Source organism: Oncorhynchus kisutch, linkage group LG29 (assembly GCF_002021735.2).
Source record: "Oncorhynchus kisutch isolate 150728-3 linkage group LG29, Okis_V2, whole genome shotgun sequence".
NCBI lineage: Eukaryota > Metazoa > Chordata > Actinopteri > Salmoniformes > Salmonidae > Oncorhynchus > Oncorhynchus kisutch.
Genome location: NC_034202.2, coordinates 10,429,478 through 10,501,566, shown reverse-complemented (window position 1 = coordinate 10,501,566; position 72,089 = coordinate 10,429,478).

The following is a 72,089-nucleotide window of genomic DNA, read 5'->3' as shown; positions in this document are numbered from 1 at the left end:
CTTTGGGGGGGTGAATAGTTATGCACGCTCAAGTTTTCACTTTTTTCGTCTTAAATCTTGTTTGTTTCACAATAAAAAATATTTAGGCATGTTGTGTAAATCAAATGATACAAACCCCCAAAAATCATTTTTAATTCCAGGTTGTAAGGCAACAAAATATGAAAAATGCCAAGGGGAGTGAATACTTTCACAAGCCAGTGTACTTACTTTATTGTGTATTTTATATTTCTTATTCTTAATTCTTGTGTGCTTTTTATATAGTAATACATTGTTCTTGATTATTGTGTTGTTGGGTTTTGAGTTTGCAAGAAAGGAATTTCACTGTACTTCACTGTACTGTACATTAAAATGTGAAACGGAAACTGTCAGTGTCAATGTTAGTCACAGCTAGGGCTGCACAATATATTTGTACCAAATATTGCGGTTTTGAATTTACTTGTGACTATAGATTAAAACTCTTGGATAAACTTTTGGAATCATAAAAATAGAATGATCAGTGGCCACTTGAAATGTAGTTTTGTTTGGCATGATAACGAATTTAAAAAATAAGGGAGAAGATGGTTGTGACAGAGAAGGAACCAAAATGTTGGTCAGTGTTTTCCATGGGGAGTCTAATTATATTTAAATAGATGGGTACATTCAGACAAAGCTTTTTGAATATTCTGCACCTTTTCCTCTCTTGTTAAGATCAAGCTGTTGCACAAACAATGCTGATATACTCCACCAATGGTACCGGCCTGTCTTAGAACAAAGGTTTGCTCAGGGGATTTATCTAGTCAGCTAGCTAGGTAGCTAGCGTTTAAAATTAGGGGCTAACACACATTTTTTGGGGCATATTTGCAGCTTACTTAGACCAAGTAACCAGCCTTTTGCAGAGAGAAAGTTACACAAACAAATAGTATAATATATAAAACGTGATTTATATTAAGAGGCAAAGTGAAAAGCTGTGTTCTTGTTTGAAAAAAATCTGTTGACTACATGCTGTTTTTTCGTCAATGCATGCAGTGAATCTAGAGCAGGAGGAACTGTCTGCTTAAGTAACATGGAGCGGGGCTTGGTGTGAATGGGATTCGGAAGTGGCCAAAAGATAAGAGACGGAGAGAGAACTATGTCAACTCGAGAAATAAATAAAACTGTTTTTTTAAATGAATTGGCGTTTCAAAATATCACAGCCTCTTGGATATTGATATTGCCCATGCAAATAACGCAATTTTGATTATTAAAATTCTAGAGATTAAGCTATCTAGAGATTAACACAGGTAATTGGGATGTCCCAGGACCACTCTTCACATTTCCCGAAAATATAAAATGACAAGATCCGGGAAATTGATCCCATAACATGGGCAGCAAAAGAACCCGGACCCAAAGGACGGTGAGCTGATGCCCAGGCCTGGTCCAACATCACAGAAATTATTTGAGCCCAAACCTGAAAAAAAGACATATAGGCTATATTGATTTAAACTGGTGTTGAGAACAACACGGCAGAGGCGGGCGGCAGCAGAGTGAGTAGAGGAGGAAACAGCCATAGCAAAAGCAGAATTATGATCATCTGAATGATTAAAATATTGGATTAAAGTAGGCTAACTCAATTGAAGGTATGTATCAAAGTCTTGCTTACACTGAAACTCCGAAAATTATATCCAACACGCAGTAGTCGTGTGTGTGTGGTCACCTAGATCAGGGTCTCCCAAACTCGGTCCTGGGGACCCCCGGGTGCACATTTCGTTTTTCCCCAAGCACTACACAGCTGGTTCAAATAATGAAAGCTTGATGAGTGGTTGGTTATTTGACTCAGCTATGTAGTGCTAGGACAAAAAACAAAACATGCACCCAGGGGGAGCCCAAGATCTCCGTTTGGATATTTGGTAACAATTAGGCTGTGGAACTGTTAGCTAACACGAGGTGAGTTCTAATGATAATTTGTATTCTAGCTTGTTCAGATATTAGGTGATCAGAACATTGTGCTCGCATGTTATACAAGTCTGCTTGCTCTTCATTTGCGTAGTAGCCTGTCCTACTCCTGACTAAAAGCCTGTGACTTGTTCTAAAATATAAATGCAATATGCAACAATTGCAAAGATTTTACTGAGTTACAGCTCATTCTGTAGAAGAAAATCAGTCAATAGAAATACAATAATTAGGCGCTAATCTATGGATTTCACATGACTGATAGATAGATGACTGATAGACAGATATTCATCTGTTGGTCAAAAACAGGTAGGGTTGTAGATAAGAAAACCAGTCCGTATCAGTATCTGGTGTGACCACCATTTGCCTCATGCAGTCCGACACATCTCCTTTGCATAGAGTTAATCAGGCTGTTGACTGTGGCCTGCAGATGGTTGTACCCCTCCTGTTCAATAGCTGTGCGAAGTCGCTGGATATTGGCGGGAACTGGAACACGCTGTCCTACATGTCGATCCAGAGCAGCCCAAACATGCTCAATGCATGACATGTCAGCTTCCAGGAATTGTGTACAGATCCTTGCAACATGGGGCCGTTTGTAAGGATCGACGCTGGAGATGAGAGGCAAGTACAGGGAGTGAACATTTACTGGAAAACGGACATCAAACAAAAACAAGAACAGTGTCTGGACAGGCGGAACAAAATGACATAACGACAATAATGCTGACACAGGGAACCAACTGAGGAACAGACAGATATAGAAGGGCAATCAACAAAGTAATGAAGTCCAGGTGAGTCCAATATTGCTCAGCTGCGAGTAATGATGGTAATTGGTGTGCGTAATGAAGGGCAGCCTGGCACCCTTGAGCACCAGAGAGGGGGAGTGCGATCAGGCATGACACTGTGCATTATCGTGATGGAATCTGAGGTGATGGTGGTGGATGAAGGGCACAGCAATGAGCCTCAGGTATCTCTGTGCATTCATATTGTCATCGATGAAATGCAATTGTGTTCGTTGTCCGCAGCTTATGACTGCCCATGCCATAACTCCACTGCCACCATCGGGTACTCTGTTCACAATGTTGCCATCAGCAAACCACTTGCCCACACAACGCCACACATGCTGTCTACCATCTGCCCGGTAGGGTTGAAACCGGGATTATTTTTCCACTGAAGTCGGTTACGACCCCGGACTGCAGTCAGGTCAAGACCCTGGTGAGTATGACGAACATGCAGATGAGCTTCCCTGAGATGGTTTATGAAAGTTTGTGCAAAAATTCTTCAGTTGTGCAAACCCACAGTTTCATCAGATATCCATGTGAAGAAGCCGGGTGTGGAGGTCCTGGGCTGACGTGATTACATGTGGTCTGCGGTTGTGAGGCTGGTTGGACGTACTGCCAAATTCTCTAAAACAACATTGGAGATGGCTTATGATAGAGAAATGAACATTCAATTCTCTGGCAACAGCTCTAGTGGACATACCTGTATTCAAATAAAATTAAATAAAATGTATTTGTCACATACACATGGTTAGCAGATGTTAATGCGAGTGTAGCGAAATGCTTGTGCTTCTAGTTCCGACAATGCAGTAATAAACAACGAGTAATCGAACCTAACAATTCCAAAACTACTACCTTATACACACAAGTGTAAAGGGATAAAGAATATGTACATAAAGATATGAATGAGGGATGGTACAGAACGGCATAGGCAAGATGCAGTAGATGGTATCGAGTACAGTATATACCTATGAGATGAGTAATGTAGGGTATGTAAACAAAGTGGCATAGTTTAAAGTGGCTAGTGATACATGTATTACATAAAGATGCAGTAGATGATATAGAGTACAGTATATACATATACATATGAGATGTACGCAAATTGAATGCTCCCTCAAAACTTGAGACATTTTCAGTATGGCATTCATTTACTATTCAGTATGGCATTCATATTCATTTAGAGTGGCCTTTTATTGTCCAATCAGCTTCTTGATATGCCACACCTGTCAGGTGGATGGATTATCTTGGCAAAGCAGAAATGTAAACAAATGTGTGCACAATGAGCACAATGACAAAAAGGCTGTTTGTTATTGCTCTGCCTTCAAATTCCGGACTTGTCTCTGTGCTGTTATGCTGTTTGTTGCAACTTTCGTTGTTTACTTTTATTACATTTACCAACGTCTTAATTTTTTCCTCGCTCAACTTTTTTCATTCAACTTTTTCACACCGGACACTTAATCTGGACATGGTTCTACAGGACCTCAACCAGCTGAAAAAGCTAAGTAGTAACATTAACACTATGCCATCTAATTGCAGTCTATGTACTCATAATATACACGAGAACTATTGCCTTATGTTGAGGATAGCCGTGTTACAAGCACAGCTTCAGGTGCAATCGTTAGGGCAATTTAAGAGTAGGAAAGGATGAAACAGCGTCTGTGCCACCAGTAAGTACACATAGTAGTATATATTCCCCCGCACCAGGACAATTTTCTCAAGACTTCTGGAAAGAAATGCTGTTGGCATGCTCAATCGGTGTCGCTCATTCAGCTGACAGCTGATTGAAAAGACTGCGTTTTCGTCTTTTGAGCTTCTGGTCATGAAATCTATGCAGCCTACTCAATCACTTTTTATAGCTACTGTTTACAGGCCTCCTGGGCCATATACAGCGTTCCTCACTGAGTTTCCTAAATTCCTATCGGACCTTGTAGTCATGGAAGATAATATTCACATTGTTGGTGACTTTAATATTCACATGGAAAAGTCCACAGCCCCAATACAAAAGTTGTTCGGAGCCATCATCGACTCAGTGGGTTTTGTCCAACATGTCTTCGGATCTACTCATTGCCACAGTCATTTTATTATGTTTGCAATCGCAACAAAGTATCTCATTAGACCCCAATCAAGCATCATCAAAAGCCGTGCTATAAATTCTTGGACAAACCAAAGATTCCTAGATGCCCTTCCAGACTCCCTCCCCCTACCCAAGGACATCGGAGTACAAAAATTGGTTAGTTTAATCCACCTGAAAGGACAGAACAAATAATACAACCAATATTGTGGTTAAATTCAAATATACTTATTGATAAAAAAAAACTGTATTTTGATATCATAAATAGGACTGGTGGAGTTGTTACACATGCAGCTAACACAGACATGGAAATGTCTGCTCTTACCCAAAATTACAATCTATTAATTGCAGCAAAATAACACAAAATGGAAGAGGCAAGTGGAAGGGGAAAAAAGTAAGGAACTTGTATGTCGGCCCTGTATTAAAGAACATAAATGGTTAAAGAAAAGTGTGATAAATAAAAACAGACAGCTGTGCCATATAAATTGCAAAATAGTTGGGAAGAGATTTTCGATGTACCCATTCCATGGCACATGGTTTATGAATTGATACGCAAAACAATGCCGGATGCAAAACTTAGAATATTTCAATTTGAATTACTATACAAAATCCTTGCAACTGTAACAGCTTTCTTGTGGTGAAGTAGAGGCGGACCAAAACGCAGCGTGGTGATGATTCATGTTTGTTTAATAAAGGAAAACTATACATGAATAAACTACAAAACAATGAAATGTGAAAACTCAAAACAGCCCTATTTTTTTTTTTTTTATAAAAAATAATTTATTATCTTCAATACCATTCATTCTTTACAACTCATAATTTTCATACATACTCAAATAATGGTATTTTAATTTAACTAATTTAACTAAACATAAACCCCAAACAAAACCTCAGGGGAGCATCTTCCCTCCCGTCACCCTACAAAATACCTTTCCCTATCTCCCCATCCCTAATCTATCCCCTTACAAATCTAAATGACACCCAGCCCTAAACCCCCCTTCCACCTCTCCCGAGCAGCATGCTGCCCCCACTTCCTCTCCTCCCTCTTCATCCTCCCCCTCAAATCTCCTTCCACCCTCCTCACTATCCCTTCCACCCCCCAATCTCTCCCTGTCTTCACCATGTTCTGCCTGGCTTCCCACAGCCCCCGTTTAAAGAGACTCATGAGAAGCCAGAGCAGAAACCTGTCCCTATCCGTCCCTCTCGCTCTCCCTACACCTCTCTCTAACCTGGCCCACGTCAATACAAAATCCCCCCTTACCAAACCTAACAACACCCGTGCCCTAGACCATACTACTCCGGCAAAGGCACAGTCCCAAAAGACATGGCGCACAGTCTCCTCCCTGCCACAAGAGGATCTTGGACAGGTGGGGGATTGCACCAAACTATACCGGTACATGATGGAACGTACCGGCAAGCACCTATGGAGGCTCAACCAATTCAGGTCCTTGAGCCTGTTGTCCAGACCCCGCGTCTGCACTCCCTCCCAGACCACTTCCGAGATGCCCACTACAGGCACCGGACTCCCTGCCTTTCTGGCCTCCTCGTACAGGTGCCTGTGATCTAAACCTACTCGGGCAACTTCAACCTCAGGGTGCGCACGCAGCCACTTGGCCGCATGACCAAAGTGCCACGGCAGCTGTTCTGCCCGAGGACCCGTGTTAGACCACACCATTATGCTTCTCGCCTGATATGAGAAGAACACCCGCAGGAGGTAACCGGATGGGTGTATCACTGGATGAGCAAGCTCCGTTAACAAGAAAGAAACAAAAATTGTGTCCAGCTTGAGGGGGAAATGTGGTACCCCCCTACCTCCCTCCCCGATGGGACAGATCATGCGCGCCCTGGCGACCCACTCGCACCTGCCACTCCACATGAACTGAAACACAAGCCTCACTAGAGGCCTCCTCAGACAAGCCGGCAATGGGTAGATGTACGCCAAATACAAAAGAGACGGCAACACATCCACCTTTAGGACCAGGACTTTGCCCATAAAAGACAAATACCTAGCCTTCCACATTGCTAGCTTCCTCTGTACCACTGCGATACGCATGTTCCAGTTCAGCGTCGCTGAGCCGGAGGTCTCAAAATGGATCCCGAGAATCCTCAGGGCCCCCTCACAGAGAGATAACCCCCCGGGCACATCCGTTCTACCGCGCCATCTACCGAAAAACTTGACGGAAGACTTTGCATGGTTCAGAACCGCTCCCGACGCTCGGGTGAAATCCCCAAAGATGGCAAGGGACCTTGTCAGGCACGAGTCCTTGCACAGCAGCAAGGAAGTGTCGTCGGCGTACTGCGTCATCTTAACACGCAGCCCACCACTTCCAGGGATCAACAAGCCTTCCACCCCTGTGTCTGCCCTAATGGCAGCCCCCAGAGGCTCCATGTACAGAACGAAGAGGAGAGCCGAGAGTGGGCACCCCTGCCTGACCCCAGACGAGAGGTCAAAAACGTCACCCAAGTGACTATTTACACTAACTCGGCACCCCGCTCCGACATATAATGTACGAATCCATCCTATGAACTTCTCCCCAAATCCTAATCGACCTAACACTCTGAATAAAAAGGATCTATTCACGCGATCAAAGGCTTTCGCCTGATCTAGCGCTGCTACCATTAAAGGCAGTCCTCTATCTTCAACCCAAGCGATGGAATCCCTGATTAACTGTAGGTTCCATCTAATAGAGCGGCCCTCTACCCCGCACGTCTGATCCTCATGAACGACGTAGGGAAGGGCTGTGCGCAACCGGTCTGCTAAAACCTTTGCAAGTAGCTTGTAATCTACGCACAGCATGGTCAATGGCCGCCATTTGCCAAGGTCTGTTACTTCCCCCTTCTTATATAAAAGTGACAGCACACCAACAGCCATTGATCCCCCCGGGACCCCCGTCTCAAGGATGGCCTTCAAGACTTCGAGGACCACTGGTCCAAGTATACCCCAAAACTTGAGATAAAACTCAGCCGGCAGCCCATCCATCCCAGGCACCTTCCCTTTTCCCATCCTCCTAAGAGCGCTCTCAACCTCTTCTAGTGAAATCTGGGCCTCCATCACTTCTCTAATGTCCTCCGGCAACCGCCTGGACAAGTGTTCTAAAAACACATTTCCCTGCTCTACATCTATTTCCCTTTCCTTAAATAAACCTTGGAAATGATCAGTTGTCACCCTGACCATATCCTCTGGTTCTCTAACTATACTACCATTTTCTTCCCTAATGCCATGCATTACCTTCCTACTCTGTCTGGCCCTAACCGACTTAAAGAACATAGCGGAACAAGTCTCATTGTGTTCTAGAAAGCCACTATGCGCACGCTCCAGGAAAGCTCGAGCCTTCCGCTCCTGCAACTCCCTGAGCTGCGCCTTTAGGGTAGCGGATCTCTCCCAGTCAAACGACCCGCCGAGGTTGCCTGCCTCATACTCGAGTTCAATTAACCTTTGGATACGATCCACCTCCCTCCTCTCCTCCCTTTTTTTCCTCTTGCAATACCCTATTATAAAAGCCCTAATCCTCACCTTAACTAATTCCCACCACTCTAACACCCCCTCGCACATGGACCGGAGGCCTTCAAGCCTCCAAAAGAAATCATAAAACCTGTCAACAAAAGCCTGCTCCTCCAGCACATCCCGATCTAACTTCCAGTACCCCCTACCAAAGAGGCAGACTGGAGACCCCACCTGCAGGAGCACCCCGTCGTGATCCGAAAAGAAAACAGGCAACAGCCGCCCAGACAACTTACCCAAAGACCTGGGTACAAAAATATAGTCGAGCCTCCGCTCAACCCCCCTGGAGTTGCGCCATGTAGGACCGGCCATTTTCGGAGTAGTGTGCAGACCACCATCAACCAGACCATGGCAAGCCATTAGCCTGGTAATGGCGCCTGCACTGCTATCCCCCCCTATTCCTAAATCTGTATTAAAATCCCCCCCTATCACTAATTTCCTATTTGTGACACACAGGGGCGTCAGACAGTCCACCATCTCCCTCCTGTCTGCCACCACCTGTGGCCCATACACCACCACTAATCTAAATTTACAATCCCTTATCGTGACATCCACCCCTATAACCCTCCCCTGCATTACCACAAAATAATCCTCCACTTTTACCTCCCTGTGCCCACACAAAATCCCTACCCCCGATGAGTGCACCCCCCCAATACCCCAAACCGACTCCCCCTTGTCCCACTCCCTCTTAAACCTACTAACATCCCCTCCATCCCTCAGGTGAACCTCCTGTAAAAAACAAAAATCAAACCCCACACCCTCCAAATAACTAAAAACCGCCCTCCTCTTAACAAAATCCCTTAAACCCCTTACATTTAAAGTAACAAAAGTAAAATTAGACCCCATGAAAGAATCAAATAAAATCATGTAATACACTCAAATTCTAAACCCAGACAGAAAAAAACAAAAACAGGAGACTCACCCGATGCTCCCCTGCTCCATATCTACCGGTGAAAACACCATCCGTACTCCCGACATCCCCCCCACTTCCTCCATCTCACCAACCCAGGATGCAGGAATAGTGTTTGGCTCCGGGGTGCCCTGCACCCTGGGTCTACCCCCACAATCCTCCCCCTCCCCAGTGCTGCAGCTGGATTGGAAAAAAATCGGGGAGGCTGAGTCCCCAAACAAAAAACTCCCCACCTCCTCCTGTACCCAGTCCTGAGTCTTGTTAGGTGTGTCCCCACCCAACAGAAGTTGAGGGCCTGGGGAAACCAGCAGCAACCCAGAGGTTTCTCCCACCCCCATCACTCTCTTGGCCATCCCCTCCCTCTCACTGTCGGCCAATCGCACCCTCCTCTTCATTCTCTTCTTTGGTGATGGCGGTAGTGGAGAGATACCACCCTCCCCCCCCACCAGCTCCTCCACCATACCCCTCATCTCTTCCACCAGGGCACTTTCCCCCCAGTCCACTTGCTCTTCCACCGTCTCCTTCTCCAACACTCCTCCCTCGCTTTCTTCTCTCTCATGCTCCTCCACTCGGTTGCCTTCTTCTGCCGCTTTTCCTGGTTCTCCTACTCCCGTGCCTTCCGTTTCCTTCTCTCTTCCATCCGCCGCTTCTTGCTCCTCCTCCTTCCTTGCGGCCTTCCCCTCTGGACCTGTACTCTGGTCATGAGGCTTGCTTCCTTCCCCCCCTCTTCTTCCCCCATCCCCCGCTCCTGCTCCCCCCCCAGCCGCAGACGCATATGACCTCTGACGAGCCGGGCACCCCCGCCACAGGTGTGCTGACGAGCCACACCCGTGGCACGCCTTAGGCTTGTCACAATCCTTCGCCTCGTGTTCCTCAGATCCACAAAATCTGCATTTTCTTGTGCTGCACGAGGCGAATATGTGGCCGTAGGCCATACAGCGCCTGCAAAATGGGGGCTGACGTGTATAAAACAACGTCCCCCTGTCAGCCCCTAGGGAGAACATAGCAGGAGGATGGAGGTAGCCACCATGTCCCTTTGGGTCCTCTCTGAGGAGGGCCTGGAAGCCTCTCCTCCCATTCCAAAACCCAAGGGAGTCTTTGAGGTGCCTTGCTGAGGAGACGTTATCCATGTATCTCCCCAGAAAGGCCCTCACCTCTTCATCCTTAACGTATGGGTTGTAAATGTTGACCGTTACAACCCTAAAGTTATTCTTCGCCAGGCTTGTTATTTCATAGTGGCTCATCGGCCTCTCGCCTCCCACTGCTCTTGCCCTTCTCAGGATATCATCGTGTTTCTCCTCTGTATATAGTGCCACGTCGTATGCTCCCTCCAACGAGTTGCCTTGGAAACAAAACACGTCCTTCACCGTCAGCTTTAGAATCCCCATCAATATTATCCTTCCAAAAGTTTCCCGTCCTAAAGGCTCCAACTCCTTTTCCTTCCAAGCAAAACGAATCGTGTTGGCCAGCCCAATCCCAGGGACCGACCGTGTTGATGTATTTAGCACCATCTCCGCAAGGAGAATGGCGCTCGTTCTCTTCTCTTCCAAAACAATGAAAAAAGAAAATCCAAAGTGACTGAGCCTATCTGGTGCAAACAAACACAGAAACAGGAACAATCACCTACAAACACACAGTGAAACCCAGGCTACCTAAATATGGTTCCCAATCAGAGACAATGACTAACACCTGCCTCTGATTGAGAACCATATCAGGCCAGACATAGAAATAGACAAACAAGACATCCAACATAGAATGCCCACTCAGATCACACCCTGACCAACCAAAACATAGAAACATACAAAGCAAACTATGGTCAGGGTGTGACAGCAACTAATAGAATGTTATATATATGGGAGATACAATCTTCCCAACTCTGCAGATTCTGCTGTGAAGAGGCAGAGTCATTAGATCGTTTATTTTGGTATTGTCCATATGTAGCTTGTTTTTGGTCACAGGTCCAGGAATGGCTGAAGAATTGCAACATTTGCCTAGAACTAACGCTGCAGACAGCAATACTGTGTGATTTGAAAAGCCATAGTCAATCAATCAATAATATAATAATTATTTTAGCAAAAATGTTTATTTTTCATTTACAATCTGTAGAAGCTATGAGAATAGAAAGGTTCAAGTCGTTTGTGAAGCATCACAGCACAGTTGAAAAATATATGGCAAATAGAAATCCAAAATGGATGATGTTGAGAGATAGATGGGAGGGGTTGAATGGAGCTGAAGGATGGGACTAATAGCAAGGTAAAACATGTAGAACATACAGGGTCTGTAAAATGTATATAGGTTCAGAACTGTTGTGAAACAGCACAGTTACAAATAGAAATCAAACTGGATGGACATCAGAAATAGAGGAAGGACTAAAAACAAACAAAAAATAACTATTGTAAAATAGACTGTGTCTGTAAAATGTGTATAAGATGTATAAATTGAAGGTAAAAGCCGAAGTGTTTATTAGTTTACTTCAATTGGGGGATCGGTGGTAGGGTTTGCGGGGAATAATAATAAAGGTATATTCTTTTAAAAAGTATGCATGTCTATATAGGTATGTGTATGTATATGCATGTGTGTATGGATCTATATATTTACCCCAAAAATATATGGTGGATTGGAAATGATGCAGACAATTACATTGATGGAACCAATATTCTTTCCGCAATATTTAGCTGATCCACACCTTTAAAAAAAATATATATATATAATAATAATAATAATAATTGGTTAGCCACCTAATTGATTTAACCTTATTTAACCTTATGTAATACCCTAGATGCAGTTGCACCCCTAAAAACCAAAAACACTTGTCACAAGAAATTTGCTCCCTGGCATACAGAAAATACCTGAAGCAATCTTCCACAAAATTGAAACTGAAATGGCCCTCCACCAAACTGGTAATCTTCCGACTAGCTTGGAAAGACAGTACAGTGCAATATTGAAGAACCATCACTGCTGCTCGATCATCCTGTTTGTCTAACCTAATTGAGGAGTATAAGAACAATCCAAAATGTATTTTTTTGATACTGTTGTAACAAACTAAAAGCAGCATTCAACAAGAGAGGATAGCTTTCACTTCAGCAATGATAAATTCATGAACTTCTTCTATGAAAAAAATCCATATGTGTTATTTAATAGTTTTGACGTCTTCACTATTATTCTACAATGTAGAAAATAGTCAAAAGAAAGAAAAACCCTGGAATGAGTAGCTGTGTCCAAACCTTTTGAATTGTACTGTTTATCGAATCTCCCATTCCTCTCAACAACAAAAAAAAGCTGTTGAGCAGCAACTCACTGCCTTCCTGATGACAAATCATTTATATGAAACACTCCAGTCTGGTTTTAGATCCCCTCATAGTACTGAGACTGCACTTGTGAAGGTGGTAAATTACCTTTTAATGCCATCGGACCAAGGCTCTGCATCTGTCCACATGCTCCTAGACCTTACTGCTGCTTTTGACACCATTGATCATGGCATTCTTTTGGAGAGATTAGAAACCCTAATTGCTCTACACGGGCAAGTTCTTGCTTGGTTTAGATCTTATCTGATATCAGTTCTTCTCTGTGGATGGTTTGTCCTCTGGCAAAACAATTGTACGTTTTGGCGTTCCTCAGGGTTCCGTTATAGGACCACTATTGTTTTCACTACCTCTTGGTGAGTTCATTCGAAAACACAATGTCAACTTTTACTGCAATGCGGACGACACACAGCTGTACATTTCGATGAAACATGGTGGAGCCCCAAAATTGCCTACCCTGGAAGCCTGTGTCTCAGCCTGTGCTGGATGGCAGCAAATGTTTTACTTTTAACCTCGGACAAAACAGAGATGCTAGTTCTAGGTCCCAAGAAACAAAGAGATCTGCTGTTGGATCTGAAAATCTTGATGGTTGTCCAGTCATCTCAAATAAAACTGTGAAGGACCTCAGCATTAGTCTGGACCCTGATCTCTCTTCAAGAATATTTCAAGGACAGCTTTTTTGCATTTTCGTAAAATTGCAAAAACCCAAAACTTTTTGTTAAATATTATGCAGAAAAGCCAAGCCATGGTAATGTAACTTCTACATTAGACTACTGCAATGCTCTACTCTCCGGCTACCCAGATAAAGCACTAAATAAACTTAATTTAGTGCTGAACACAGCTGCTGGAATCCTGACTGTTTGATCATATTACTCCAGTGCTAGCATCTCTAAATTGGCTTCCTGTTAAGGCTAGGGATGATTTCAGGTTATACTGCTAACTTACAAAGCATTAGGCTTTGGGCTTGCTACTACCTATTTCTCCAATTTGGTCCTGCCGTACATACCTAAACTTACACTACGGTCACAAGATGCAGGTGTCCTCTTATTGTCCCTAGAATTGCTAAGCAAACAGCTGGAGGCAAGGCAATCTCCTATAGAGCAACATTTTTATGGAATGGTCTGCCTATCCAAGTGAGAGAAGCATACTCGGTCTCGACCATTAAGTCATTATTGAAGACTCTTCTCTCCAGTAGGTCCAACGATTGAGTGTAGTCTGGCCGAGGGGTGCGAAGATTAATGGCAAGGCACTGGAGCGATGAAGCGCCCTTGCTGTCTTTGCCTGGCCGGCTCCCCTCTCCCCACTGGAATTCTCTGCCTCTGTTGGGGGCTGAGTCACTGGCTTACTAGTGGTCCTCCATGCCGTCCCTAGGAGGGGTGCGGCACTTGAGTGGGTTGAGTCACAGACGTGATCTTCCTGTCCGGTTTTGCGCCCCCTCAGGCTCATGTGGTGGAGATCTTTGTGGGCTATATACAGCCTTGTCTCAGGGTAGTAATTTGGTAGTCTGTTGATATCCCTCTAGTGGTGTGGAGGCTATGCTTTGGCAAAGTGAGTGGGGTTATATCCTACCTGGTTGGCCCTGTCCGGGAGTATCGTCGGACGGGGCCACAGTGTCCCCCGACCCACCCGTCTCAGTCTCCAGTATCTATGCTGCAATAGTCTATGTGCCGGGGGGCTAGGGTCAGTCTGTTATATCTGGTATAAAGTTCATAGAAACATGTCAAACAATGTTTATATTCAATCCTCAGATTGTGTTTAGCCTAAATAATCGATAATATTTCAACCGGACAATAACGTTGTCAATATAAAAGGTAAATAAGAAAGGGACTCTCTCGGTCGTGCGCATGAAAAAGCTATGTGACACTGCAGGGTCCACTCATTCAGACTGCTCTTATTCCCTCATTTTTCAGAATACAGGCCTGAAACAATTTCTAAAGACTGTTGACATCTAGTGGAAGGCATAGGAATGGCAATTTGAGTCCTAAGTCAATGGAGACTGTAATGGCATTGAATAGAAAACTACAGTAACCTACCAAATCAGTTTTGTTATACTCACAGACACTATTTTAACAGTTTTGGAACCTTTAGGGTGTTTTCTATCCAAATCCACCAATTATATGCATATCCTATCTTCTAGGCTTGAGTAGCAGGCAGTTTAATTTGGGCATGCTTGTCATCCAATTCCGAATGCTGCCCCCTACCCTAGAGAAGTTAATCCACCTGTTCCACTCGTTCAAAATGCATACAAAGGAATCCCAAAAGTTACAAATAACTTCACCAAAACAAGTCAAACAACATTTCTAATAAATCCTGAGGTACCATAATATGTAAATAAACAATACAATTTAAGATGGCGAATAGTGTGTTCAATACCGGAGATAAATAACGAAGTGCCCACCCTCATCCACGCACGCCACAAGACTACAGTCAAAATGAGAGACACCTTGAAAAATTACACATTCGAGCCAATTTTTCAAAAAACAAGCCTGAAACCCTTTCTAAAGACTGTTGACATCTAGTGGAAGCCATAGGAACTGCAATCTGGGGGATTTCCTTTGAGTTTCCCATAGACAAGCATTTTCAATGGGTGGTGGGGGCAGGGCTACCGACGTTAAGGCTAATCTGAAGATGGTGCTGGCTAAAGCTAAAACTGGCGAGTGTAGAGAGTATAGAGATATTGTTATCCACGTCGGCACCAACGATGTTAGGATGAAACAGTCAGAAATCACCAAGCGCAACATAGCTTCTGCGTGCATATCAGCTAGAAAGATGTGTCGGCATCGAGTAATTGTCTCTGGCCCCCTCCCAGTTAGGGGGAGTGATGAGCTCTACAGCAGAGTCTCACAACTCAATCGCTGGTTGAAAACTGTTTTCTGCCCCTCCCAAAAGTTAGAATTTGTAGATAATTGGCCCTCTTTCTGGGACTCACCCACAAACAGGACCAAGCCTGACCTGCTGAGGAGTGACGGACTCCATCCTAGCTGGAGGGGTGCTCTCATCTTATCTACCAACATAGACAGGGCTCTAACTCCTCTAGCTCCACAATGAAATAGGGTGCAGGCCAGGCAGCAGGCTGTTAGCCAGCCTGCCAGCATAGTGGAGTCTGCCATTAGCACAGTCAGTGTAGTCAGCTCAGCTATCACCATTGAGACCGTGTCTGTGCCTCGACCTAGGTTGGGCAAAACGAAACATGGCGGTGTTCGCCTTAGCAATCTCACTAGGATAAAGACCACCTCCATTCCTGTCATTACTGAAAGAGATCATGATACCTCACATCTCAAAATAGGGCTACTTAATGTTAGATCCCTTACTTCAAAGGCAATTATAGTCAATGAACTAATCACTGATCATAATCTTGATGTGATTGGCCTGACTGAAACATGGCTTAAGCCTGATGAATTTACTGTTTTAAATGAGGCCTCACCTCCTGGCTACACTAGTGACCATATCCCCCGTGCATCCCGCAAAGGCGGAGGTGTTGCTAACATTTACGATAGCAAATTTCAATTTACAAAAAAAAAATGACATTTTCGTCTTTTGAGCTTCTAGTCATGAAATCTATGCAGCCTACTCAATCACTTTTTATAGCTACTGTTTACAGGCCTCCTGGGCCATATACAGCGTTTCTCACTGAGTTCCCTGAATTCCTATTCCTTGTAGTCATAGCAGATAATATTCTAATCTTTGGTGACTTTAATATTCACATGGAAAAGTCCACAGACCCACTCCAAAAGGCTTTCGGAGCCATCATCGACTCAGTGGGTTTTGTCCAACATGTCTCTGGACCCACTCACTGTCACAGTCATACGCTGGACCTAGTTTTGTCCCATGGAATAAATGTGGTGGATCTTAATGTTTTTCCTCATAATCCTGGACTATCGGACCACCATTTTATTACGTTTGCAATTGCAACAAATAATCTGCTTAGACCCCAACCAAGGAACATCAAAAGTCGTGCTATAAATTCACAGACAACACAAAGATTCCTTGATGCCCTTCCAGACTCCCTCTGCCTACCCAAGGACGCCAGAGGACAAAAATCAGTTAACCACCTAACTGAGGATCTCAATTTAACCTTGCGCAATACCCTAGATGCAGTTGCACCCCTAAAAACAAAAAAAATGTCTCATAAGAAACTAGCTCCCTGGTACACAGAAAATACCCGAGCTCTGAAGCAAGCTTCCAGAAAATTGGAACGGAAATGGCGCCACACCAAACTGGAAGTCTTCCGACTAGCTTGGAAGGATGGTACCGTGCAGTACCGTAGAGCCCTTACTGCTGCTCGATCATCCTATTTTTCTAACTTAATTGAGGAAAATAAGAACAATCCGAAATTCCTTTTTAATACTGTCGCAAAGCTAACTAAAAAGCAGCATTCCCCAAGAGAGGATGACTTTCACTTTAGCAGTGATAAATTCATTAACTTCTTTGAGGAAAAGATTATGATTATTAGAAAGCAAATTACGGACTCCTCTTTAAACCTGCGTATTCCTCCAAACCTCAGTTGTTCTGAGTCTGCACAACTCTGCCAGGACCTAGGATCAAGAGAGACGCTCAAGTGTTTTAGTACTATATCTCTTGACACAATGATGAAAATAATCATGGCCTCTAAACCTTCAAGCTGCATACTGGACCCTATTCCAACTAAACTACTGAAAGAGCTGCTTCCTGTGCTTGGCCCTCCTATGTTGAACATAATAAACGGCTCTCTATCCACTGGATGTGTACCAAACTCACTAAAATTGGCAGTAATAAAGCCTCTCTTGAAAAAGCCAAACCTTGACCCAGAAAATATAAAAAACTATCGGCCTATATCGAATCTTCCATTCCTCTCAAAAAATTTTGAGAAGGCTGTTGCGCAGCAACTCACTGCCTTCCTGAAGACAAACAATGTATATGAAATGCTTCAGTCTGGTTTTAGACCCCATCATAGCACTGAGACGGCACTTGTGAAGGTGGTAAATGACATTTTAATGGCATCGGATCGAGGCTCTGCATCTGTCCTCGTGCTCCTAGACCTTAGTGCTGCTTTTGATACCATCGATCACGACATTCTTTTGGAGAGATTGGAAACCCAAATTGGTCTACACGGACATGTTCTGGCCTGGTTTAGATCTTATCTGTCGGAAAGATATCAGTTTGTCTCTGTGAATGGTTTGTCCTCTGACAAATCAACTGTAAATTTCGGTGTTCCTCAAGGTTCCGTTTTAGGACCACTATTGTTTTCACTATATATTTTACCTCTTGGGGATGTTATTCGAAAACATAATGTAAACTTTCACTGCTATGCGGATGACACACAGCTGTACATTTCAATGAAACATGGTGAAGCCCCAAAATTGCCCTCGCTAGAAGCATGTGTTTCAGACATAAGGAAGTGGATGGCTGCAAACTTTCTACTATTAAACTCGGACAAAACAGAGATGCTTGTTCTAGGTCCCAAGAAACAAAGAGATCTTCTGTTGAATCTGACAATTAATCTTAATGGTTGTACAGTCGTCTCAAATAAAACTGTGAAGGACCTCGGCGTTACTCTGGACCCTGATCTCTCTTTTGAAGAACATATCAAGACCATTTCGAGGACAGCTTTTTTCCATCTACGTAACATTGCAAAAATCAGAAACTTTCTGTCCAAAAATGATGCAGAAAAATTAATCCATGCTTTTGTCACTTCTAGGTTAGACTACTGCAATGCTCTATTTTCCGGCTACCCGGATAAAGCACTAAATAAACTTCAGTTAGTGCTAAATACGGCTGCTAGAATCCTGACTAGAACCAAAAAATTTGATCATATTACTCCAGTGCTAGCCTCTCTACACTGGCTTCCTGTCAAAGCAAGGGCTGATTTCAAGGTTTTACTGCTAACCTACAAAGCATTACATGGGCTTGCTCCTACCTATCTCTCTGATTTGGTCCTGCCGTACATACCTACACGTACGCTACGGTCACAAGACGCAGGCCTCCTAATTGTCCCTAGAATTTCTAAGCAAACAGCTGGAGGCAGGGCTTTCTCCTATAGAGCTCCATTTTTATGGAACGGTCTGCCTACCCATGTCAGAGACGCAAACTCGGTCTCAACCTTTAAGTCTTTACTGAAGACTCATCTCTTCAGTGGGTCATATGATTGAGTGTAGTCTGGCCCAGGAGTGGGAAGGTGAACGGAAAGGCTCTGGAGCAACGAACCGCCCTTGCTGTCTCTGCCTGGCCGGTTCCCCTCTTTCCACTGGGATTCTCTGCCTCTAACCCTATTACAGGGGCTGAGTCACTGGCTTGCTGGGGCTCTCTCATGCCGTCCCTGGAGGGGGTGCGTCACCTGAGTGGGTTGATTCACTGTTGTGGTCATCCTGTCTGGGTTGGCGCCCCCCCCTTGGGTTGTGCCGTGGCGGAGATCTTTGTGGGCTATACTCAGCCTTGTCTCAGGATGGTAAGTTGGTGGTTCAAGATATCCCTCTAGTGGTGTGGGGGCTGTGCTTTGGCAAAGTGGGTGGGGTTATATCCTTCCTGTTTGGCCCTGTCCGGGGGTGTCCTCGGATGGGGCCACAGTGTCTCCTGACCCCTCCTGTCTCAGCCTCCAGTATTTATGCTGCAGTAGTTTATGTGTCGGGGGGCTGGGGTCAGTTTATTATATCTGGAGTACTTCTCCTGTCCTATTCGGTGTCCTGTGTGAATCTAAATGTGCGTTCTCTAATTCTCTCCTTCTCTCTTTCTTTCTCTCTCTCGGAGGACCTGAGCCCTAGGACCATGCCCCAGGACTACCTGACATGATGACTCCTTGCTGTCCCCAGCCCACCTGGCCATGCTGCTGTTCCAGTTTCAACTGACCTGAGCCCTAGGACCATGCCCCAGGACTACCTGACATGATGACTCCTTGCTGTCCCCAGTCCACCTGGCCATGCTGCTGCTCCAGTTTCAACTTCCACCTGACTGTGCTGCTGCTCCAGTTTCAACTGTTCTGCCTGCATTGCTTGCTGTTTGGGGTTTTAGGCTGGGTTTCTGTACAGCACTTTGAGATATCAGCTGATGTACGAAGGGCTATATAAATAAATTTGATTTGATTTTGATTTGGTGACCTCCAAAAAATTCATTCCGGATGGATTTTCCTCAGGTTTTGCCTGCCATATTAGTTCTGTTATACTCATATTCTTTTTAACTTTAGAGTGCTTTCTATCCAATACTACCATTATATGCATATCCTAGCTTCTGGACCTGAGTAACAGGCAGTTTACTTTGGGCACTGGCTCTACGCACTATGCCTCCAGTGCGCCGTCATAGCCCAGTGTGTCCTGTGCCAGCTCTCCACACTCACCGAGCTAGAGTGGGTATCCAGCCAGGACGTGTTGTATAGGCTCCACTCACTAGGCTGCCAGTACGTCTCCTCAGTCTGGTGAGACCTGTTCCGGCTCCACGTTCGAAGCCTCCAATGATGATCCATGGCCCGGAGCCTCCAGTGGCCTCTCCTTTAGAGTCAGGTTTTGCGGCCGGAGTCCGCACCTTTGAGGGGACTTACTGTCACGCCCTGGCCATAGAGAGGCTTTTATTCTCTATTTTGGTTAGGCCAGGGTGTGACTAGGGTGGGCATTCTAGTTTCTTTATTTTTATGTTTTGTGGTTCCCAATCAGAGGCAGCTGTCTATTGTTGTCTCTGATTGGGAATCATTCTTTTCCCACCTGTGTTTGGTGGGTAGTTGTTTTCTGTGTAGTTTATTTGCCTTACAGAACTGTGTGTTTTTCACTTTGTTATTTTGTTCGAGTGTTTTGATCAATAAATATCATGAACACTTACCATGCTGCGCTTTGGTCCACTATTCCTTTCGACGACGAGCGTAACACTAGGCTATTTTCCCATCATCCCAATTCCACTGAAACCCCAAATCCTGACGCTTGTCTCACATGAAAATTCCAAACTTTATTATGTAATTCATAGGTTGCATTATCAAAGCACGTTTAGCCTATACATGTCAAAATACTGCTGCAACATTTCGTCCGTCTCGTATTCCCATTTGAGATCTTCAGTAGAGAATGTGTGATGAACAAACAGTATGAGAGTAGATATATATATTTTTGTAAAATTTTTATTATATTTATGAACAGCCTATTTCACAATTCACAACAACATCATTGGCGATCAAAGTTACTCTATCGTTACTAAGTATCAATTTAACTTGCTCGGAAATCTTTACATGGAGGCGCAGCCAAGCTGACAATGTGGCGCAGTGACAATCTTATTTTGAGAAAACCCTGGCATAGTGAACATATCATGGTTTTAAATGCTTTAAATGGGCAGTTCTTATTTTTTGCAAGATTTATCAGGATTCTCGGGATACATTTTTATTATTCCCCATATTGAACACTTTTTGATTTTCGGGAAAATATTAATCCATTTCTGCTAGCCAATGAAGTCTACACCGAGAGGAATGAGAGGCCATTCAGCCAGTGGACTCTTAGCCTGATTTGCTTACATCACACAGTCAGGGAAAGCAATTAAAATTTCAGTAGGTGTTGAATAGTGAACATGCACAGTAACGAGGCAAACATACACACTAACACACATACACAAGGGCTTACAATGGACGAGTGGAACGGTGCTACGTGAGCATGCATACCAAACACGCACACTGGTGAAAAAGTAGCTAATGTCAGAGGCTGCACCACTCACACTCTCACACACACACACACACACACACACACACACACACACATACACATACACACAGATAAACACACACACACCCACATAGTCTGAGAGGGGAGCAGTGTTAGGTGCTGCGAGGCGTGGCTTAACATTCAGCAGGCATTACAAGGTTATGCGGAGGGGAGGGAAGAGTAATGGCCCAGTGCCTGACTGTCTAAGCATGCACTAAAGGTGATTGCTTTCTTCCTCTCTCCTCCTCTCCCTCCTCTTTCCTGCTGCCTCCCTCAGATCCATGCTCACGCTCAGATCCACACACATGGTTCCTTCTTGTTTGTGTGTGTGCTTACTTGCGTGCATGTGTGCATGTGTGCGCGAGTGCGTGCCTGTGTGTGTTTGTGGTATATTTGTTATATTTATTTATTTTAGATTTTACCTTTATTTAAACAGGGAGTCCCCATTGAGACCAGGGTCTCTTTAGCAAGGCAGCGTGGGGTATTAAAGCCTTGCTCTCCCTCTATCCATCCATCCCTCGCTCGCTTTCTCTTTCTCACTTGGCTACGCCGCGGAATCCGTCATCAAAACACACACAAACCTATACGCACTCTTTGAGGCGTGCTCGCTGGCTCACGCTCCCTCTCTCTCACACAGTCACTCATAAAGGAGCCAAAGGAAAGCAAGAGATGCAGAGACAGGAAAGCATGTCTTCTGACTCCCTGTCAGGTATAGATTCTCTGTTTTATATCTATCTCTCTTGTGTCTCTCTATTCTTCTCTTGCTTTGCACTGTTCTCCTGTTGTTGGTTTCCTTCTCTTCCTGCTGTCCAATATCCTCTCTCTCCTCTTGTCCTCGTCTTTCTCTCTGCCTCTCCCTGTCTCACTGTCACTATTACAGTCTCTCACTTTCTCTATAGTTCTTGTATTTATCTGATCTGAAGTGAATGAGCTGAAGTAGCATAGCATGGAGCAGTAACTAGGTCTAATAGGGGGATCGGTGTTGTGGCATAGCATAAGAGCACTCAGACACAGTGGAGCGCAGAGTACAGCGCGGAGCCAGATACAGATGTTAGAGCTGGGAGGAGGACCACTGGAGCATACAGCACACTTTCACTGCACAGATGGAGAGGAGAGAAGAGAGGAGTAGTAGAACAGATGGGGTAGACTACAGCATTCTTCTGACCTATTAAGCGTTGTACCACTTTCCCTCTCATTCCCGTTTCTCCGTTTCACTGCCTGGGTTGCTTTGGGTTCTGTGTGTTCAGGCTGATTATGGAAGGAGTTCACGTGTTTGTGTGTGTGTGTGTGTGTGTGTGTGTGTGTGTGTGTGTGTGTGTGTGTGTGTGTGTGTGTGTGTGTGTGTGCGGGCAAGTTTCATCAAGGGTTCATTTCACATGAGGGAGAAACCCTGGGAAAATATATTATATGAAATGTAAGATGCAGCATAAAGTGGAATTCCTCTCTTGAAAGATTGGTTTGCTAAATTGTGACATTGTGTTGCAAGGGTCGCTGTTGGACATATTGTAAAATAGACCTATAGTGGATGCTTTCATCCAAAGACATTTTAAGAGTGACATATATTCAATATGTGGCCCATGCAGGATTCAAACCCACAACAACCGCTGTGTTTCCATCAACATGCTCTTAATAGCCCAGCTCTACTCAATGTCCCATGTATCTTCTGTGTGTGGTTGTATGATTCTGATGAACAGCTGTAGCCCTGAATCTAGACCTTAGGGATGATCTATGTTTGTACATTGCTATAAACAGGAACAGTAGGCAATTTGAAAATAATAGAAAGCTCAGGAAAGGGTCATTTCACACTACATGACCAAAAATATGTGGACCCCTGTTCGTCGAACAGTTCATTCCAAAATCATGGGCATTAATATGGAATTGGTCACCCCTTTGCTGCTATGACAGCATACACTTTTCTGGGAAGTCTTTCCACTAGATGATGGAACATTGCTGCAGGGACTTGCTTCCATTCAGCCACAAGAGCATCAGTGAGGTAGGGCACTGATTTTGGACCATTCATCCCAAAGGTCTTCGATGGGGTTGAGGTCAGGACTCTGTGCAGGCCAGTAAAGTTTTTCTACACCCATCTCGACAAACCATTTCTGCTTGGACCTCGCTTTGTGCACATGGGCAAGAAAGGGCCTTCCCTAAACTGTTGCCACAAGGTTGGAAGCACAGAATTGTCTGGAATGTTGTTGTATTCTGTAGCATTAAGATTTCTTTTCACTGGAACTAAGGGGCTTGGCCCGATCTATGAAAAACAGCCCCAGACCATTATTCCTCATCCTCCAAACTTTACAGTTGGCACTAGGGCTAACTGGGCATTGGTGCAGGTAGATTTCCTCTGGCATCCGCCAAACCCAGATTTGTCCGTCTGACTACCAGATGGTGAAGCTTGATTCATCACTCCAGAGATAGCACATCCACTGCTACATAGACCAATGGTGGAGAGCTTAAAACCACTCCAGCCGATGCTTGGCATTGCGCATGGTGATCTTTGGCTTGTGTGGCTGCTCAGCCATGGAAACCCATATCATGAAGCTCCCGACAAATAATTATTTGTGCTGACAATGCTTCCAGAAGTAATCAGTCAATTGAAATACGTTCATTAGGCCCTATGAATTTCATGACTGGACTTGGCACAGCCATTTATTTATTTATTTAACAAGGCAAGTCAGTTAAGAATAAATTCTTATTTTCAATGATGGCCTAGGAACAGTGGGTTAACTGCCTTATTCAGGGGCAGAGCAACAGATTTTTACCTTGTCTGCTCTGGGATTCGATCTTGAAACCTTTCGGTTACTAGTCTAACGCCCTAACCGCTAGGCTACCTACCGCCCCAATGCATGGGCCTGGAAGGGTATAGGGTATGGGCCAAGCCCAGCCAGTCAGAATGAGTTTTTCAGCAGACCGGTCTGCTGTTGTGAGTCTGTTTGGACGTACTGCCAACTTCTCTAAAACGATGTTGGAGGCAGCTTATGGTAGAGAAATTAGCATCCAATTCTCTGGCAACAGCTCTGGTGGACATTCCTGCAGTCAGTATGCCAATTGCATGCTCCATCAACTTGAGACATCTGTGGCATTGTGTTGGGTGGCAAAACTTTATACTTTAGAGTGGTATTTTATTGTCCCCAGCACAAGGTACACCTGTGTAATGCTCATGCTTAATCAGCTTCTTGATATGCCAAACCTGTCAGGTGGATGGATTATCTTGGCAAAGGAGAAATGCTCACTATATTATTTTGCAAAATAAGCTTTTGGTGCATATGGAATATTTCTAGGACATTTTCTGTCAGCTCATGAAACCAACACTTGACATGTTGCATTTATATTTTTGTTCAGTATATATTTCTATGATTTCAATAGGTTCTATTTCAATTAACCGTTTGGTCTCTCACTTTAGGGGGGAGTCTAGGAAGATCCAATTGCACAACGTCAGTCATGGCGGACCACTCCACTTCTCATAGGCTATAAGACACTCCTATCTTCACTACTTTTGTCTTCTATACAGATCTGATCAAGATCCTCTACTCTCCTCAAGTATTGACTTGGACCTCTGCTTTCCTGCTTAACTGTTCATAGATGGACCGAGCGTAGGACAGCAGCTTCTCAACCAGGAGATTAAGCTCACACGAAAGCTGCTTCTCAGTCTCTGGTTCAGCTTGTGCCACACAGCTCTCGCCCTACCAGCCCAATTAGCTTTCTATTTAAGCTTTATTTAACTAGGAATATTTAAATAAGAACAAATTCTTATTTTCAATGACTGCCTAAGAACAGTGGTTTAACTGCCTTGTTAAGTGGCAGAACAACAGATTTTTACCTTGTCAGCTCTGGGATTTGATCTTGCAACCTTTCAGTTACTGGGCCAATGTTCGATCCACTAGGCTACCTGCTGCCCTGAGCTACCTGCTTCCCTGAGCTACCTGCTGCCCTGAGCTACCTGCTGCCTTGAGCTACCTGCTGCCCTGAGCTACCTGCTGCCTTGAGCTACCTGCTGCCCTGAGCTACCTGCTGCCCTGAGCTACCTGCTTCCTGCTGCTTATTCCCACCAAGGTGGAAGGAAGGAAAGAGAAAGAGCCACACTCTAAGCTAACCTAGCTAGCTAACGATGAACGCACATTTTCTTCAGCTATTTTTTAAATAAATGTTTTTACCTTTATTCAACCAGGATTAGCCCATTAAGACCCAAAGTCTCTTTTTCAATGAAGACCTGCTATAACTAGGCTATTAACTCTCGAGGGCTAGCTATCTAAATGCCAGGACTACTTTAGCAGCGTACACAGCTAAGCATCAGCGAAGCACACGACTAGAACTAGATCTTTCGCCAACAATTTTTCTTTCCACCTAGCTTACCAGCACCCTCACTGGCTAGGCTGACAGGCCCTAGCTTCTGGTACTGCGATCTTGAGAGGCTTCCAGCAGAGGTGGGACCAAGTCACTATTTTTCGAGTTACAAGCATGTCTCAAGTCACAAGGTCCAAGTCTCAGCTTGAGTCCTAAGTAGAACAGGTCGAGTCTTGAATCAAGTCCAAGTTGTGCAAGTTGAGTAAAGTCACAAGATTGTTTGAAGTCAAGTCTCAAGACAAGTAAAAAAAAATACTATACATGAAATGACTTGTTCAACTACAAATCTTTGTATATTATTGAGGCTACCAGACAGCCCTTTTTATTATTTTGTTTACAACATATTTTGATTAGGACTATGTTATAATTAAAGCTGCAATATGTAGAGTGCCTTCAGAGAGTATTCATACCCCTTGACTTTACTCCACCTTTTGTTTGTTACAGCCTGAATTCAAAATGGATTAAATATATTTTCTCACCCATTTACACACAATAACCAATAATGACAAAGTTTTTAAAAAATTTTGGGGAAATGTTAGCAAATGTATTAAGAATGAAATACAGAAATATCTCATTTACATACGTATTTACATCCCTGAGTCAACACATGTTAAAATGACATGTGGCAGTGACTACAGCGGTGAGTCTTTCTCGATGAGTCTCTAAGAGCTTTGCACATCCGGATTGTACATTATTTGCACATTATTCTTTTAAAACATTATTCAAGCTCTGTCATTTTGGCTGTTGGTCATTGCTAGCCATTTTCAAGTTTGTCATAGACAGAGTCGACTACCTGTGCTAATTAGCTATATGCGTCTCTGAACACCTGTGTGTTCAATTTGGTTAAAACAGTGTACAGTATATTTTGAATTGTGATATTGTGATGTGATATGAAAGTAGAGGGCTTTATGTTTCTAGAAGGTATCGCAATTGAGAATCGATTCACGTTTAGATGGAGTATATGGCTGTTTTGACTTGCAGAGGCAATTCGCCTCTCAACAGGACATGTAAAGGAATGTCCTTGGACTATAAGGAGTAACGTTAGGCTCCTTTAGTTCATTATTGGGCAAGTTTAATGCCAACTGGGACACAGTTTCAGCTCTGTATTTCATTTAGTTACTCAACCTTTTCTGAATGTCTTTACTGTCGAGAAACAATCGCTGTTTGGTTACTGAGATATGTTGGGTAAAAGCATTCAAAGTGTTTCTTCCATTCAGAGACTCAACTTAATCCATGGATTAAAAACCATCACCATGGTAACGATGCTTGGCTGCTAGTGGATTATATAAAAACAAAAACTATTCATACTGTAGCAATAGACACCAGGAGGATATTATTGACTCAAGAAGATGCTTCACTCACCTGGAAATTACTTGAGGCCAATCCTCATAGTTCTATTGAACTACAGATAGAGGTGAGAGCAGGATTTCACTACTCAACTCTCTAAACACCTTATCTTTCAGTGTTGACTCTGTGTTGACAGCTGTATATGATCACTGCTGATAAAAAATAATCCATTGTTGTTCCCTTCGGTTCTTAACCCTACCGAATATGAACCCATGAACCCATGGCAGCAACGGAATATAGAGTGGAACAATATCCACGGCTGAGTCTGCATTAACCTGCTATGGGCAGAGATGATTTATGTACAGGGAGAACGGGGAAGGGGACCAACGGGGAGAGTGGGGTTGTAAAATAATAATATAGGCTCTATTTCATGTCAGCCATAGCTATAAATCCATGATGGTTCCACCTTTACCAATGGAGCTAAGACCGTCATCTGGACGACTTATATTCAGCAGAAAATGTGTCTGAAATGCAAAGCAAATTTTGGGGCTTGTCACCTTCGATTACAGAATCATAATAGGAAGGAATAATAGGAATAGTATTCTTCGGTTGACAAACATGATTGTGTTGTTTATTGCTGTCGAGGTATTGTCCATAGTCCAGTGAGGTATCCCAAAAACAACTTCTATTCTGCCACCCTGTCTGCCCAGCCCGCCACCCTCAACTCAATTTAATCACAACCAAAAAGAAGAATGGTATCGGCTTAGGGCCACCTCTGAGCACCTCTTCTGCCCAATGGCCCAGATTCCGGCCTGAGTTAAACGCTGGTAAATGGAACATTGTTCCCTTTTTACCCGCTTTTCTCTCTATGCGTATTCTGACCTTGAATTTAGGCATGAGAATAGCATGCTATTTGCCAACCATTCAGTTGACCTGGAGCTCGAATAAATGAAGGTGTGTCTAAAGATGTGTCATCCTATTCCGACCTTGACTTGATTTCCTAATAATCCCACCACCTTTACGCGTCAGGAAAGCATGAATAAGGTGTAGCGAGCCTACCACTTCCAAGTGAAAAAATAGAAATAGCACCATTTTCCATGCACTGTATTTTACAACTTAATAAGATCTATTGATAAGGTAAAATGAGTCATCTGTTTGGAGAAGGGGATAATACTTGCAAATAGAAATTGTTTTGGATGATTTTTCCTTGTGATCCCTGGAGATTAATGTGAAACCAGCCGTATGGAAACAAACTGAAAATCATATGTGTCTAAAATCCCTTTCTGGAAGACAAGGGTTCTTTATAAGGCAAATGATTCTACCTAGAAACTTTGACATCTTAAAAAATGTTTTTGGAAGAACGGGTTCTTTGATGATTTTTTGGAAGGGTTCTAGATATAACCATATATAATATGTCCTAGCATGCAGAGAGATTTGTCTGTGTTTTTGCATGTACATTGATTGATTAATAAATGTTATGATATACAGAGATAAATAACTTACCGTTTTCTAAACTAATCCAATCTGTTGGATTTATTGCACCCGTTACTGAGATTGTTGTTCCAGTTTAGATGATTGAACCCTCAGTATTCAATCTCCCCTACCCTGGCAGTAATTCTGAATGCAGTTTGCAAGTGAATAACAATTCCACTTGTTGAATATCCCAACTCTGGCTAGATTCCATTAGGAATTACACATCACTTTGCAAGCCAGCATAATGTGTCTTCCAGGCCGGATGTGGCCTATAAACCAGGAGATAACACCACGGTGTTAGGGTATATCTAGGCACTCAAAGAATGGCCTTACGATATACAGTATGCATGAATCATATAAAAAATAAACGGTTTGTAGAGCTTTTATGCACTAAATAATGTTCTATCATTTTCAAGTTCTATCCATGAAATATTGGAAAATGTACAAAAAAAAACAAAAGTGTACAATAGGGGTTGAACAATAATCCTATAAATATATATACCCTAATTCTCATTAATCATGGAACTGTACGACAGCAGTCCTGTCTTCGTGAATTGTGCGCCAAGCTCCAGGTTTAAACGGTTCCATAATGATTCAAATAGGCTACATGTCCTACGTTATTGAACAAATAATGGCCTAATATGATCCACTAATGCTAGCTACTAGAAAAGGTTCTAAGTAGAGGCCTACAGGGTTTTTCGGTTTGTCCCCACAAAGGGTACCCTTTTTTATGCTGGGTAGACCCCTTTACAGAGAGGTCTACCCTATTTTCCTGCTGTAGCAAATGGCCTCAAATTAACATCGTACATCTGTACACATTTTGTTATCTATAGGTTCTGATATTCTAAAGGCGTCCTTCACAGCACAAGTACAGTCACACACACACATACTCACAAACAGGGAAGAGAAGAAAAAGGGGAGGAGGTCTGTATCAGAGCTCTGTTGACTCCTATTAGCCAGGCCAGGAGTGTGTTGTGGCGTTTTAAGAAGAGAGCAGCAGGGATCCTTAATACATGCTAATCTAATGGACATGCTTGTTGTCTGAGACGATGACAGGACCTCCTGCACTCTCAGATAGAGGAGCACACTTATCTCCTGACCCAACATGCAGAACACACAGACAAGGGTGTGCACACACACACACACACACACACACACAGGCTTTCTCTCTTTCTGTTGCAGACACATATTGTCAGCACTCACATACAGACCCACATCTCTCTCTCTCTCTCTCTCTCTCTCTACAGACAATGACAGGACAATGACAGGAGATTGAAGAATGTTTATCAGTCTGCTAATTAAGATGTGTGATCAGATGACAGGGTACACACCTGTTTTATGACCTATGCAAACAACACACCTCATAAATCCCACAACCAAGGAACCCTTCTTCAGGGTGTTATAAAGCTCTGATATGATTTACATCATGTAAACAGGACAGTTTGGCACCAGCTACAGAAAATCAGCATTTTAGAGTCAGTGACCTTTAAGGGGGACACCTGAAAAAGTGCTTTTTTTTGGTGTGTGTGTGTGTGTGTGTGTGTGTGTGTGTGTGTGTGTGTGTGTGTGTGTGTGTGTGTGTGTGTGTGTGTGTGTGTGTGTGTGTGTGTGTGTGTGTGTGTGCATGTGCGTGCGTGCATGTTTTAGAGGCAATCATTTTATAAACGTCGGTCAACACAATCTGAGGAGTCAGCAGTACTCCCTTGATACAGTGTTGCATTGAGGAAATTGACACTGTTGCATTGTGGGAGAAATAGATTTCTGAATATAGACTGATCAGCATTTTAACACTGTCCTTTTCCCAGCCAGGTCACCTGTGAATCAAGTTAGTAGTCGACTTCCATCCTTGTCTGAGGACATCGGGAGTTGATGTGGTAACAGACCACTAGGGGCAGTGAGCTTTGTTATCTTCAAGTAGGTTTCGGTTTTGCTAGGGAATTGTGGAAGGGGATGGCGGACCATCCACATCTGGGCTACTGCCTCTGGTACCAAAGGATGCGTGTTCAAATCCAGTGATAAAAAGTTGTTAAGCCTATCCCAAACCTTAACCCTTACCTTAAACATGAACAATAAACAACAAATCTTAAGATTTCGGAATTAATGCCTAAACTTTACCTTAAACACTTTGAAATTTGACGTTTGGAGAAACATGGACTAACGTCTAATCCAGACATGAGACTGTGAGAGAGTTGCATTTTACACACAGATCGTTACATACGTTATATGCTCCACACACAATATAGTATTAAAGCCCACTAATGATCTCCATCCTCACTCTAAGCCATTTATCTTTAAACCTGACTAAGGCAATGGAAAATAATTGAGGAGCGTAGCATTTTACCTCACATCAGCACAATGTCCTGATGTCAGGCATGGGGACGGGCAGTCGGTAGCAGTTTGCCCAATGACTTTGATATGCACCCAGGTTGTGATTTAGTGCATGTCTAAACTGTACTGCCTTTTACGGTTCTCTCACACCCAGTCACTCCACAGTCAGTCAGTCCCTCAGCCAGCAAGGCTGTGATTTGTGCGTCTTGTTATTTTGCCTTCCTCTGCGCTGTAATGGATTGTTATCTTCCTCTAAGTCAGCTGACCTGCGTTGTGATGGACAGCTTTTGAACGAGCTCTGAGTCCCGGTTCTTTCTACTCCGGTTCATACGGAGTAGTGAAGCCAGACATATTGTGAAGCCAGACATATTGCCGGAACAAAGCTACTGTATCCCTTGGACCAAGGCTTTGGGTTATACTGTAGGAACTGAAGTCAGACAGATTCGGAGGACCAAAGATACTGTAACCCCTACCTGGAGAGATGGAACTGAATAATGACATATTGGGGGAACCAAAGCTATTGTAACTCCTATGGACTGAGCCCTCTCTTTGGACTGGAGCTCGCTCTTATTTTGTCAACACTCACTCTGGAACTATGGCCTATTCCAGAATAGAGACCTCTCTGGTTCTGAAGCTCTTTCTAGAATTTATACGGGTGGGTAGGTCTAATCCTGAATGCTGATTGGTTAAAAGCGCATTCCAACCGGTGTCTATTCCACAAGTTACCACCTGCAAAATCTATGACATTAAAATGCCTATTTACTCTGTTCCATCTGACTGCACAATCCACTGTCTCATCAAGCCAGCAAGGAAAATTATACATTTGATCTCCACTCTAAAAAGCATCTAGACATTATCTCACATTTCTTCTAGAATAACATTTTGTTTTCAATAGCAGAGATTTGTGTAAACCTTGCTATCTGTACTCTCCGACATTTGCAACATTGTTTCAATATTCAAATTCAATCTCCAGCTGTCCCATATTAATGAATATGTAGGGAACAGGAGTCGAGGCGAGACAGAGAAGCAGGCAGCGTTTCTCAGCCAGTCGAAATCATGAATCAGTTGGCATCATTTTTCTGGATATATACAATGAAATGTCAATTGAAAAAAGGTCAAACGAATCAATAGATACATAGATACAGAACAAAAATACTGAACGTCTGGGCAACCGAATCAATAGAACGAACGACCAGCCAGCTTGGGTAGCAACCCTAGATTTGTGTGGGAACTATATCTTGTGGAAGGATAAATTAATCAAAATGACAGTTTTAATGAAAATATGTCAATCACTATTTGAATATGTTGGTAACCCGTTGTATAAAAGTGATAATGCCCTCGATGTTGGTGTTTGGAGGATATATTGGCACGGTTTGCCGGCCCTTGAATTCGTCCAAGGCCTAACACCCGTGCCAATATATCCTCCAAACACCGGCTTCGAGAACGTCTGTCCCACGTGAGGCAGGAGTGCACAGGAGTTAGCCTTGGACTTCCGGACCCTGGCCGCCAGCACGGGATGGAATGAGAGGGCCCTGATCGATCACTACCGGTGCAGTCTGCGCGAGGACGTCTGTCGGGAGTTGGCCTGCAGGGACACCACTCTCACCTTTGACTAGCTGGTGGACCTGTCCATCCGGCTGGATAACCTGCTGGCTACCCGCGGATGTCCGGATCGGGGCCTGTCAGTTCCATCCCCCAGCACCACCGCTCCGATGCCCATGGAGCTGGGAGGTGCTGCGCTTAGGGCGACCGGAGGAGGGGCCGTTCCCTGTACCATCTGTGGCCGCAGAGGGCACACTGCTGGTCGGTGCTGGGGAGGTTCCTGTGGGAGTCGAGGCAGCAGGCAGTGCACTCTCGTGTCACCCCAGGTGAGTCGGCACCAGGTCCACTCAGAGCCCCCTGTTGCTCACATGTTTTTGTTTATACATTTTCCTGTGTTTTCCCCGCATTCCCAGCATAAGGCGCTCGTAGATTCAGGCGCAGCTGGGAATTTTATTGACAGAGCATTTGCCCATTGTTTAGGGATCCCCATTGTTCCTGTGGATATGCCTTTCTCTGTGCATGCCCTAGATAGTCGACCATTAGGGTCGGGGCTAATTATTGAGGCCACCTCTCAACTGGGCATGGTTACGCAGGAGGGTCACAAGGAAAGAATTAGTATTTTCCTTATTGATTCTCCAGTGTTTCCCGTGGTGTTGGGCCTACCCTGGTTGGCCTGTCATAACCCCACTATTTCGTGGCAACAGAGGGCTCTCAAGGGGTGGTCACGAGAGTGCTCGGGGAGGTGTGTAGGGGTTTCCGTCGGTGCTACTACGGTGGAAAGTCCAGACCAGGTCTCCACCGTGTGCATCCCCTCTGAATATGCCAATTTGGCTCTCGCCTTCAGTAAGAAGAGGGCGACTCAATTACCACCCCATCGATGGGGCACTTCCCAGGAGTCACGTGTATCCCTTGTCACAGGAGGAGACCGCGGCTATGGAAACATATGTCTCCGAATCCCTGGGGCAGGGGTACATTCGGCCCTCCACTTCACCTGCCTCCTTGAGATTCTTTTCTGTGAAGAAGAAGGATGGAGGTCTGCGCCCGTGCATTGACTATCGAGGTATCAACCAAATCACTGTGAGGTACAGCTACCCACTGCCTCTCATAGCCAGTGCGATAGAGTCAATGCACTGGGCGCGCTTCTTCACAAAATTGCATCTCAGGAGAGATGCGTATGCAACCTGGTGCGTATCCGGGGGACGAGTTGAAGACGGCATGTAGTACCACCTCAGGGCGCTATGAGTACCTCGTCATGCCGCACGGGTTGATGAATGCCCTATCAGTGTTCCATGCATTTGTAGACAAGATTTTCTGGGACCAGCACGGGCAGGGTGTAGTGGTGTATATCGACGACATTCTGATATACTCCGCTACACGCGCCAAGCATGTGTCCCTGGTGCACTGGGTGCTTGGTCGACTGTTGGAGCATGACCTGTACGTCAAGGCTGAGAAATGTCTGTTCTTCCAACAGTCCGTCTCCTTCCTAGGGTACCGCATTTCCACTTCAGGGGTGGAGATGGAGAGTGACCGCATTTCAGCCGTGCGTAATTGGCCGACTCCCACGGTAAAGGAAGTGCAGCGGTTTCTAGGGTTTGCCAACTACTACCGGAGGTTTATCCGGGGCTTTGGTCAGGTAGTGGCTCCCATTACCTCACTGCTCAAGGTGGGACCGGTGCGACTGCAGTGGTAGGCTGAGGCGGACAGGGCGTTTGGTCACCTGAGGGCTCTGTTTACCTCGGCTCCCGTGCTGGCACATCCGGATCCCACCTTGGCGTTCATAGTGGAGGTGGACACGGCTGGGATAGGAGCCGTGCTCTCTCTCAGTGCTTGGGTACGCCACCAAAGCTCCGCCTCTGTGCTTTATTTTCAAAGAAGCTCAGCCCGGCGAAGCGAAACTATGATGTGGGGGACCGGGAGCTGTTGGCTGTTGTCAAGGCTCTGAAGGCGTGGAGACATTGGCTTGAACCCTCACCAGGCATGGTGGGCCATGTTCTTTACCCATTTTGTTTTCACCCTGTCCTACAGACCAGGTTCCCAGAACGCTAAGGCAGACGCACTGTCCCGGATGTATGACACAGAGGAGCGTTCCATAGATCACACTCCCATACTTCCGGCCTCCTGTCTGGTGGCACCGGTGGTGTGGGAGCTGGACGCGGACATTGTGCGGGCATTACGTTCAGAGCCCACACCCCTCCAGTGTCCAGCTGGGCATCTGTATGTTCCATCTGCTGTCCGCGACCATTTGATCTATTGAGCCCACACGTCACCCTCCTCTGGTCATCGTGGCATTGGTCCGACAGTGCGCTGTTTTAGTGGGAATTACTGGTGGTCCTCCTTGGCCAAGGACGTGAGGGTTTATGTTTCCTTCTGCTCAGTGTGCGCACCGCGCAAGGCCCCTAGGCACCTGCCCAGAGGGAAGTTACAGCCCTTACCCGTTCCACAACGGCCGTGGTCGCACCTATCGGTGGACTTCCTCACGGATCTTCCTCCCTGACAGGGTCGTTGTGGATCGGTTCTCTAAGTCTTGCTGTCTCCTTCTTTTGCTCGGTCTCCCTATGGCCCTACAGACTGCGGAGGCCCTGTTTACACACGTCTTCCAGCACTACGGGGTACCTGAGGATATAGTGTCTGATTGAAGTACACAGTTCACGTCAAGGGTCTTCATGGAACATCTGGGGGTCTCAGACAGCCTCACCCCGAAAGTAACGGGCAGGTGGAGTGAGTAAACCAGGATGTGGGTAGGTTTCTGCGATCTTATTGCCAGGACCAGCCAGGGGAGTGGGCGGCATTCAACCCCTGGGCAGAGATGGCCCAAAACTCGCTCCCCCACTCCTCCACTAACGTCTCCCCCTACAGCCTGTGTCTGTAGAGTGTGTATAAGATGTATGGATTGAAGGTAGAAGCAGAAGTGTTTATTAGTTTACTCCAATTGGGAGATCGGCGGAAGGGTTTGCGGGGAATAAAAATAAAGGTATATTCTTTAAAAAAGTATGTATGTCTATATAGGTATGTGCATGTATATATGTGTATATATGTGTGCCGTGCGAAAGTATTCGGCCCCCTTGAACTTTGCGACCTTTTGCCACATTTCAGGCTTCAAACATAAAGATATAAAACTGTATTTTTTTGTGAAGAATCAACAACAAGTGGGACACAATTATGAAGTGGAACGACATTTAATGGATATTTCAAAACTTTTTTAACAAATCAAAAACTGAAAAATTGGGTGTGCAAAATTATTCAGCCCCCTTAAGTTAATACTTTGTAGCGCCACCTTTTGCTGCGATTACAGCTGTAAGTCGCTTGGGGTATGTCTCTATCAGTTTTGCACATCGAGAGACTGAAATGTTTTCCCATTCCTCCTTGCAAAACAGCTCGAGCTCAGTGAGGTTGGATGGAGAGCATTTGTGAACAGCAGTTTTCAGGTCTTTCCACAGATTCTCGATTGGATTCAGGTCTGGACTTTGACTTGGCCATTCTAACACCTGGATATGTTTATTTTTGAACCATTCCATTGTAGATTTTGCTTTATGTTTTGGATCATTGTCTTGTTGGAAGACAAATCTTCGTCCCAGTCTCAGGTCTTTTGCAGACTCCATCAGGTTTTCTTCCAGAATGGTCCTGTATTTGGCTCCATCCATCTTCCCATCAATTTTAACCATCTTCCCTGTCCCTGCTGAAGAAAAGCAGGCCCAAACCATGATGCTGCCACCACCATGTTTGACAGTGGGGATGTTGTGTTCAGGGTGATGAGCTGTGTTGCTTTTACGCCAAACATAACGTTTTGCATTGTTGCCAAAAAGTTCAATTTTGGTTTCATCTGACCAGAGCACCTTCTTCCACATGTTTGGTGTGTCTCCCAGGTGGCTTGTGGCAAACTTTAAACAACACTTTTTATGGATATCTTTAAGAAATGGCTTTCTTCTTGCCACTCTTCCATAAAGGCCAGATTTGTGCAATATACGACTGATTGTTGTCCTATGGACAGAGTCTCCCACCTCAGCTGTAGATCTCTGCAGTTCATCCAGAGTGATCATGGGCCTCTTGGCTGCATCTCTGATCAGTCTTCTCCTTGTATGAGCTGAAAGTTTAGAGGGACGGCCAGGTCTTGGTAGATTTGCAGTGGTCTGATACTCCTTCCATTTCAATATTATCGCTTGCACAGTGCTCCTTGGGATGTTTAAAGCTTGGGAAATCTTTTTGTATCCAAATCCGGCTTTAAACTTCTTCACAACAATATCTCGGACCTGCCTGGTGTGTTCCTTGTTCTTCATGATGCTCTCTGCGCTTTTAACAGACCTCTGAGACTATCACAGTGCAGGTGCATTTATACGGAGACTTGACACACAGGTGGATTGTATTTATCATCATTAGTCATTTAGGTCAACATTGGATCATTCAGAGATCCTCACTGAACTTCTGGAGAGAGTGCCGCACTGAAAGTAAAGGGGCTGAATAATTTTGCACGCCCAATTTTTCAGTTTTTGATTTGTTAAAAAGGTTTGAAATATCCAATAAATGTCGTTCCACTTCATGATTGTGTCCCACTTGTTGTTGATTCTTCACAAAAAAATACAGTTTTATATCTTTATGTTTGAAGCCTGAAATGTGGCAAAAGGTTGCAAAGTTCAAGGGGGCCGAATACTTTCGCAAGGCACTGTATATGCATGCGTGTATGGATATATATATTTACCAAAAAAATATGGGGGATTGATGCAGACAATTACATTGGAAGCAACATCCTTTCCGCAATATTAAGCTGATCCACCCTCCAATAAAAATAAATAAAAAGTGTTTTAAAAACTCTCCCCCTTCCAGTGCGTACTGGGGTATCAGCCGGTTCTGGCACCTTGGCATCAGAGCCAGATCGAGGCTCCTGCGGTGGACGAGTGGTTTAAGGGCTTGGAGGAGACCTGGAACGCCACTCATGTGCACCTGCAATGGGCCGTGAGGCGTCAGAAGGTGAGCGCCGACCACCAACACAGTGACCGGGTCTGGCTCTCGACCCGAAACCTGCCCCTCTGCCTGCTCTGCCGGAAGCTGGACCCGCGGTTTGTGGGGTCCTGAGGAGACTGAATGTTACAGCTTCCCCCCGATTACCTTACTGGACTCGAGGCGTCGGGCGAGGGGCCTACAGTACCTCGTGGAGTGGGAGGGGTACGGTCCGGAGGAGAGATGCTGGGTGCCGGTGGAGGACGTTTTGGACCCTTCGTTTCTGCGGGAGTTCCACCGTCTCCATCCGGATCGCCCTGTGCCTCGTCCTCCGGGTCGTCCCCGAGGTCGGTGTCGACGTACTTCTGGAGCCACGCGTCAAGGGGGGGTACTGTCACGACTTCCGCCGAAGTCGGTCCCTCTCCTTGTTCGGGCGGCGTTCGGCGGACGACGTCACCAGCCGTCTAGCCATCACATATCCACTTTTCATTTTCCATTTGTTTTGTCTTTGTTTTACACACCTGGTTTCAATTCCCCAATGACATGTTCATTATGTAAGCCTCTGTTTTCCCCATGGATTTTGTGTGTGATTGTTTTATGTATGTTCGGTCCGTTATTGTGGGCTCGGTAATACGACATATTGGAATATTTGAGTAAAGTTACTAGTGTTACTAATCTCTGCTGTCCTGTTCCTGACTCCTCTGCACCAGCTACACCCAGACCACTACAAATTAAAACAATAAAATAAATCAAAACATTTTCTGAAAGTATAATTTTATGGAAGTTATAATGTAACTGTCTTCACTACAACAACAAAAATACTCAAATCCATGTAATTCTGTCCCATTAAATTCATTCCTATGGAGGACTGCTCCTTCTGGAGAGTGCCAATATGGCCGACCGGTGGCCAATACATAGCATCAGCAATCCAGGGTTTATTACGTATGTACTGTACATCATTGGAAGGAACACACAGCCAGGTAGCTAAAGACATATGCACAGCATTCCCCAACATTCCCCAAGGCCAGAGTGAGACAGCCTAATTTCCTTCCTGGCTGTAATTGAGTTTAATAGGGAAAACACTAACATAATAAACAGGTATGTTAGCATGGTGACATGGCTGGAGGCATAAGCAGCAGTTTGGATGGTGATGTCCTCCTGAGTCACTGAAGACCTTACAGGCATGTTATTGTCAATATGCTTATCAGCAGAGTGGTGAGAATCTGGAAACACTCATGCGGTGTGTTTTAAATACTGTATTTGTTGATGGTGAAGGTTACAGAACTCTGTTAGACATGACTGTTTGTTCCTCGAGTTCTGTTTACATGTCCTTCTCCATTCACTCACTCTCCATTTGTCTCTCTTTGTTTCTAGTCTCTTCACATCATTGATTCTGTCTCTCTAAACGGACAGTGAAATCATTTCTCACTCTCATGAGAAACAGAGTGATGTATCCTAACCAAATCTGTAAACTCTCGCTCTAATGTGTTTCATTAAACCGTGTATCTAAAACTAGACGCACGGTCTGCATATTTACCAGCTCTCCAAAGTTTGAAATTTGCTTTTGACCAGCATACTTTTTAAGTTACAATAATTAGGTGGTTGGTTACATTTCTCCAATTCCAGAGATGTACAAGCGTGTATTAATACATGTGTGAATTGGAAATGAGTTTTTTTGCATTTCACAACTCTTCCTGAGACACCCTCGGAGAGTGTAGAAGCACAGTGGCTAAGAAAAACTCCCTAGAAAAGGCAGGAACCTAACAAGAAACCGAGAAAGGAACCAGGCTCTGAGGGGTGGCCAGTCCTCTTGTGCCTGTGTCAGGTGGAGATTATAAGAGTACATGGCCATTGGCCAGATCGTTCTTCAAGATGTTCAAACACTCATAAATGACCAACAGGGTCAAATAATAATCACAGTGGTTGAAGAGGGTACAACAGGTCAGCACCTCGGGAGTAAATGTCAGCTGGCTTTTCATAGCTAAGCATTCAGAGGTCGAGACAGCAGGTGCAAGTACAGCAGGTGCAGTATAGAGGGAGAGGGAGAGAGAGAGGGTCAAAAACAGCAGGTCCGGGACAGCTAAGGGTTCCCTAGCCACAGGCAGAATAGTTGAAACTGGAGCAGCAGCACGACAAGATCGCACGTCTGGTGAACAGGCCAGGGTTCGATAACCACAGCCAAAACAGCCGAAACTGGATCAGCAGGACGACCAGGTGGACTGGGGATTGGACAGCTAGGAGTAATCAGGCCAGGTAGTCCTGAGGCATGGTCCCTAGGGCTCAGGTCCCCCGGGAGGGGAGGGGAGAGAGTGTGAGGGAGAGAGAGTAGAGAGAGAGGGAGGAAGGGAGAGGATAATTTGAGGGAGCATACTAAAGTTAACACAGCACACTAGACAGCACACTTAACAGATAGGAGAGACTGACCGTAGCACCCCGGCACATAGACTATTGCAGCCTGGAACTGGAGGGGGGGGGGGTTCTGTGGCCCTGTGGAACGATACACTAAGACAGGGCCAACCAAGCAGGATGTAACCCCATCCACTTTAGTAAAGCACAGCCCCCACACCACTAAAATCAACAGACCACCTACTACCCTGAGACATGGCTGAGTATAGCCCACGAGCCCCAGGGGAATCACGTCAAGTTGAGTAGAGTAAAAAAAAGCCTACCACGACGTGACACACCCCTCCTAGGGGCGGCATGGAAGAGCAAGAGTAAGCTAGTGACTCGGCCTCCGTAATAGGGTCAGAGACAGAGAATCCCAGTGGAGAGAGGGGAGCCGGCCAGGCAGAGACAGCAAGGGCGGTTCATCATTCCAGTGCATTGCCGTTCAAGTTTGCACCTCTAGGCCAAACTACTCTCAATCATAGGAACTACTGAAGAGATGAGTCTCCAGGAAAGATTTAAAGGTGGAAACTGAGTCTGTGTCTCTCACATGGATAGGTAGACCATTCCATAAAAATGTTGATCTGTAGAGGAAGCCTTGCCTCCAGCTGTTTGCTTAGAAATTCTAGGGACATTAATGCATACTTTTAAATTATATTATGTGAGCTAAACATAAACATCGTATATTAGAACATATAAACTGTGGCAAAGCTACCTGAAAAGGAACAGTACCCAAGTGAGGATGGCCTTCAATTCAGCATTGATGAACTCATGAACTTCTTCAATGAAAAGATCATTAGAAAGAAGATTACGGATTCCTCTTTGAATCTGCGTATTCCTCCCAAACTCAGTTGAACAAGATGTTGCGCAGCAACTCACTGCCTTCCTGAAGACAAATAATGTACACTCCAGAATGGTTTCAGACCACATCATAGTACTGAGACTGCACTTGTGAAGGTGGTAAATTACCTTTTAAAACCTCTTAAGGATCTCTACAGATCTGTGTCCCACCCTCTGAACTGGTGCCCGACCTAATGTGCGCTAATGTGATTAGCATGACGTTGTAAGTAACAAGAACATTTCCCAGGACACAGACATATTTGATATTGGCAGAAGCTTTTACAGTAGCTATTACAGTGAAAGAATAGCATGCTATTGTTTGAGGAGAGTGCACAGTAATGAACTTGAAATGCCATTAATGTCACGTTTTATCAAGGTGGGTGGAATCAGGCGCAGAGAGCAGGTTTCAGTGATTCGACAGTTTATTCTTCTTAAACACGGTCAACCCAACACACAGGGTGAATAATCCAAACACAGGATCAAAATAGACCGAAGAATAAAACACAAGTACTACACCAAATGACATGAATACAAAAACAATCCCGCACAAAACAAGGGCGGGACAACCTACCACATATAAGGACGTTAATTAAACTAAAATACACACAGGTGAAACTAATAAGACAAAACCAACAGACAAACGAAAAAGGGATCGGTAGTGGCTAGTAGGATGGTGACGACGACCGCCGAGCACCGCCCGAACAGGCAGGAGAGCCAACTTCGGCGGACGTCGTGACAATTAATAAACCAATTAGGCACATTTGGGCAGTCTTTATACTACATTTTGAACAGAAATACAATGATTCATTGGATCGGTCTAAAACTTAGCATATACACTGCTGCCATCTAGCCAGGGCCAAAATCTAAATTGCCCCTGGCCTGGAAAAATACATTATTGCCTTTCTCTTGCATTTCAAAAATGCATGTTTTTTTTCTTTGTATAATCTATTACCAGATCTAATGTGTTATATTCTCCTACATTCATTTCACATTTCCACAAACTTGTGTTTCCTTTCAAATGGTGTCAAGAATATGCATATCCTTGCTTCAGGTTCTGAGCTACAGGCAGTTAGATTTGGGTATGTCAATTTAGGTGAAAATGTATCAAATGAGGCAGATCCTTAGTGACTATGCATAGATTATAAACAGAGAGAAGCAGTAGTGTAAAGTGTGTATGTGTGTGTGTACAGTGGCTTGCAAAAGTATTCACCCCCTTGGCATTTTTCCTATTTTCTTGCCTTACAACCAAAACAAATCAATTTTAATTCCAGGTTGGGGGGGGTGTATCATTTGATTTACAAAACATGCCTACCACTTTGAAGATGCAATATATATATATTTTTTTTTTAAGTCAATACTTCATAGAGCCACCTTTTGCAGCAATTATAGCTGCAAGTCTCTTGGGGTATGTCTCTATAAGTTTGGCACATTTATCCACTGGGATTTTTGCCCATTCTTCAAGGCAATCTTAAATCATACCACAGATTCTCAATTGGATTGAGGTCTGGGCTTTGAATAGGCCATTCCAATACATTTAAATGTTTTTCCTTAAACCACTCCAGTGTTGCTTTAGCAGTATGCTTAAGGTCATTGTCCTGCTGGAAGGTGAACCTCCATCCCAGTCTTAAATCTCTGGGAGGCTGAAACAAGAATGTCCTTGTATTCAGCACCATCCATCATTCCATCAATTCTGACCAGTTTCCCAGTCTCTGCCGACGAATAACATCCCCACAGCATGATGCTGTTGCCACCATGCTTCACTGTGGGGATGGTGTTCTCGTGGTGATGAGAGGTGTTGCTATTGCACCAGATATAGTTTTCCTTGATGGCCAAATAGCTCAATTTTTGTCTCATCTGACCAGAGTACTTTCTTCCATGTGTCTGGAGTCTCACACATGCCTTTTGGCGAGCACCAAACGTGTTTGCCTTTTTTTTTAAGCAAACACTTTTTTTCTGGCTACTCTTCCATAAAGCCCAGCTCTGTGGAGTGTAGGCTTAAAGTGGTCCTATGGACAAATACTCCAATCTCCGCTGTGAAGCTTTGCAGCTCCCTCAGGGTTATCTTTGGTCTCTTTGTTGCCTCTCTGATTAATGCCATCCTTTCCTGGTCCGTGAGTTTTGTTGGGCGGGTTTGGTGTGGTGCCATTTTCTTTCCATTTTTTAATAATGGATTGCTGAAATGTATAGCTGAAAGGTTAATGAGTGTACAGTACTGTATATGGGTCATGGTGTACTATAGAGCAGTAGTAGCAGCTGCTCCTACTACTGTGTTGCTTCCATGAGGGGGCTCTTTAAGTAGACCACACCGCCAACCCAGATACACACACTCAAATGCACGCACGAGCGCACACAAACACACACACACACACACAGTATCACACACATTTATAATAATACATAGGTGGGTGCTTACATTGATCCAATTTCACACATTCAAGTGTGTGTTAATACCCTGATTTAATTGGAAATGTGTTTTTTGCAATTCCTCGCAGAACATTTGGTCATGCAGAAACGAGATACCAGATGCGTGGCTGTTTTATGAAAATTAGGGAATACTTGAACAAGGGAACATTTCTGGTTGGTCTCAGGGAATGTAAAACAGTTAGCAATGGAAACTTTGAAAATCAAGTGTAGTAAAGTACCAGAAAAATAGTTTGAATGAGCATGAAGAGCCTCACAAGTTTGACAAAATCATTGTATATCTTTTCAGTCTAATGACCTTATATATTTTCTGTCTAATATGGCTATTTACATACCCCCAAGACATGTTAACCGCTCACCATTACAATAACAGGGGAGGTTTGCATTTTTGGGGGAGGGGGGGGTATATTTATTTATACCTCTGTAACTTTCTTACTCATCATTATTCATGATTCATTCGGGTTTACCCATAATCATGGTAGCATCCACATTAATGTATAAGTGTTTAGAAATATATTCTCTTCTTATTTACAATAAAAGTGACTTCAAAATGACACAATACATAATTTATTATTCATTTACTATATTTGGCACAAAATAATATCAAACACAACCAAAATGTTTGTAGATTCACAGGCGTGATGTTATCATTCTGTGCTAGGAATATGGGACCAAATACAAACTTTTGACTACTCTTGTGCTTTCGCCGAAAAACCTTTTTGAAATCTGACACATTGGCTGGATTCACAACGAGTGTAGCTTTAATTGAGTATCTTACATGTGTGATTTAATGAAGTTTGAATTGTATAGCATTTTATTTGAATATGGCGCTCTGCATTTTCCCTGGCAATTGGCCAAGTGGGACATTTGCGTCCCCCCTATCCCAGAGAGGTTTTAAATGAACATATAAGTGAATTTGTCCCAATACTATGTACAAAAAGTGCTGTAATTTCGAAGTAATTCACCCGATATGGATGAAACTACCCTCAAATTGAAGCAGACAGTCTGCACTCTAACCGCACAGTCATTTTTCCATTTCAAATCCAAAGTGTTGGAGTACAGAGCCAATAATACAAACAAAAATGTGTCACTGTCCCAATGCTTTTGGAGCTCACTGTATATTGGCACCCTTGCATGATTCACAATTTCTACTCAAATTAGTTAAATTAAAAATACTTTTGGTGTTCATATGTGTATTCTTTTTCTTTACAACTGCATAGGACTTTCACTTCAAAGTAAAAAATGGCCGGTGCCCGGTTTCCCAAAAGCATAAGTTCATTGTTAGAACCATTGGGATCCTATGGTTCTAACAATGAACTTAGCCTTAAGATGCCTTTGGGAAAATTTGGTTGGTTGGGGGAAAGTGATACTGTTTAATGTCTAATTTATCTCACCTGTGGTAAATTGCAGGTACCTGCAGGGTTGAACAAGTAGTTCAACCAATTTTGAAAAGAGAAAACAGAATATTCTGCACCATTGACGTCCATTGAAAACGTGAAAGAGTGCTTATTTATGACCGGACCTGTGTTTATCTCATAAGATCTGAGATCCAGGTGCTGCAGCTTTAGCTGTCTAAGAGGCCTACAGTAGCCATGTGTTTTGTATGCATCCTATTCCTCCTCTGACATCCTGTTGATGAGAAAAGAAGAAGCAGAAAGCACTCTACCCGCTTGGCACACACTGGTTGAATCAACGTTTTTTCCACGTCATTTCAATGAAGCAACGTGAAATAGACAATGAATTGTTGACATCTGTGCCCAGTTTGCAGTGACTACCCTTGACTCAGATATCTCACTAAGGAATAAAGTATACAAGGTTTTATATTGACTGAGCTGAATAGTTTGTTGGGCGAGCCGTGGAAGAAATCCTATTTTACATAAGAAGAGAGACACATGGAATACAACTCTGATTGCCTTTTGGTTTTTCTGTTCACTTAGTTTCAGGTTTGTGTTTGTATTTGCATCTCACAGGTTGTCAGATCTGTTATTTTTAAAGTGTTAATCTTCTGGTTCTGTCTTGAAATCTGCTGATATATGAAACTGTGTTAAGTTGACAAGTTTTCCTTTAACTTTCTCTCTCTCTGTTCTTCTCTCTCTCTCGCTCTCCCTCTCCCTCCTCTCTCTCGCTCTCCCCCCTCTCGCCCTTCGCTCTCTAGACATGTGGGGTCCCCCAGCTCACTGGATGTCAAGTGGTCACCCTTATGATGAGAGGACTGTGTGGAACCCTAAGTTCTGTGTGGTCACTGACAGTCAGATGCTGCTCCTGGACAAAGAGGAGGTACCTACTGACCTGGCACAACATGAGTTCTCTTTTTCTCCTTCCCTTCACAGTTTTTCTCACTCTTCCTCTCCCTGCTCCTTCTCCTCTTCCCCCTACTCTCACCATCTATCTGCATCTCCTGTTCTCTCACCCGCTCTCCTCCATCTCTCTCCCTCTTTCTTCTGTGGTGTTACTGTGCTGGTGATGGTGCTACTGGTGCGTAGTGAATCAAATGACTGAACACTGTGGCGCTGTTGTGGACTGCTCTACTCTGTCATAGTAACGCGTGTGTGTGTGTGACACACAGAGAGATACTTACACACAGACACACAAAGCTGTACAGCGGAGTGAAATTCAATTATTAGATTTGTCTGAAGATTTTCTGCATATACCAGTACTTCATATCTCATAAAGCATGATGTTTTACTGCTACTCTTTATAACACCTTAGAGACCCATTCACACAGACTTTGGCTGAGGATGGGCTGAGGTTACGACTGTATAAATAATAACCCTACTAAAATATGTAGCTGCAGTGTGTGTGTGTGAGTGTGTGTGAGTGTATGTGTGTGTGTATGTGTGTATGTGTGTGTGTGTGTCTGTGTGTGTGTGTGTGTGTGTGTGTGTGTGTGTGTGTGTGTGTGTGTGTGTGTGTGTGTGTGTGTGTGTGTGTGTGTGTGTGTGTGTGTGTGTGTGTGTGTGTGTGTGTGTGTGTGTGTGTGTGTGTGTGTGTGTGTGTGTGTCTGTTAGAAGGTACAGCACGAGATTAGAGGGCCGAAGTGATGGTGTTGCTATTGCGCAAGGACTTCCATTCAGATGACACATGTAAAGGAACATGGTGGCATGGGGTGTTTGTCAAGGATATGTGTCAGGATATGGGCTTCTAGAGAGGAAATCCTACACACACACACACACATACACATACTCGTGAGATGAATGTGATGGCTAAAGAGGAATGTTTCAAAAAGTCATGGAGGAGATACAGGAGCTACAGAATGGATACCATTAGACCATATCATCTACGGAACACAACAACAACAACACACACACATGAACACACACACACGAGCACACACACACGTCATGACAGACGGCGTGGCTGTAACTCCTGGTGGCAGTGTGGCATCGTAGTGATGGGATTATCATCTAGCCAGTGGGAATTAACATGTACGACAAAATGCTGCTCCAAAAGAACATGAGGGAATTAGCGTGTGAGGATAATCCAGTGAAGATGCACTCGTCAAAATAAAGGTGCAGATTGGATCCAAATGAGGTTCTTGAAAACGATGCAATAGGGGAACCATTTTAGGGTCTCTGAAGAACCATACATGGGATGGTTCTTTGAAGAACCACACAAAAATCCAAAACCCAGAAATGTTTTGAATCTCCAGCACCGGAATTGAATAGCCCTGCTGTAATGTTTCAAGCCTTATTTGCATATTTTACATATTGCCTTTCGAGTGAATTTGACACTTACCAGTACCACCCATGACTGTGTTTGCAAGTGACAGAGACATGCTTGTTGTATTCATTCATGTTCAGATTAGTGGCCTTCACCAAGTGAGATCCTAATTTAAGATATTGTCATTACAATGGTCTTTAAGACAATACATATTTCATAAGGCCTTCTATTGAGAGCCTAGTTTTAACATAACACAGTTGCCATGTAATTATATTCAACCACAACTTGCATTCAGAATGACTGCCAGGTTGGGGAGACTAAGAAATGAGACTACCTTTAACAAACTGGTGCAACTATTTCAGTAACAGGTGAAATAAGTTAAAGTAAGAGATTGGAATAGTTTAGAAACATTTGTTATTTGTATTTGAGTAGCATAAGATTAATTAATCAATCAATGTGCATGCAAAAACATAGATATTGAAACAAGCATTTAAAAAAAAATCTACCTGCAATAGAGCATGCTGGGAAGTATGATAATGATGGGCATGGTTGTGGTTCAACTCTGGTTATTTTACACCACTGACTGTTCATTTAATTCTTTGCCCATGTGCAATGAAAGGGGCATATCTGCAGGCTTCCATACATTTCAAGAATCATAGATGCCATGTCAAGAACTCCACACTTAACTCAAAGGTTCTTCATTGGGCAAGAGTTCTCCAATGAACCTTAAGGGAGAACCATTTAATTAAGAACCTTGTTTTTTTTCAGTGTAGATTTGGGACTCCACCACCACCAGCACACCCACCACGGTTCAGTACTGTACTGTAGACCTACTGTTACATGCTGCTGGAGAGAGCGAGACCACTGAGTCCCAAATGGCACCCTATTACCTATATAGTGTACTTCTTTTGACCAGGACCCATAGTGCACTAATTTTCACCAGAGCCCTGTGTAGGGAATAGGGTTCCATTTGGGATGCAAACTGGCTGTCATGCAGTGAAAGAAGCAAGTTAAGCCTGTTTCTGACTGCGGGCCAGACTGCTGTACGGGCTGGCTTCGCTATTCATTCCGCAGCAGACACTCTGACAGAGCGGAGGGCAAGTTGGGTACAGTGTGCTTCCAGTGAGAGGACATACATGTGAACACATGTCCCTAACGCCTGGCTGGCCAGCACACTGCATCATTTGCTCACTCACACATAATATGCACATACATTTATACTGACTCTATACACCCACTCACATACAAGCTGCTGCTACTGTTCTTATATCCTGTTGCCTAGTCCCCTTACCCCTATACATGTCTACCTCCATCACTCCAATAAATATTGTACTGAAACTGTCTTTGTAAATATTTGCTGTATATGGTATGCTCACTTACTTACTTTGTTGTGTATTTCTTATTCTTATTTCTTTTTTTTCTTTTTTTGTCATACATTGTTATTGATTGTTGCATTGTTGGGCTTTGAGTTTGCAAGAAAGGCATTTCACTGTACTGATGCATGTGACATTAAAAACTTGAAACTTGAAACATAGAACCTACTGCTAAACACACTTCAGCTCCAAAATTCTGCCATGAAGCTTCTGAGTTCAAGCAAGAATAGTATGTGCTCTCTTGCACACACGTGCGCACACACGCAATGCTAGCATGTAGACAAGTTAATAGAGCACAGACACACTCCGATGGCGTTCTCTTACAATCGATTCAGCAGTTATTATTTTTGCAATTGGAAATGTGCTGATATATCCTCATGGCTAAAGGCAATTATGGACCATTTTAAAAGCAGGACGGATCTCAAGATGAGAGAGGGGGAGAGAGGGGGAGAGAGGGGGAGAGAGAGAGACAGAGACTTTGGACATGAAATAAAGAATGTTCTTACTTTTCACCCTCACTAAAAAGAGCTACTCATTTCTCAACTTTCATTGTACCTCATGTCCCAGGAACTCTGCCTCGCTCCCATTCATTCAGTGTACTCTGCTTCTCTCCCATTCATTCCCTAATGGGGAAAAAGGAGGGAACAGGAGTGACCTCTCTCTCCCTATCCGTTTCCCAGTGAATGTACTGTAATATCACAATGCACAGACAACATTTCACCAGTAGAGGGCAATCTAATAAAGTCCAATCATTAGTACTCAGTGGTACTCCATGCTGTGATATGCTTTAGGAGCGAAAGAGGGTGAGGGGAGGGGACGGGACAGGTATTGAGCTGACCCGAGTGCGCTATGCTCGATAAGCCATTATCACACTGCTGAAAGGACATCTGGCCCCCTCTTTTTACTCTCCCTCTTATCCTTCTCTCATTCAAGCCATCCCTCCTTTTTTTCTGTGCCTGTCTAATCAATGGAAGCTCAGTATTCAGTATGCATGGTAGAGGAGAAAGGTACTGTCCTGACGAATCAAATTAAATAAAAATCACATTTTATTGGTCACATACACACATTTAGCAGATGTGATTGTGGCTGTAGTGAAATGCCTGTTTTCCTAGCTCCAACAGTCCAGTAGTATCTAACAATTCACAACAATACACGCCAATCTAAAAGTAAAAGAATGGAATTAAGAAATATATAAACGTTAGATTGAGCAATGTCTTAGTGGCATTGACTAAAATACAGTATAATAGAATACAGTATATACTTATGCGATGAGTAAAGCAGTATGTAAATATTATTTAAACAGTATTAAAGTGACCAGCGTTCTATTATTAAACCGGCCAGTGATTACAAGTCTATGTATACAGGGAAGCAGCCTCTAAGGTGCAGGGTTGAGTAACCGCGTGGAAGCCGGCTAGCGATAGCTATTTAACAGTCCGATGGCCTTGAGATAGAAGCTGTTTTTTAGTCTCTCTGTCCCAGCTGTACTGACCTCACCTTCTGGATGGTAGCAGGGTGAACAGGTTTGGCCTTCCTATGACATTGGGTGTTGTAAGTGTCTTCGAGGACAGGTAGTTTGCCCCCCCAGTGATGCGTTGAGCAGACCGCACCACCCTCTGGAAAGCCCTGCGGTTGCGGGCGGTGCAGATGAGCTTGATGCTGCTTTCCAATAAATATCAAGGGTCTTATTCTGGTGACATGATGATCGATGCTTGACTATCGTTTGACAAATAAAAATACACTTTTGTCCATAATAATGTCATCATGTAGGCCAGAGGCGTCATGCTCATAAGGGGCACAGGGGTACATGCCACTCAGATTGGTCAGATAAAAATTTAAAAACATACTTTTTTTATGTTGTTTCTCTGAAATATTCTCACTCTTATCCACAATAACCTTATCATGTAGACTAGACAACCTGCACAGCCTATACGCACTGTATCTGCGAGCCACTGGCTAGAGCACAGGTGTCATGACCAGAGTAAGCACATTTACTCTTGTAACGCAACAGTTTCTGTTACAAAATTATCGGTAGAGCTAAAATATTTTGGAATGTAGGTAAATGTCAACACTAATGCTCAAAATCACCCGCAATCATCTTCTCCTCATGAACCATATGTCCGATTCACTCCATATTTTGTATTCAGTCTTTAATGGTTTTGAGAATAAAATGTTGCTGCATTCAAATATGGCCGCACTGTATCTATAGATGCACATTTACACATATGCTAATGCTAAAAATACTTTAGAATTCTTCTTCTCGTGAACTATAAGCTCCCGAGTGGTGCAGTGGTCTAAGGCGCTGCATCTCTGTGCAAGAGGTGTCACTACTGTCCCCGGTTTGAATCCAGGCTGTGTCACTTCCGGCTGTGATTGGGAGTCCCTTAGGGTGGCACACAATTGGCCCAGGTTTGCCCGGAGTAGGCCATCATTGTAAATAAGAATATGTTCTTAACTGACTGGCCTAGTTAATTGAAGGTAAAAACAAAACAAAGTCAAATTGACTCAAGATTTAGTATATAGACTTAATTAATTTAGCCTCAAATTAATTTGAGAATGATTTCTGTCTTCAAATTCAGCCAAGCTCCACCACTAGATGGCACCTTATCACACCGGTGCTATAAGAACTGAACCGATGGACATGGGGCTATGAAATGTGTAAACCTTAAGTACATGTCATTAGAAGCTGTGTGAATAATAAGTCACTGCAACCTCAGATGGCTGCACCAGACCAGTTAGTGGCACTTTAGATGTCAGTGGCACCATAGGATACTAGAGAAATAACTATTGATCAAGTGGAAATTAATATTAGATTTAAATTATGTAGATGAACAATGTGAAATATCGTGATTAGTATATCTGTACAATCACGTGTTATTGCCCTATACTGTGGTGAAAACGGCATATGTTATTTATTGAAATTAGAAACCGGAAGTCCTCTTGCACAGTCAACGTATCACAGGTGGGAGAGTGTATCGAAGTATTTTGCATTGCTAATGAGGAGTGTGCCAAATAAGATTTAAATAAATAACAGATTTCAACTAAATAAAGTCACAGAATTCAAAGACGACCACAGTACACCAGTACACTAACGCTGAAAATATTTCACAAATCTTAAAATAAATCATTTGTCTAATTAACCCCAGATTTGATATTTAAACTGAATACGTTAAGTAATGTGTTCATGCACGCCACCAACTCATTCATCAAGTTTGCAGACGACACAACAGTAGTGGGCTTGATCACCAACAACGACGAGCCTACAGGGAGGAGTTGAGGGCACTCAACTCCTGAGTGTGGTGTCAGGAAAACAACCTCTCACTCAACGTCAACAAAACAAAGAAGATGATCGTGGACTTCAGGAAACAGCAGAGGGAGCACCCCCCTATCCACATCGAAGGGACAGCAGTGGAGAAGGTGGAAAGTTTTAAGTTCCTGGGTGTACACATCACGGACAAACTGAAATGGTCCACCCACGCCGACAGTGTGGTGAAGAAGGTGCAACAGTGCCTCTTTAACCTCAGGAGGCTGAAAAAATGTGGCCAGTCAACCAAAACACTGACACACTTTTACAGATGTACAATCGAGAGCATCCTGTCGGGCTTAATCACAGCCTGATAGGGCAACTGCACCGCCCTCAACCGCAAGGCAATCCATAGGGTGGTGCGGTCTGCACAACGCATCACCTTGGGCAAACTACCTGCCCTCCATGACACCTACAGCACCCGATGTCACAGGAAGGCCAAAAGGATTATCAAGGACTATCATCCAGAAGGTGAGGTCAGTACAGGTGCATCAAAGCTGGGACCGAGAGATTGAAAAACAGCTTCTATCTCAAGCCATCATACTGTTAAGCAGCCATCACTAACTTAGAGGCTGCTGCCTATATTGAGACCCAATCACTGGACACTTTAACAAATGGATCACTAGTCACTTTAATTAAACAATGCCACTTTAACAATGTGACATATCTTAAAACTTCTTGACGCTACCCATCCCTTAAGCGGGATAATTGTCATCAGCAACCACTGAATAGCATAGCGCCACAGTCAAATAATATTACAAAAAAATATTCATATTCATGAAATCACAAGTGCAATATTGCAAAACATAGTTTAGCCTTTTGTTAATCCACCTGTTGTCTCATATTTTGAAATTATGCTTTACAGCGAAGGCAATCCAAGCATTAGTGTAAGTTTATCGATAGCATAACAAAACATTACGTGCACTAAGCATTTAGTAGCTAGGTCACGAAAATCAGAAAAGCAATCTAATTAATCGTTTACCTTTGATGATCTTCGGATGTTTTCACTCACGAGACTCCCAGTTACACAACAAATGTTCCGTTTGTTCCATAAAGATTATTTTTATATCCAAAATACCTCTGTTTGTTTGTCGCGTTATGTTCAGAAATCCACAGGAAAGAGCGGCCATGACAACGCAGTCGAAAATTCCAAATAGTTTCCATAATGTCCACAGAAACATGTCAAATGTTTTTTATAATCAATCCTCAAGTTGTTTTAAAAATATATAATCGATAATATATCAAATGCAAATGTCTTTCACAGTAGGAGAGGGAAAAGCAATACCTATCCAAATTCTGTTGCGCGAGCAAAACTCATGTGACCACTTGACACGATGTTATCGTTCTGGCTCATTTTTCAAAATAAAAGCCTGAAACTATGTCTGAAGATTGTTGACAACTTGAGGAAGCGATAGGAAAAGGAATCTGGTTCATATCCCTTTAAATCCAGCAAAGGGAGGCTATGGAAAATGGTGTTTTCAAAATAGAAGCCACTTCCTGTTTTCATTTTCCTCAGGGTTTCACCTGCAATATTATGTTATGTTATACTCACAGACAATATTTTGACAGTTTTGGAAACTTTAGAGTGTTTTATATCCAATACTAATAATAATATGCATATATTAGCAACTGAGACTGAGGAACTGGCCGTTTACAATGGGCACCTTTGCATCCAAGCTACTCAATACTGCCCCTGCAGCCATAAAAAGTTAAGTTACTCATATCACATATATATATACATATATACTGTATTGAGACCCAATCACTGGACACTTTAACAAATGGATCACTAGTCACTTTAAAACCTCTCTGGGATAGGGTCTAGTTTCCTGAATTTCTGCCTGACTTACGTGCCCAATGTAAACTGTCTGTTACTCAGGCCCAGAAGCCAGGATATGCATATAATTGGTAGCATTGGATAGAAAACACTTTTAAAGTTTCTAAAACTGTTAAAATAATGTCTGCGGCTATAACAGAATTGATATGGCAAGCAAAAATCTGAAGAAAAACCAACCAGAATTGTTTTTTTTAGCTCCCTGGCTCTTATAATGGAAACCTATTGTTTCTATGGATATCTGTCTCCCAGATTGCAATTCCTATGACTTCCACTAGATGTCAACCGTCTTTATTCACGGTTTCAGGCTTGTTTTTTCAAAAAACAAGCAAGAATTTAGAGTTTTGGTGAGAAGAGCACCAGAAAAAAATCTGTCTTTCAGCGAGCGAGGGAGAGGGCGCACGCTTAATAATTTTCCTTTCCTATTGAACATAGAATATCTGAGAATTAAATAGAAACATCGTTTGACCAGTTTGGATGAAGTTTAGTGGTAGCTTTTTGGACTCCTTTGTCTGCATGTTGAAAGAGTGGATTACTGAAATCGATGGCGCCAACTAAACAGACTTTTTGGGACATAAAGAAGGATTTTATCAAACAAAACGACCATTCATGTTGTAGCTGGGACCCTTGGGATTGCAAACAGATGAAGATCTTCAAAAGTAAGTGATTTATTTAATCGCTATTTGTGATTTCATGAAGCCTGTGCTGGTGCAACAATATGTTGATGTGGGGTGCCGTCCTCAGACAATCGCATGGTATCCATAAAGCCTATTGTAAATCGGACAATGCAGTTATATTAACAAGAACTGAAGCTTTTAATGATATACGATACGTAGATGTTCATGAATTTTTTTATATTGCAATTAATTATTTGAATTGCACGCCCTCCAATTTCACCGGATGTTGTCGGCTGGTGTTCCGCTAGCGGGACAACTTCCGGTGAAACTGGAGGGCGTATATTATATTATGGATTTTAAACATTTAGCTACATATAAGTGTCTTCTATTGGCGGAAAGATTAAATTATTTTTTATCTTTCTGCACTGTCCGATTTAAGTAGCTATTACAGTGAAAACATGCCATGCGATTGTTTGAGGACGGTGCCCCACATCAAAATATTTTCCCACAGGCACAGGTTTCATTCATTTTCATACTGTATAAAGATTAAATATTCACTTACCTTTTGAAAATCTTCCTCTGATTTGTCATCCAAACAGTCCCAGCTATAAATTGTAGTGTTTTTTTGTTAGATAAAATCCTTTTTCATATCCCAAAAAGTCAGTTTAGTTGGCGCCATCGATTTAAGTAATCCGCTCGTTCAACTTGCAGAGAAAGGAATCCGAAAATCTACCCCTAAACTTTGTTTTAACAAGTCAAAACACGTTTCTATTTACTTCTGACACCCTAAAATGTAATTAAACTATAATATTTATTTTGGAGAGAACTATGTTCAATAGGAAACCGATTTTAGCAGGTAAGCAACTTCGTCATGGCTCGTAGAAACATGGATTTCCAAGACAGTGTCCTCTTACAAAAACTGTTATTTCTTATTCATTTTTTAAGTTATGAGCCTGAAACCTTGAACATAGACTGCTGTCACCCTGTGGAAGCCATAGGAATTGCTTCTAGTGCGCTATTTTACAATATGACCTTTCTCTTGCATTTCTAAGAGGATGGTCTCTCTCAAAATAAATTCTGGTAGTTTTTTCTATGGATTTTCTCCTACCATTTATTGTGTTATATTAACTGACATTATTTTAACATTTATATACACGTCAAAGTATTTTCTTTCCAATGGTACCAATTATTGCATATCATAATAATAATATAACAATTATATAATAATTGCATATCCTGGCTCCAGGGCCTGAGCTACAGGCAGTTTACTTTGGGCATGTCATTCAGGCGGAAATGGAGAACAAAGGGGCCTAGCCCTAATTAAATAATGCCACTCTAATAATGTTTACATATCTTACATTACTCATATCACATGTGTAGATACTGTATTTTATACCATCTACAGCACCTTGCCTATGCCGCACGGCCATCGCTCATCCATATACTTATATGTACATATTCTCATTCACCCCTTTAGATTTGTGTCTATTAGGTAGTTGTTGGGGGATTGTTAGATAACTTGTTAGATTTGTGTGTATTAGGTAGTTGTTGGGGCATTGTTAGATTACTTGTTAGATATTAAGGCACTGTTGGAACTAGAAGCACAAGCATTTCGCCACACTCACATTAACATCTGCTACCGTGTGTATGTGACCAATAAAATTTGATTTGATTTAAAGATAATTACCTGCTGCATTCAAAGATAACTTACCTACAGCACTAGACTAAACTTCACTTGAGTCATCTTTGTGGTATTGAGAGATAAACATGTTAATGCTTTCACTGATTGCACAAAAAGGAAGATAGTTTGTACATGATAGTGTGCTTGCTTTTTTATCCAACAGATCTTGTGTCCTTTCTGTCATCCTGTGAACCCCGTTCATTGCTGCTCGCAGCTATGCTTTAATATTTTTATTCATATTTAAGGATCGCGTAGAAGTTCGTAATCAAGGCATATGAAAGTTCACATGTTCAAGAAGGCATTTCTGCCACATAAAAAAAACACACTACTGTGAAGTAAGACATTTGGTCAAATGACGAAGATCCTGAATCTGGTCAAAAATATATCTCATATCATTTTTATCTCTCTCTCTCTCTGTCTCTCAGCAGATCCATCCTTTGTTGTTGCAGGAGAGGAGGTCAGAGTCGTGTCAGGTTCGGCTTCTACGACGCACCATCAGCGTCCCCGTGGAAAACAACTTCCACAGCCCAGAGTCACACAGCCAGCTGTCCACTGAGAGCGGTGAGAACACACATAGTTACACACACGCACAAACACACACACACCTACAAGACTCACAGAGCTTGTTTCTTGTAATACTCTTTGACATCCACTAGAGGGTGAGCTTGCATTCCTCCTCAAATCAGCTCTGGTTTTATCCTCTGATGATAAGGGGAAACAGTTGATTTGGAAATCTGGTCTGAGATCAAGGATAATAAATGTTATATTGCTTTGTCTTTCAGATCATGCAATTGTTTTAGGCAAAGTTGAGTCTCTACATAGTTTCTCTTCTTTCTCTAAATTTGTTTTCTTTCCCTTTAAACAATCTATTTAAGGAGTAGTGCAGTATTTTACAACTTGATGTTAGATGGTTCCTCACCCTGAAAGTACTCTATGGGCCAGGGGAAATGTATTTTCAGCTTTATTTAAACAGCCATTACAAACTTCAGCTAACTTTAGCCAATGCTAGTTAAAAATCTGATGGAAGTGATGGGGGCATGTGAGTATGTTAAAGAAATATAAACTCAGCAAACTTAACATGTGTAAATATTTGTATGAACATAACAAGATTCAACAACTGAGACATAAACTGAACAAGTTCCACAGACATGTTACTAACAGAAATGGAACTATGTGTCCCTGAACAAAGGGGGGTCAAAATCAATAGTAAAAGTCAGTATCTGGTGTGGCCACCAGCTGCATTAAGCACTGCAGTGTATCTCCTCCTCATGGACTGCACCATATTTGCCAGTTCTTGCTGTGAGATGTTACCCCACTCTTCCACAAAGGCACCTGCAAGTTCCGGGACATTTCTGAGGTGAATGGCCATAGCCCTCACCCTCCGGTCCAACAGGTCCCAGATGTGCTCAATGGGATTGAGATCCGGGCTCTTTGCTGCTCCCCCACAACATGATGCTGCAACCCCCGTGTTTCACGGTTGGGATAGTGTTCTTTGGCTTGCAAGCCTCCCCCTATTTCCTCCAAACATAACAATGGTCATTATGGCCAAACAGTTCTATTTTTGTTTAATCAGACCAGATGACATTTCTCCAAAAAGTATGATCTTTGTCCCCATGTGCAGACCTATATCTATCCTACCGTGCCTTTCTAAGGTCTTCGAAAGACAAGTCAACAAACAGATTACCGACCATTTCGAATCTCACCATACCTTCTCTGCTATGCAATCTGGTTTCAGAGCTGGTCATGGGTGCACCTCAGCCACGCTCAAGGTCCTAAACGATATCTTAACCGCCATCGATAAGAAACATTACTGTGCAGCCGTATTCATTGATCTGGCCAAGGCTTTCGACTCTGTCAATCACCATATCCTCATCGGCAGACTCGACAGCCTTGGTTTCTCAAATGATTGCCTCGCCTGGTTCACCAACTACTTCTCTGATAGAGTTCAGTGTGTCAAATCGGAGGGTCTGCTGTCCGGACCTCTGGCAGTCTCTATGGGGGTGCCACAGGGTTCAATTCTTGGACCGACTCTCTTCTCTGTATACATCAATGAGGTCGCTCTTGCTGCTGGTGAGTCCCTGATCCACCTCTACGCAGACGACACCATTCTGTATACTTCCGGCCCTTCTCTGGACACTGTGTTAACAACCCTCCAGGCAAGCTTCAATGCCATACAACTCTCCTTCCGTGGCCTCCAATTGCTCTTGAATGCAAGTAAAACTAAATGCATGCTCTTCAACCGATCGCTGCCTGCACCTACCCGCCTGTCCAACATCACTACTCTGGACGGCTCTGACTTAGAATACGTGGACAACTACAAATACTTAGGTGTCTGGTTAGATTGTAAACTCTCCTTCCAGACCCATATCAAACATCTCCAATCCAAAGTTAAATCTAGAATTGGCTTCCTATTTCGCAACAAAGCATCCTTCACTCATGCTGCCAAACATACCCTTGTAAAACTGACCATCCTACCAATCCTCGACTTTGGCGATGTCATTTACAAAATAGCCTCCAATACCCTACTCAACAAATTGGATGCAGTCTATCACAGTGCAATCCGTTTTATCACCAAAGCCCCATATACTACCCACCATTGCGACCTGTACGCTCTCGTTGGCTGGCCCTCGCTTCATACTCGTCGCCAAACCCACTGGCTCCATGTCATCTACAAGACCCTGCTAGGTAAAGTCCCCCCTTATCTCAGCTCGCTGGTCACCATAGCATCTCCCACCTGTAGCACACGCTCCAGCAGGTATATCTCTCTAGTCACCCCCAAAACCAATTCTTTCTTTGGCCGCCTCTCCTTCCAGTTCTCTGCTGCCAATGACTGGAACGAACTACAAAAATCTCTGAAACTGGAAACACTTATCTCCCTCACTAGCTTTAAGCACCAACTGTCAGAGCAGCTCACAGATTACTGCACCTGTACATAGCCCACCTATAATTTAGCCCAAACAACTACCTCTTTCCCAACTGTATTTAATTTTAATTTATTTATTTATTTTGCTCCTTTGCACCCCATTATTTTTTTATTTCTACTTTGCACATTCTTCCATTGCAAAACTACCATTCCAGTATTTTACTTGCTATATTGTATTTACTTTGCCATCTTGGCCTTTTTTGCCTTTACCTCCCTTCTCACCTCATTTGCTCACATTGTATATAGACTTGTTTATACTGCATTATTGACTGTATGTTTGTTTTTACTCCATGTGTAACTCTGTGTCGTTTTATCTGTCGAACTGCTTTGCTTTATCTTGGCCAGGTCGCAATTGTAAATGAGAACTTGTTCTCAACTTGCCTACCTGGTTAAATAAAGGTAAAATAAAAATAATAAAAAAAAATTAATGTGCAGTTGAAAACTGTAGTCTGGATTTTTTGTGGCGGTTTTGGAGCAGTGGCTTCATCCTTGCTGAGAGCGGCCTTTTCAGGTCATGTCGATATAGGACTCGTTTTTACTGTGGATATAGATACTTTTGTACCTGCTTCCTCCAGCATCTTCACAAGGTCCTTTGCTGTTGTTCTGGGATTGCAAGTTCCCAGACATTTCTGAGGGGAATGGCCCTAGCCCTCACCCTCCGATCCAACAGGTCCCAGACGTGCTCAATGGGATTGAGATCCGGGCTCTTCGCTGGCAATGGCAGAACACTGACATTCCTGTCTTGCAGGAAATCATGCACAGAACGAGCAGTATGGCTGGTGGCATTGTCACGCTGGATGGTCATGTCAGGATGAGCCTGCAGGAAGGGTAACACATCAGGGAGGAGGAGGTCTTCCCTGTAACGCACAGCGTTGAGATTGCCTGCAATGACAACAAGCTTAGTCTGATGATGCTGTGACACACCGCCCCAGACCATGACAGACCCTCCACCTCCAAATCGATCCCGCTCCAGAATACAGGTCTCGGTGTAACACGCATTCCTTCGACGATAAACACGAATTCGACCATCAACCCTGGTGAGACAAAACCGCGACTTGTCAGTGAAGAGCACTTTTTGCCAGTCCTGTCTGGTCGAGCGACGGTGGGTTTGTGCCCATAGGCGACATTGTTGCCGGTGATGTCTGGTGAGGACTTGCCTTACAACAGGCCTACAAGCCCTCAGTCCAGCCTCTCTCAGCCTATTGCGGACAGTCTGAGCACTGATAGAGGGATTGTGCATTCCTGGTGTAACTCGGGCAGTTGTTGTTGCCATCCTGTACCTGTCCCGTAGGTGTGATGTTCGGATGTACCAATCCTGTACAGGTGTTGTTACACGTGGTCTGCCACTGCGAGGACGATCAGCTGTCCATCCTGTCTCCCTGTAGCGCTGTCTTAGGCGTCTCACAGTACGGACATTGCAATTTATTGCCCTGGACACATCTGCAGTCCTCATGCCTCCTTGCAGCATGCCTAAGGCATGTTCACGCAGATGAGCAGGGACCCTGGGCATCTTTCTTTTGGTGTTTTTCAGAGCCAGTAGAAAGGCCTCTTTAGTGTCCTACGTTTCCATAACTGTGACCTTAATTGCCTACCGTCTGTAAGCTGTTAGTGTCTTAACGACCATTCCACAGGTGCATGTTCATTAATTGTTTATTGTTCATTGAACAAGCATTGGAAACAGTGTTTAAACCCTTTACAATGAAGATCTGTGAAGTTATTTGTATTTTTACTAATAATCTTTGAAAGACAGTGTCCTGAAAAAGGGACGTTTTTTTGTTGTTGCTGAGTCGATGTCCAAATCACCTGAAATCATTTCCAGATTTGGTTTGATGTTTCTTTTTAAAGGTAGTTTGGCCATTAAAAAAACATGCTCACATGCCCCATCACTTGCACTGATGTTTAGCTAGCGGTCTACCTATACTACTTACATGGTGAGGAACCATCTAACATAGACTTGTAATATACAGTGGTTGCTCCACTAAAAGTTTTGCGATAATGCTGTGCGACTTAGAGGTAATTTGCGGTTTAGTACGGTACCCTGCGTCACCACTTCATTGCTCCAGACCAACACAAGGGGGAGTTAGAGCACTGATTATGCTTTTGAGTCCTATTGTATCTCTAACTGACAATGAATGGGTGACATAAACCTAAATAGAAACTGATAAATGTGCATGACTTCAGTATTAGTTAATAAAACTGTTGTTACAGTAAGGTTTTTATTATTTTATTTTGTTAGGATTGTTTTGGTTTTACTGTAGTACTGTAGGCCACTCCCGATCGGTCACGTTGTACAGCGCCTGAGTGAATTACTCCTTTAAAGTATGTATTTTTAGATTGACAGCCTAACACCCTGTTTTAACAAGGCATTTAACCTCTCTATGTTTTACTGTAGTACTGTAGGCCACTCCCGATCGGTCACGTTGTACAGCGCCTGAGTGAATTACTCCTTTAAAGTATGTATTTTTAGATTGACAGCCTAACACCCTGTTTAAACAAGGCATTTAACCTCTCTATGTTTTACTGTAGTACTGTAGGCCACTCCCGATCGGTCACGTTGTACAGCGCCTGAGTGAATTACTCCTTTAAAGTATGTATTTTTAGATTGACAGACTAACACCCTGTTTTAACAAGGCATTTAACCTCTCTATGTTTTACTGTAGTACTGTAGGCCACTCCCGATCGGTCACGTTGTACAGCGCCTGAGTGAATTACTCCTTTAAAGTATGTATTTTTAGATTGACAGCCTAACACCCTGTTTAAACAAGGCATTTAACCTCTCTATGAAGCCGAGGATGTTTGTCCTAAAATAAGCCCAATAGTTTACCTTAACAATGCCTTGGGGATGTCTCTGTCTCAGAAAGTTTACGTCAGCAGTGTCTGCACAGGGTCCCTTTAAGGGAAGAGAGGGGGAGAGAGGGGGAGAGTATATCAACTTTGGCTCAACCCTCAATCAACTTTTTGTCAGAAATGTTGTCCCACCAAAAGTGTCTGAACAGTTTCGTGAGAAAGTGTCAACACATGTTCATCCCACTCACTGTCTACCTCCCTTAAAAACGTTCAGAAACATTGTATAACATCGTAACAGCATCGGCCTAACTGATCAACGTTTTGATGGTATGCAGTAGTAGCCACGCAGGCGAAGTATCTTTGGCTTGTACTACAATACGTAATCACTTATGTGGTATACTGTTCTCTATATCAAAAGTACTGAGTTGTTTCTGAGTTGGCTGTCAGTATGTTACTGTTATCCCACCAATCCCAGGCCTTATTGCAATGGACAGTATGGTCATCAGCTTGGCACGGTTGTGTAAGTGTTTTGTGTGTGTTGTGAAAACCTTGTATGCTTACCCAGCAATTATGGGCACTGTTGTGTAGCACTGTTAGGTGCTCTACAACAACATATTTGGTGGTGTCTGCAAATAGACACTTGTTTGCCCCCCTCTGACAATACAGGTAGGTATTATGGACTATTAGAGTACTTAGAATAGCCATTTAGTTATTTGATGCTTTAGTTATCTGCATTTTAGGAAAAAGAGGAGGAACTCTAGCACTGGTAAGACAGCTCTTTCACTTTCTCTCTCTCTCTCTCTCTCTCGCTCACTCTCTCGCTCTCTCTCTCTCTCTCCTCATCTCTTTCTCTCTCTCTTTCTCTTTCTCTCTCGCTTGCACTCTCGCTCTCTGTCTCTGTCTCTCTCTCTCTCTCTCACACACACTGTCTCTCCCCCGTCATCTCTCTTTCTCACTCTCTTTCTGTGTCTTTCAAACACCAGGTGTGCATTTGAAGTCACAAACGGTAAAACTCATCTTGATCAAAATCAATGTGGGGGTCAAAAGGACACATTCAATGAAATTAAGTATTGATTTGTGAAATGATCTCACGTCATTGCTCTGTTCTGTCACTGAGGGGAGTGGTGTTTTCAATCAGAAAGCAGTAGAGATGGTTCTTTGATGTGTGTGAGATGGTGTGTGTGTGTGTGTGTGTGTGTGTGTGTGTGTGTGTGTGTGTGTGTGTGTGTGTGTGTGTGTGTGTGTGTGTGTGTGTGTGCGTGTGCGTGTGCGTGTGCGTGTGCATGTGCGTGTGTGTGTGTGTGTGTGCGTGCAAGTGCATGCACGAGAGAAAGAGAGAGACGGAGAGAGAGAGAGAGATGGAGGGAGATAAAGATTAATGCTACAAATGCTCTTGAAACCCTTTCAGAAATAAGAATGACTTTGCAGGAAAATGAACAACAATTCCAAGTGGTCAAAGGAACATTCATATCTGCTTGACTGGTGGGAGGATATGTGTGTAACCGTATGCTGACCTCTTTGACTCTTGCTCTCTTGCTCTCTCTCTCTTTTTCTCTCTCTCATTCACACATACACACACATACATACACAGGGTTGGGTAAGACGATGGTGACAGGTGTGCGGGGTAATCAGCAGCCTGATGACCTAGAGTCCGGAGAGGGAGTAGACGTGACAGAAAATGGATGTAGCAACTACAGATTGCCCCTTTTAAGTCTATCAAAAGTGTGCGAGTTTAAGCATGTGTCCATTAGGCTTATAGATGTATTTATTTTTATCAGCATGAATTCGATTGGGCAATAAAAGCTCCACTTTTATTCCGTAGGCTGGGATCCACAGTATGCAGCTGTTGTAAGAGTGCGTTTTTCACAGGCTGTCCACTGGTTTCAAGAACAATGATTGATAGGCAGCTTTAACTTCTTGAATTGAACCATTACTAGGTTCCAATACACATTTAGATTTGTGAACAGCCATCCACAACAACCACAATCCGTAAGGCGCAAATAGCTAAATGAGAGAGCAGTGGTGTGATTCTCATCAATGCGCTATGTAACAATCAATAATAAGTGATATCCGTATCGCCGTAGACTACATCACTGCTGTCATCCTTTATCTCCAAGCGTTAATTCAAGTTGGATAATATATGGATGCCGACAGCAGTCGCATCATTGGAAGATATATCTTGGACTGTAGCCTACAAAAGTCTATTCCTGCTCTTTTCCCACGATCTATTAAACACATTTGGTGTGACTTGTGGTTAGACTCGCTCATGTGGAACAAACTTAAACTTTCACCTGTTTTCAATGTTGATTTGAGAAGTGTCAAAGATTTTTTAAGTAGTTTTTCAAAAGTATTTGTAATCCGATGACAATATTTTGCTCGTAACGTAACGGATTACAGTTACCATTTTTTGTAATCCTTTACATGTAATGGATTACATGTAATCCGTTACTTCCCAACCCTGTACATGCACACACTAACTCAGTGTGGTGAATCATGTGCTATGCCACGTCTCTGGGATTATGTTCAGTTGGTTTCTCATGTGTGTGATGTATAGCACTGGGGTCAGTGCTTCAGTCAGTGGGTCCATTGTTATGGATGAAAGCAGTGCTGTATCCACTGTTCTGGGTTCAGCCCTTTATCTCAAGTGTTATGTAAAAAAATGACGTAATGCCTCTCTTCTTCCTCTCCTCTTCCCTCCCTCTTTTCGACCCTCTGTTATCCACTGGATGAGGTTGATGCAATTTTGTTTACGACCTCTTGTCTCTTCCCTTCTCTTGGGCATTGGAGATGTTCCCGTTCACACACACAGAAGTGTGTGTGTTCACTTGTTTATGTGTAGAAGCGTGTGTTTAGTGTTTCAGTAAAATTCCAGGTGAGAGCTACTAATTAGACGTCATTAGGTAATGTTCTCTCCAGATAGCTCTCCACTCCAGATGTTAACGTTCAAGTCATCCCCCCCTCAATCCCTCCCTCCCTCATCCCTCCTGCTAGTATATTTTAGTCTGTCTTGTCCTTGTCAGGGGTTACAGCATATGAGATAGGAAGACTCCATGTTTTTAACACCTATTGTCTTATCCTCCATTCAAACCCATTCTTTAACTTCACTTTTCATAAAACCGATATTCCTCTATTCACAGGTATGTCCTGCAGTCCCTTTCTGGCCTGTTGTTCCCAGTCTTTTCAGTGTGTCTGCTCACTATAATGCTCTCTAGTAGTGTAGTGTATTAACACACTGGGCTTAGTGCTCCAGGCCCACACAGGTCTGTTAAAGGGGTCTCTCTCTCTCTTTCTCTCTCTCTCTCTTTCTCTCTCTCTCTCTCTAATACAAATCAAATTGTATTAGTCATATGCGCCAAATACAGGTGTAGACCTTACAGTGAAATGCTTACTAACAAGCCCCTAACCAACAATGCAGTTGTAAGAATAAGAAATAAAAGTAACAAGTAGTTGAAGAGCAGCAGTAAAATGACAATAGCGAGACTACATACAGGGGGTACCAGTACAGAGTCAATTTGCGGGGGAACCGATTAGTCGAGGTAATTGAGGTAACATGTACATGTAGGTAGAGTTACTAAAGTGACTCTGCATAGAAAAATACAGAGAGTAGCAGCGGTGTAAAAGGGGGGGGGGGGGGAGGCAATGTAAATAGTCTGGGTAGCCATTTGATTAGATGTTCAGAACTGTTATGACTTGGGGGTAGAAGCTGTTTAAAAGTCCATTGGATCTAGGGATTTAGGGCCTTCCTCTGACACCTCCTGGTATAGAGGTCCTGGATGGCAGGAAGCTTGGACCCAGTGATGTACTGGGCCATAAGCACTACCCTCTGTAGTGCTTTGCGGTCGGAGGCCGGGCAGTTGCCATAACAGGCAGTGATGCAACCATGCTCTCGATGGTGCAGCTGTTGACCCTTTTGAGGATCTGAGGACCCATGCCAAATCTTTTCAGTCTCCTGAGGGGGAATAGGTTTTGTCGTGCTCTTTTCAAGATTGTCTTGGTGTGCTTGGACCATGTTAGTTTGTTGGTGATGTGGACACCAAGGAACTTGAAGCTCTCAACCTGCTCCACTACAGCCCCGTCGATGAGATTGGGGGCGTTCTCGGTCCTCCTTTTCCTGTAGTCCACAACCATCTCATTTGTCTTGATCACTTTGAGGCAGAGGTTGTTGTCCTGGAACCACATGGCCAGGTCTCTGACCTCCTCCCTATAGGCTGTCTCGTCATTGTTGGTGATCAGGCCTACAACTGTTGTGTCATCGGCAAACTTAATGATGGTGTTGGAGTTATGACTGGTCGTGCAGTCATGAGTGAACAGGGAGTACAAGAGGGGACTGAGCACACACCACTGAGGGTGAGAGCCCTGTGTTGAGGATCAGCAAGGCGGATGTGTTGTTACCTACCCTTACCACCTAGGAGTGGCCCATCAGGAAGTCCAGGATCCAGTTACAGAGGGAGACGTTTAGTCCCAGGGTCCTTAGCTTAGTGATGAGCTTTGAGGGCACTGTGGTGTTGAACGCTGAGCTGAAGTCAATGAATAGCATTCTCACATAGGTGTTCCTTTTGTCCAGGTGAGAAAGGGCAGTGTGGAGTGCAATAGAGACTGCATCATCTGTGAATTTGTTAGGGCGGGTTGCAAATTGGAGTGGTTCTAGGGTTTCTGGGATAATGGTGTTGATGTTAGACATGACGGGCTTGTGAATGTTGACCTGTTTAAAGGTCTTACTCACATCGGCTATGGAGAGCGTGATCACACAGTCATCCGGAACAGCTGGTGCGCTCATGCATGTTTCAGTGTTATTTGCCTCAAAGCGAGCATAAAAGTTGTTTAGCTCATCTGGTAGGTTTGTGTCGCGGTTCAGCTCTCGGCTGTGCTTCCCATTGTAGTCTGTAATGGTTTGCAAGCCCTGCCACATCCGACGAGCATCGGAGCCGGTGTAGTACGATTGTAGTAAGATTGATGATTGACACTTTGCATGTCTGATGGTTTGTTGAAGGGCATAGCAAGATTTCTTACAAGGTTCTGGATTAGAGTCCCGGCTCCTTGAAAGTGGCAGCTCTAGCCTTTAGCTCAGTGTTGCCGTAATCCATGGCTTCTGGTTGGGGTATGTCCTTACGGTCACTGTGGGGACGACATCATTGACGTACTTATTGATGAAGCCAATGACTGATGTCGTGGCCTCCTCAATGTCATAGGAAGAATCCCAGAACATATTCTAGTCTGTGCTAGCAAAACAGTCCTGTAGCTTAGCATCTGCTTCTGGCCACCTTTTTATTGACACTGGGGCTTCCTGCTTTAATTTAGACTTGTAAGCAGGAATCAGGAGGATAGAATTGTGGTCAGATTTGCCAAATGGAGGGCGAGGGAGAGCTTTGTACGCGTCTCTGTGTGTGGAGTAAAGGTGGTCTAGATTATTTTCCCTCTGGTTGCACATTTAACATGTTGATAGAAATGTCATAAAACAGATTTAAGTTTCCCTGCATTAAATTTCCCAGCCACTAGGGGCGCTGCCTCTGGATGAGCATTTTCCTGTTTGCTTATGGCAGAATACAGCTCATTGAGTGCGGTCTTAGTGCCAGCATCAGTACCTCCCAGTTCTCTTTCTATTCTGGTTAGAGCCAGTTTGTGTTGTTCTGTGAAGGGAGTAGTACACCGCTTTGTACGAGATCTTCAGTTTCTTGGCAATTTCTCGCATGAAATAGCCTTCATTTCTCAGAACAAGAATAGACTGACGAGTTTCAGAAGAAAGATGTTTGTTTTTGGCCATTTTGAGCTTGTAATCAAACCCGAAAATCAAAGCCGATGCTCCAGATACTCAACTAGTCTAAAAAAAGGCTAGTTATATTGCTTCTTTAATCAGAACAACAGTTTTCAGCTGTGCTAACATGATTGCAAAAGGGTTTTCTAATGATCAATTAGCCTTTTAAAATTATAAACTTATATTAGCTTACACAACATGCCATTGGAACACAGGAGTGATGGTTGCTGATAATGGGCCTCTGTACGCCTATGTAGATATTCCATAAAAAATCTGCCGTTTCCAGCTAACAATGTCTACACTGTATTTCTGATCAATTTGATGTTATTTTAATGGACAAAACATTTGCTTTTCTTTCAAAAACAAGGACATTTCCAAGTGATCCCAAACTTTTGAACGGTGGTGTATATATTCAATTTAAGGGATTTATTGGCATGGAAAACATATGTTTAGGTTGCCAAAGCAAGTGAAGTAGATCATTTTAAAAAGTGCAATAAACAAGAAAACATTAACTGTAAACATTACACAAACGTTCCAAAAGTAACACAAACATAGGCACAGACACATGCATACACACACATGATAACATACGCACTATACATGCACATACACATGGATTTTGCATTGTAGATATGTGGTAGTGGAGTATGAGCATGAGGGCACACACTTAGTTTTTTGGGAATTCTGTAATGAATGTATTGTAATGTTTTTCAAATTGTATAACTGCCGTAATCTTGCCGGACCCCATAATGACTACAAAACTCTCTCTCTCTCTCTGTCTCTCTCTGTGGGGGTGTGAGAGAGAGGTGGTTGGAGGTGGATGGGTAATACTGTTAGGTAAACAGTAACCTAGTACGGCAGGCCGTTAGCCTCCAAGCATTTTTATCTGCATTTGAGTAACAGTTTTAGGGGCTGGTTTCCCAGACCCAAATTAAGCCCACTCCTGGATCTGAAAGCAGTATCAGAGGAAAATCTCCTTTGAAAGTAGGAGGACTGTCATGCATAGGTGTAATAGGTGGCAGGGAAGTCAGGCGCAGGAGAGTCAAATGGAGTGTAAAATGGAGTCTTTTAATAAAGTCCACGGAGTATGCTCCATAACACTAAATGTACATAAACAAACAAACATGGGTACGAGGACCCGACGCGCACCTATACAACAATCACACTACACTGACAATAAAACTATCTCTGACAAAGACATGAGGGGAAACAGAGGGTTAAATACACAACAGGTAATGAATAGGATTGAAAACAGGTGTGTGGGAAGACAAGACAAAACCAATGGAAAATGAAAAAAGGATCAATGATGGCTAGAAGACCGGTGACGTCGAACGACGAGCACCGCCCGAACAAGGAGAGGCAACGACTTCGGAAGAAGTCGTGACAAGGACTAGGCTAAATCTGGGTCCAGGAGACCATCTGACCCTATGGAAGCACAGACTCGGCAGAATAAACTGTCTGGTCTTGTTTGTGAAACCTGGGGATGGAGGTCTGAGGAACAGTACATAAACACATCACTAACAAACAGGTTTCTGAACGTACTCCAAAAATGCCCCTTTAATAATTCCATTGCCCCTGCCCTTCAGTCTCCAAACTGTAGAATGACAGGCAGCAGCACTTAGCAACAGGCCACTATAAACTCTGTAAGAGCTATAAACACTCACGCTATTAGCCAAATATGGAGGTGAAAGATATTCAAAAAGTAAGTGTTTTTGGCGCATGCTTGACCTGATTTAGCATTTATACCTCTTTATTCGTTTAAACTGCAAACGTTAGATATTGATGGGGAGATGAAATAGAAACAGTGAAACGAATCAGAGAGAGTTGAGCTGACTCCTGCCTCTGAATGGAAAGTCAAGTGAGAGGCTGCTGTTTTTTTTGTCCCTTTTGAAGTTCAAGGAGTTCTAGCACAAACACAGAAGAGATGGGGCCTACACTGTCACACGCCTTCCCGAATGCACTGTACATACCGTGGAATGGTATCCCTTCTCCCAGTCTCTTTAGAGCAGGGATGTGCAACTTTGAGGTGGGTTGGGGCCCCACAAAGTCTGAACTCATCATGAGGGGGCTGCAGTGGCACATCCATACGCACACATGCAGTCATAGCTGGCCGTAGCTATCTCTGTCATTTTGATGTAAAAAAAAAAAAGGTGACACTGTATCTTTAAGATCAGAAAGCGAGAGAGAAAGAGAGCAGAGTGTACATAGCATATGGAGACATTAGCAGAGCTCTCTATCTGCCCTTGGCTACCACATGTGTCTGTTACTGTAACCCCCATCCACCCTGTAAAGGACCAACATGGAGCCAGACACCAGCACAACACAACAGGAGGGACACACTGGTAAGTAAGTAAGTAAGTGTGTGTGTGTGTGTGTGTGTGTGTGTGTGTGTGTGTGTGTGTGTGTGTGTGTGTGTGTGTGTGTGTGTGTGTGTGTGTGTGTGTGTGTGTGTGTGTGTGTGTGTGTGTGTGTGTGTGTGTGTGTGTGTGTGTGTGTGTGTGTGTGCGCAAGACAGAGAGATGGGAGTGAGCAAACGAATGAGAGCGAGAGAGAGAAGTGAGGAGGTGACGGAGTTAGGGGACAAGGTTGAGAGGCCAGTCAGGGGAGATTCTCTCTCTGTTAGCCCATGAGTCTCTGGGCATTTATTTCCTCTACCTGCCTGGTGAACTGAAACGGACAGTTGCGAGGGAGGGAGAGAGGAAGAGAGCGAGACAGAGAGGATATTGATGTGACGAGACTTTAAAAAGCTGTTGCAGTTCAAGATGTCTCCCTTAGTTGTCTCTGTCTTTCAGATGGGATCTGATGTCACTGTTACAGTACATTATTGCTCTCCATTGTGTTGCTGTGTATCTGTGGGGGTAAAATAAAGTTTGATTTCTCATTTTAAATGTCCAGGGAAAAGCAAGAGTGGATGCTCCCCAAAATGATGAGTGAGGTGCTGTCCTAACAGAATAGTAAACCTGTGTGTTTTATACCCATTAAATCATTAGAAGCATAGTTAGTGTATGACTTTGTATATTTTTTTTCATGAGCTCAAGTTATATGAACAGAAGAGAAGGGAGGCGAGCCCGTTCTCTTTGCAGGCTGTGAGTCTGTGAGTGTGTCTTTTCTCTCCTGTGTTGTTGTTCTGAGAGAGAGCCTTGGTCTTGGCTGAGGCTTCTCTCTTCTCCTGTCTGTTCCCTTTGAGCAGCGCCCGGTGAACAGAATAATTTAGTGCGGCAGACGTGAGATCTCTGTAGGTGTACTGTTTCAGTTCAAAAGCACTACGTTAATTTGACAGGTATGTGAATCCCGATAACTGTGTGGGAGTTGGCATGTGTGGGTGTACACGTGAGAGCGAGATGGAGAGCGAGATGGAGAGCGAGACAAACAGAGAGAGGGAGAGAGAGAAAGAGAAAGACTGAGTTATGTACACAAATAAATCCAGGGGGATCTAAACTGTGCGAACTCAGTTAATGTGTTCTCTCTCTCTCTCTCTCTCACTCTCTCTCTCCCTCGCTCTCTCTCACTCCCTCGCTTTTCCTTTCACTCCCTCATTCTTTCTCTCTGTTATTTTTAACCTGCTACACCAATGCCGGGACAGTTAAACTGTTAAAAAAAATGTTTTAAATAAATAAAATATGCTTCATTAGCAGGGCAAGACATTTTGTTTCTTTCTTTTCAGACCGTTTGTACAGCGTGCGTTGTAACTACCGTGGTTTAATGCAGTGGAGGGTCTGCCGATGTTTTGGACACTTTTGGTGAAGATGTGCTTTGTCTGGAAGGTGCTTTCTGTACCCATAAGTGTCTATATATTCATGACCTACAGTATGTGCGTGCGTGCGTGCGTGTGCGTGTGTGTGTGCGTGTTTGTGTGTGTGTGTGTCCCCTTCTCAGCCCGTTGGAAGAGACTGTGCTGCGCTCCTCTCCCCTGGAGGAATGTGGTTATGAGAATGAATCAACTCAGTCTGCTTACTGGTTTACACAGTCTCCCAATACCACTGCAGCCAGCACTGTCCAGCCCTTCTCTCGCTCGTGGGCCAACAAGCCAAAATAACAAGCCTCTCTTTTGGTTTTGTTCAGCCTAGCTGGCAGCCTAAACTTACTCCATGTGGCGAGGCCAGCTCTCACTTATAGTAGCAGCTGATTCATCCTGGCTGTTGGAAACTGCTATTCATCAACCCTATGAAGGAATAGATTAAATGAATTAATATTTTATTGTCCCTTGGGGAAATGTGTCTGTTAATGAGTACTTCTTAATATCAACCTTTTGGGGGGGGCTTTTGGACTTCAGGAAATGTGCATTTGTTGAGTTGAGGGAGATCTACACTAGGAAGCCGACTTTCACCTATGATTATGACCTGGAGTTTTACCTGGCCGTTGACCACATGACCTAACAAGTACAAACTCCAGACCCATGGTTTGAAGCAGGTGGCCTGAGGTTGCAATCCGTAGAATAACTAAAGCAGCATCAGCAACACTTGACAACCCATCCAAAACACGCTCATGTTCTTCGATATATTTACCTTCTGTGATTGCTTCGTACCTCACAACATCCATGGTTTCTAGAGTGTTGGAAGGGACAGAGGCGAGTGTGGATCGGAGACTAATCTTTGTGACATGTTCTAATTTCTTCCTCACACCCCATTGATTGTGATCTATAATTTGGCATTTGTTTAAAGTATAAATGGGCTCCCACTGGTTTGGGAGCCTGGCGGTAATTTACTGGTTGAACATTAGCTTTTTTTTACCCTGCCAATGCCAGGGTCAGATGGGACACGATATGGTCGTGTACGAGTACAAATGCTTTAGAACTTCACTAGCAGAGAGAGGCAGAGAGAAAGGGCAGAGAGAAAGGGCAGAGAGAAAGAGACAGAGGACAGAGAAAGCTGACATAGATGCTGAGAGAGAGAGAGAACAGGAAAGAAAGGGGAGCTCCCCCGCAGAAATCGTATTAGCATTATAATAATAAAACAATCCCCCATGCAAATCTGTCAGTTTAAGCTAGAGATTTAAACAAATGTTTGCATTGGATGCATCTCAATCCACCTGTCGCACTTCCTCATAGGCGGACGCAATGACAGAGCAGTGACAGAGCTAGAGTGGTATTTGTCAGATCATGAGACATCTCGAAAATCGGTCTTCTCACATAATCGTCTGTAGCGTAGTGTTCTCCGTTTTGCTCTGCAACCCCCACAAGTGTATTGGGGCTCGTCTGAAGTCAGTACAGCCGATCTGCCAACCTCTGTCTGTAGCGTCCGAACAGTTTGGCTCTAGGATGCCCACAGGCCTCACAACACTCATCTGAAGGTCCCCTGGTACCAGTTGAAAAAACAAATGGAAGTATACAGTATATGGAGGCTGTTCAGTGCCAAACATAATGGCTTAAATACATATATATATGTAATGTTTCCTGATATCTCTCAGATATATGACAGACACATACATTTCTTTCGATTTTAGTTTTTTTTTGGGGGGGGGGACTCTCTGTTGTTCCACGTAGTGAATATATTTTTTGT